Source organism: Phascolarctos cinereus, unplaced genomic scaffold (genome assembly GCF_003287225.1).
Source record: "Phascolarctos cinereus isolate Bilbo 61053 unplaced genomic scaffold, phaCin_HiC Scaffold_3;HRSCAF=262, whole genome shotgun sequence".
Classification (NCBI taxonomy): domain Eukaryota; kingdom Metazoa; phylum Chordata; class Mammalia; order Diprotodontia; family Phascolarctidae; genus Phascolarctos; species Phascolarctos cinereus.
In genome coordinates, this window is record NW_027555736.1 from 160,982,704 (window position 1) to 161,047,667 (window position 64,964).

General features: G+C 39.7%; 1 protein-coding gene across 1 annotated transcript; it reads left to right on the forward strand.

Annotated features, from left to right (window-relative positions):
* The first annotated feature begins 6,185 nt into the window (after positions 1–6,185).
* Positions 6,186–59,818, forward strand: ONECUT1 (one cut homeobox 1). The gene is made up of 2 exons (XM_020981095.2): positions 6,186–8,065; positions 51,883–59,818. Exons 1-2 carry the CDS (start codon positions 6,976–6,978, stop codon positions 52,173–52,175), a joined length of 1,383 nt encoding a protein of 460 aa, XP_020836754.1. The 5' UTR covers positions 6,186–6,975; the 3' UTR covers positions 52,176–59,818.
* The last annotated feature ends 5,146 nt before the right edge of the window (positions 59,819–64,964 follow it).

The following is a 64,964-nucleotide window of genomic DNA, read 5'->3' on the forward strand; positions in this document are numbered from 1 at the left end:
AAGTGAGAAGAAGTAATTCTGAACTAGTTTTCAGGAATATTTTTACAGTAGCAAATCATCAGGATTTTTTTCTCTTCCCCTGTAAATTTCTTTATTCTCTTTCCAGTATATTAAAAAAAAATGTGAACATCTAAAGTAAACAGAAGAGCAAAAATTTCAGAGTAATTAGAAGAACTCTGAGTGAAAAAAGATCCAGAGGTGCTGGTATGAAGCTTTTAGGCCACCATAAATTATCATCATCACACACACACACACACACACACACACATACACACACATACACACACACACACACACACACACACACACACACACACACACACACACACACACACCCAAGTGTTACTGAAGTGCACTTGATTCCCAAGAACAGAGCATAGCGAGGTTGGAAAATTTGAATACTTTAACCTTTCTTCAACCCTTTTCTTTCCCCACTCACACACATATCCCCAACCCCTACCAAAGTGTGAAGGCAAATTTACCTATTAAAAGAATAGTTTATTTCTCTTTGGAGAAATAGCAACAGCATAATAAAATCTTAGTTCCCAATATACCAGCATGATTGCACATTTAATAGTGATTACAGTGTAACTTTTCTTGCCTTAATGACTGAAAAGTCATTGATTACTTCAAAAGTAATATTAAAAAGCATCAAAATTCCCATCCCTTGATAATCAATTCTTGTTGAATGAATGTTGTACCCTAGTCAGCTGTCTACTTTGCCCACCCTAAGTCCCTACACTGCCTACCAGGCATTTCAGAGAACACGGAACTGGGCTTCATCTTAAGGTTTTCATTCTCACACTCCATTCTGAATCCAAGAACCAATGTTCTATATGGTCTTTTCATTTATGATCCTCAGGACAAACTTATTTTCTGTTTCTCTAAGCCTGCCTCTCCCTTTGATGTCTCTATTTCTGTATGTGGCACCACCATTCATCCAGTCTTCAATGCTTAAAACTTTGATGTTATATTTTACTTTTTTCTTTCTGGCCTCACATTCAGTTAATCAAGCCCTATTAATCCCTCCTTCCCAAAGCCTCTTAGAACCTTTATTTCCATTCGCATTGCCACCACTTTATCATGAATCTTCAATATTGACTGGGCTGTAACAGCAACCTCATAATATGTCTCCCTACCTCCACTCTCTCCTACCTCCAATCCATCCTCCATACCTCTGCCAGACTAATCTCCTTTGTTACTGATGTGATCATATCATTCCTCTGCTCAAAAAGGTTTAGGGGGCTCCATGTTACCTACTGAGTAATAGTCATAAGCTTCTGCTTGAAATTCAAGTCCCTCCGCTATCTGACACCGCCCTACCTTTCCATTCTCATCTGTTATTACTCCCCTGCCCACACTCTGTGCTACAATAAAAATTGACTAGTTGCTCCCCAGAATTTCATTCTCCTGCTTCCATGCTGTTTCCTCTCCTGTCTTTGTTCAGGCTATTCCATATGATTTGAATTTCTTACTTTCTGCTGTTGAATTTCTTCCTATGCTTTAAAGCCTATCTCAAATGCTATCCCTTAATAAATCCTTTCCTGATCCTCACCTCCAATTAGGTTATGCTCTTCACTCTGAGACCTTATATAGGACTTTGTTGTACCTCTCCAATATACACACTACATAATGGTGTTAATGTACCATTTCTGTATTAGACTGTGAGCTCCATGAGGGCAGGAATCTATCTTATCTAAATTTGGTCTTTACCACAACCACCACCAAAGTCCCTAGCACAGGGCTCTGTTCTCTAGTGGGTTCTTAATAATACATATTTTTCTCTCTGTTTACTTACTTGTTTGAATGAATGAATAAATCAAGGAATGAATGAATGCTTTTAAAGTCTGCCTAGCTTGTCTTTAAGCCCTAGAGGTTTCTTTCTTAACAATTATGCTTTTCATACATTTATATGAATATTAAAGAAACATGCATTGGGAGTAGGTGACTCAATACTTCTTCTGAAATGTTCTGAAATTTGGAATTCAAAAATTTGTTGAATATCTCTTACTTATAAAGAGAACTAACACTAATTTTGGTCTTTCCTTTGGTGGAAAAAAAATTAGTAATTTTCAGAGGGAGGCATTGGGTGTCTATTATTTGGTGAAATGTCACCCCCTTCACCAACTATTAACTCCTTCATATTTTTCTCTTTTCTATCCAGGTTTCAGGAACATTGAGTTCACAATCAATTTTCATCACTTCTGTGACCTGGTATGAACAGTGTGGCTTGCATACATTCCCCAGGAAAATTATCTTCTAACATTTGCTAAATATAAATACATAACTTGTTCTTATTGGTTCAAAACATAAAATGTTGCTAGTATCAAGATCTCAGTCACCAGAATTCCTTTTTCTTTTCATTTTGTGAGCATGTTTTTTTTTAATGTGGAAATAAGGGGGAAGACATTATTATGAAAATTTGTTTCCTTTAATCTGTTTTGGTTATGAAAATGAGCTTTCTTCTTAATAATACCTTATATTTGCATAGAACTCTGTCTCATACACATTTGATCCTTAAAAACAACCTTTTGATGTGGATTTATTATCTTCATTTTATTGACAGAGACCCAGAAGCCAAGTGACTTGCTCCAGGCCACATAACTAATTAGAAACCAAGCTGGAACTAGGACCCAGATCAACAGAATCTTCCTTTTGAATTTGCTGCCTTTTCCTGAACATTGTGTTAACAATAAATTCAGAGCCCTGGAAGTCTTACCCAACTTCAAGATAGTCAACAATAATATACCTTAGTCACACAAATTCACAAAATTGGTTTTCATTACAGAAATTTTGCATCAAAAGAATTTGAAACTTAGAGAAACTGGTGATGGGAAAGAGTAGTAGTTTCTAGAATGATAAATACTTCTGAGACCCTTCTCCTCTTCCCCAGGATTCCAAAAACTATAAGGAGTAGGTAATTTTAGGGGCCAAAGGGTGCTGAATTCTCAAAGAAGCACATTTAGAGCTATTAAGGAGCTTAGAAGTTATAAAGTCCAACATCCTCCACTTAGAAATGAGGAAAATGAAGTTCAGAAAGATTAATTGATTTGCCCAAGGTCACACAGGTAAAAAGTAGTAATGTCAGAATTTGCACCCGGGACTATTGAATGCCAATCCAGCACCCTATAACACAATGTGCTGCCACCTGATACACCAACAAGCAGCGTTCATTAGGCAAATAAAGTTAAGCACATAGTGCTTCGCTATGACAATATGTCAATTATTTTCCTGTCCTAGTATTTCTTTCCTGATCATTTTAAGGAAGAATGGGAGGCCCTCCTCCTTTCCCAGCAGAAATATTTGTGATGGCTTTTCTTCAAAATTCAGAGCAGGTGGTATTTTTTAAGAGCTGAATGGAAAGTCTCTCATTTGCCTCTAATTATGTTATGTCAGTAAGTAAAGGAAATATTTGAATAAAATATGACCAACAAGACTTCAAAAATGAAACTAGTCTTAAGCTTACAATGCACCCCTTCAAAAATGTAGCATGGTGTAGAGGAACCAAATTGAGTTAAGTCAAACATAGGACATGTCCAATAGTTCTATTTGGACAATGCTCTTATAAATATACACTTAGCCAAAGTCCCATATATAAAACCATTGGGATTGGGTTTCAGTCACAATCTTTCAGACCTTTCCAGGTAGCTTTGACTGAACCTTGTTGGGGGCCTTGCATGAGTGTTTCAGGATAAAATCTTACTTAACTACACATAAAGAAAACTATGAACAATTTATTCACTTAATAGTATTTGCCTTTTTCTTTTTTTTTTCTTGGTACCTCTTGGGAAATGTTATCATGAGGGCAAATCAATCTTTTGGAGGGATGGTGGAAAAGGAGTAAGACTGTTTCCAAGACATATGACTGCAGCATTAGCCTTTAGAAATCCCTATTCTCATGATGAGACAAGGAAAACACATATGAGGAACCTAGTAATTTTCAGAATGCAATATTCCACAAATATTTTTTGAGCTACAATCCAGTTTGTGTGCAGCATAGTGGTTCCTGCAATGATTTCATGGTAGCAATTCTAGGAACCTATATTCATGCCTTGTCATTTTCTTTCAACAATAACCATGATTTTTTTTTTTGTGAGGGGAAGTGCTTTGCAACTGTTAAGTGTTGAATGTGTCAGTACTTATTTTTTCCAGTAATATAGCAGGATCATTTTATTGTCATTTTATTACTTGTATTTTGAATTATCATTTGTCATTATACTTCTATTTCAAGAAGGGCCTGGATAACATGATGTCGACAAGATTGGGTACCCTCTGAGATTCTAGCTCAGAAATCCTAACAAGTCTTTGATTCTATTAAATCAACTAGAATGGGGAAGCCCAGTCAGTTCTAGCGGTGAAAGATTGATTGGTTCCTAACGGAACAACATCACAAACTTTTCTACTTGGGCTCAGAACAAAGAGAGGCCCACTATCTGGATCATAGGCTGCCTTCTGTTTTCATTCAAGTTTACCCAATCCTGGTGGTGGTCCCTAAGGGGGGAAAGATCCTATCTATGCAACCAAAACCGTCTACTGCTATCAGGCTGCCCCCTTCCTACATCCCATCTCCCACATCGCTTCCCAGAACCCTTCTCCTCCCACGTGTAGGAAACATCTACAACGCATGGGGGGTGGGGGGCGGGGTTGATCTTTGGTGGGCTCTAGTCTCCATGTATTCTGGTCTGCATCTAGTGCTTTTTCTGACACCGATTTCAGATGGACCCTCCATTTCAAATCTAAGGTATCATCTGTCCTAGGCCAATATAAACAGTCCAGAAAGGAGTACGAAATACACTAAAGGAGACGAGGATTTACCTCGCACTCACGTGTTATCAGACTTGGAATATAGGTATTATGAATCTGAGCGCCATTTAATTTCCACCCAGCCCCCCACACACACACTAGTGGAGGGTGCCTTGGCAAGGCCTTCATTGTTCACAGGCAGACAATGAGCACATCTGTCCATTCTCCAAGGAATAAAAGCACCTAAGCGGACACAGCTCTGCCTTTTGTTTCGTGACCCTCTCCCTTTTGTAAACGAAAGAAAACCTCGGCATGTGGTGGACTGGCGTACTCCCGGCACCGGGGCCAGTTCTTCGCTTTACTGCTTCCCCCTTATAGAGCCTCCCCACTCCCCCACTCCAACTAAAGCCTAGATCTATCCTCTCTGTGGGGTTGGCCTGGAGGAAGGGAGCAAAGGCGAGTCTGAGATGTCCTATTCCCACTAGGATCTAGTTCCTTAAAAGATCTGGGTTTATGGGGAAAGAGTGTAGGGGAAGAGCTGGAATCTGTTTTAAATCTTCACTCTCTGAAGCTCCTTTCAGTAAAGCGAAGCAGGACTTTTCCCGTTGGGGAAGGGCGAGGTCTGGGCTGGAGCCGGGACCGGGTCAGGCAATAGTAGCTGCTTAAAAGTGAAGACTGGCTGGCACCCGGTACGATGTCCCCCACTGCCCCCCTTCCTCTTCTGTCCTTGAGCTCTGAGCAGTCTCTCCTTTGTGAGGACGTAGGCTACCCCAGCGGGCAGGGGGAACTGGACAACCGCCAAGGGGACTAAGTGGGCCCTCCGCCCGGGTAGCTGACGGCTCGGTTGCCCCGCCAGAACCCGGAAGTTAAAATGAAAATTTGCCGGCGGTGGGAAACCAACACCCTCTTTACCCCACCCACCCCCCGAAAATGCCAAGTCATTGGAAAGGAAGGAGACACCCGGCTGGCTGCAATGTTGATTACTGAGAAAGGTTGGAAGAAACAAGACAGTTAGGAAGAACTAGGTGCGTAAAGACGCCCCCTCCCCCGACCCCAGGCACCTGAGCCCCGCCCCCAGGGCCCGGCCCTGAGGGTAATAGAGCCAGCCCTCAAGCCAGTCCTGGCACTGTCCTATCAAGGCCAGGAAAACTTTGTCCCACTTCCCTTACACCCTTCCCTCTTAGGGCTGAGATGGGGGTGGGGTGGGGGAGAAAAAGAGAGTTGCCAGAAGTCCTTGATAGAGGTAAGAGGAAGCTGAAACCACCCGCTACCCTTCCTCCCTTCCTCCCTTCCTTCCACACAGCACCCCACTCCAACCCAGGGTCAAGAAAAAAAATCTGGAAGATTTTAGGATCAGCTCTCCTATCTACCCTCTCCACACAGCTCCACTCCACCACCACCACCACCACCACCACCACCACCACCACCCCCTAGTTCTTTGACAGCCCCGCCCCCTCCTCCCTTACAGCCTAAGGCCCCGAGGCTCCTGTTGGTAAGTGGGGGGGCGGGGATGACACGGCCCCACGGCCCCAACAGTGGAGCAGAAAGGTTGGCGGCCTGTTCCGGCCTCCCCTTCCAGGAGCTGGGAGGAGAAATCCTTTAAAGCCAGACTGCGGGCCTGAGCCCATCCAACAAAATAGAGCAGGACGCGCATCTCCAGCTGCAGCTGCAGCTCCAGGCTTCTCTCGCGCTTTCCCTCCTCGCTTTTTTGCATGTGCTCGCGACTCCCCAGCCGGACTCCGATAGGAAGGCGCCTGGCCCCTTCCTTAATATGTATGGGGACGTCACTGGCCGGGCCCGGAATGGGGGTGGGGGTGGGGGCCGTGCCAGTGCGCATGCGAGCTCTCCTCCGATAGCAGCAGCGGAGCGGCGGCCAGAGACTCTGAAACAGTAAAAGAGACATGGCTAGAGATGGCGAGGGACGCAGCCAGACACCAACCACGGCTGCTGCGGGGGCAATTTTAAAGGAACCGGGGGTCTTATAATTATAAAGAGGAAAGGGAAGAGAGAAGGAAACAGTGGGTGGAGGGACAGTGTTTCCAAAGCAGCTCAAACATTTTTAAATTAATTTTTAAGAAAGCAAAGAACGAGAAAGGGAGGTGGGGGCGAGAGAGAAGGAGGGAGAGACAAACACAACGAAACAACCCGCATCCACCAGATGTGAAGACTTCCTACACCGTTCTCATTGCCCGGCCAGATAGATGTTTTGTCCGCCGGGTCGCACGAATCACAATGAACGCACAGCTGACGATGGAGGCGATTGGCGATCTTCACGGGGTGAGCCATGAGCCGGTGCCCGCCACAGCCGACCTGATGAGCAGCAGCCCCCACCACCGCAGCACTGTAGCCCATCGCAGCAGCCACTTGCCCGCTCACCCCCGCTCCATGGGCATGGCGTCCATCCTGGACAGCGGCGGGGACTACCACCACCACCACCGACCCCCCGAACACGCCCTGGCGGGGCCCCTGCACCCTACCATGACCATGGCGTGCGAGACCCCTCCAGGTATGAGCATGACCAGCACTTATACCACGTTAACCCCTTTGCAGCCTCTACCTCCCATCTCGACCGTCTCGGACAAGTTCCCACACCACCATCACCACCACCACCACCACCACCACCCTCATCACCACCAGCGGATCGCCGGCAATGTGAGCGGTAGCTTCACTCTCATGCGGGACGAGCGGGGACTAGCATCCATGAATAACCTCTACACCCCCTACCACAAGGACGTACCCGGCATGGGCCAGAGCCTTTCGCCCCTCTCCGGTTCTGGTTTGGGGGGCATCCACAACTCCCAGCAAGGACTGCCCCATTATGCCCACCCAAGCGCCACCATGCCCGCTGAAAAGATGCTCACCCCCAACGGCTTCGAAGCCCACCACCCCGCCATGCTAGCCCGGCACGGGGAACAGCATCTCACCCCCACCTCCGCAGGCATGGTACCCATCAACGGCCTCCCGCACCACCCCCATGCCCACTTAAATGCCCAGGGTCACGGGCAAATCCTGGGCACCGCCCGGGAACCAAACCCCTCGGTGACCGGCTCCCAGGTCAGTAATGGAAGTAATTCAGGGCAAATGGAAGAAATCAATACCAAAGAAGTGGCGCAGCGGATCACCACCGAGCTCAAGCGGTACAGCATCCCTCAGGCCATCTTCGCTCAAAGGGTGCTGTGCCGCTCGCAAGGGACCCTCTCAGACCTGCTGCGCAACCCTAAACCCTGGAGCAAACTGAAATCCGGCCGAGAGACCTTCCGGAGAATGTGGAAGTGGTTACAGGAGCCGGAATTCCAGCGAATGTCAGCGCTCCGGTTAGCAGGTGAGCCAGCAGGGCAGAGGAGCTAGTTAGGATGCTGGGGGGATCAGGATAGAGGATACCAAATTTGACCTGGTAGAGTTAGTTGCGCCTCCACCTAGACAAGTCAATTCAGGCATGAAAATACGCTCGGTACACTGTCTCTCAGGTCGAGCTGCTTTCCTTCCCTTTCTCTGTGCCCCTTTCTGTCTTTCCGCGGGAGCCAAACCAGGCAGTCCCAAGCACAGGTGCCAGTGGGGTTCCGGCTTCTGGGGATTGCGTAGGGAAACAGGGCTGAAAGCGGCTCTGGCAGCGGCTCGAGAAAACCTGCGATACCTGCCAGAATCTTTAGCTGCCCGGTCTACCCACAGCTTAGTCTCGTGTTGTGTGCACGCGCGTACACGGGTGAGTATTATTGTAAATGTGTATTCGTATTGTTCACACGGGACTCACAATCCAATGCTCTGGGCTCCAGTCCAGTACAAGAAGCTAGGGTTCTGGGAATGGAACAGAACATACCAGGTGCTCTGGGTGAGATGCGCAAAGACTTCAAGTCTTTACTGTCTCGAACTTACACTCATTTACGTAGGGGAATCGGGTCCTGCTTGGGATTCTACTTCATCAGACTAAAGTGTTTCATAATTTACAACCGCCGATGTCCTATCCTATGTAAGTAGCTATGCTAGGTGGCAACGTGTCTGTGTCAAGTGAGTGTTCGTGTATGTTTCATCTTTCTCTTTCTATCTTCCTTGGTTCTAAACTAACCCAGTTATTGAGGAGTTGAATGTTTTCGTAGAATAAGGAGTTTGGGGAGGGGAAAGAGAGAAGGAAAAGAAGAGGGAGGGGAAACAAGCTTGTGCCCAGCTAAGCTGAGTTTCCTTAGGTGCCTGCATGCTAAGGACTTTTCATTTCATTTTATTCTGCTGCGTCTTTGAAAAACTAACCCCAAAGTCTGGGGGAGGGTCTGAGAATCCCAAGTGTGGTAGGAAGGAAGCCCCTCCATTAGCTTTCAGCTCCGAGCTGAAGTAAAAAAGAAGCAGAAGAGTGATGGATCCGCACTGGTTACCAGCTTCTGTGTCCTGGCAGTTTCAGTCTGTGGCCGGCTGGTATTGTTATTTCCGCAGTGGTGGAATTAGGGAAAGAGCGTTATCTGTCTGGCTATTCTTACGATTTTATGGTACAGTTAAGGCTAGAATCTAGTTGTCACAGGATGGGAGGAATTTGTGACATTTACCAAAAAAAAAAAAACCTAAGGAGATGCGAGGCAGAGAAGTGAGGAAAATAGGGGGTCCAGGTGCTGGCTGTAGCCAAGGGAAGAAATGGAACTGATTGGTTTTTTTTTTTCAGGGATCAGAGGCCGAACTGTGACTGCAGTTAGGTTAATTTAATCCTCCCGCCCCCTTCGGCCTCCACACCTCAGACCCTGCTCCCAGGCTGAGTGAGTGGCTTGAATAGAATGGTAAAGGCCTGAATGAGGGTTTGTTAATTAACTGATCGTTCTCCATTAATTCGTCCCAGGAGAACGAGAGACAGTCAATCCGAGCCAGAGCCGGGGGCACTGAGCCGTTTCACAGGCTAAAATCAAAGAGGAGAAGGCCAGAGCTCCCCTAACTCCCTCCCTCCCATCCTGTGGGGTCGTCCCCCTAACTCCATCCCCTTCCAATGAGAAGAGAGAGACAGGCCAGGTGCAGGCAAGGCTGAAACCCAACTGCGACATCTATTTGCTTTTAATTTTCCTTCTCTTGAATCTTCCTCTGGCTTGACCACACTGTTCTAATCCTACTAACCCCGGAACCCCATCCCTGGTCTCCTATATTCCATTGACTGTACTCACTGGCCCCTCTATTTCTATCTGCTTCATTTTCTTTTCAGCACCACTTAAATGACACCTTCCTCACATTCACTACTCAAACTTCCCCTCTGGCTCATTCTGGAAATAGGAAGAGGTTGAGGGAAGAGACCACTCAACCATAGACTGTTATCTGTCCCCATGTCCCCTATAGGGAAGACAATGTTTTCCTCGAGGGAGGTATGTTTGTCTTACTCCTCTCTTACCCTAATGGGGAGGGGGGGAAGAACAGGACTTTTGATCACCAAGAAGCCTGTTCCACAGACACACACACCCACTGCCTTGAGGCTGTTGAGTTAGACCCAGGTTCTAGCATGAGAGACTTAGAAGGGGCATGCAGCCTCCTACTCCTTCCTAACTCTGGAAACTAATTCCTCTTTTCCTTAGGAAAGAAGTGTCCTCTTGCTAGTTCTGGACTCCATCAGGTACCTGGGTCTATTCCCCAATCTCATAATTTTGGGCTTCCTGTTAATTTGGGAGGAGATAATGACATTGACTGTCTTCAGCTCTTGTCATAAGAGATGAAGGGAAGTCTGGGAGGCCTGACAAGCCCAGACATTAGAGGAGTGAGGGTGGGCAATTGGATGTACACTGGGAAGGAGTTGAGGTGGTGAGGAATGGTTGGATCATTAACCTCGAGGGTGGGAGCCCTTTCACTACACTCAGATGCAAGCACAGTGGGGGCCCTGAACTAACAATGGAAACAAGGTTTTGTCTTTCTGAAGAGCACACCATAGCAGCTCCAGTTTTATCCTAAGCATTTGTGAAAGGCCAGGTTGACAGGAATCAATGAGATCTCCTCTCCCTCTCTTCGCTCCTAAGGCCTAGGAGATCACCAGAGATTGAACCCTAAGTATAACCTTTCCAATTTATACTCTCCCATCAGTTGACCAAATGACCTATATAGTAGCCTGGTACTGAAACGAGAACCAATGTATGTGACTGTGATGGCTTGCCCTAAAGGGAAAGAATGAGTTGATCTCCCTTGGCCTCTAATTCAAGGCAGGAATTGAAGTAGGACTAAAAGGGCCTTCCAGAGGGAATGGGTTTCTAGAGATTTTTTGAAGTCTTCTCCCTAATCCAATATCTAGCTAGAAATCTGGCAGAAAGGGGGAGCATTAGTTGGTTACATAGATAGTATATCAAGGTACTGACCTGTCACATTTTCTCAGAATGAAAATGGTTACAGAACTCTTCTCTCCCATGTCCAGTCTTACTTCACAGTTTAATCAGCAGTTGCCCCCTCTTTCTCCAATTTCTCTCTTTAATTCTCTTCTTCCTCCTCTCTCTCCTACTCTCTCCTACTCACTCTCTCTACAGTCTGATTTTTCCTACTCTTCCATTAAAAACTTAATAGATTGTTCCCCTCCCCCCCCAGAAGCAGAACTACTGAGGCAATAGAAATGGAGGCAACCTGCTGCCCCTAAAATAAATACATTTGTATTTATTTAAAACAAGTAAAAATAGACTGGAAGGGAGTTTTCTCTTATCCCCTCCCCTCCCTTTTATATGACCAAAAAAAAAATCCTAGAGGGAAAAGGCTATAAGATAACTGTGGGAACCTGGAGACTGGGATAGGATGGGTTGGCCACAAAACAATTTTAGTAGTGATGTAGTGATGGCTAGTGAGTAAATGAATAGGAACAGAGGACAACCAAGATCATGACCTGGATGGAATTAAAGTGTAAACCTTAGCATGAGGTGTGCAATCTTTCAATAGCCTTAGGGCTACTCTGTAAAGGGTTGTGAAATACAGCAATATTTTGAAACTATGATTGAACTTCTATTTTAAAAGAACTTTTGTAGGGATGGTAGAGAAGTAGTTGGGGGTGACTTTTCTCCATGACTTCAGAAGTCTTAAAAAATTATTGAATCGGATGACTAGAATGAGTCTTTAATTGGACTGCTAGCATTTTTCTTCATTTTACTCCCCCCAATCGTGTTTCTTTAAGGCAAAAAGGAGACACCTCCAGCAGATTTATATTTTCAAGCAAGGAAAATGTTACAATGAATGTGGTTTTTAGTATGTGTGCGGCTTAAGGGAGCACACTACCAATGTAAAGACCAAAAAGCACCCCATTTGAGTTCCTGGCTGGAGTAAGAGATGGGGCTGGGATCCAATATGGACCTGAAAGAGGTCTCGGTTTGATTAGCAACTGGGGGAGAAAGGCCACTGGGCCCCTAGGGCAACTGGAAGATTTGCCCCAAATGTTTACCTCTCCTTCTCCCCATATATATCCAACTCCCTCTTTTCAGCTTTGCTGTAATATGCTATGCGTTTCCTAACAAAATTAGCTACAGTGGGCTACTATGAGAAGGGCAACGGAGGGAAGTCTCACGGAATTAGATGCAAGAAAAAAATCAATATTTTTTCCTCAATGTAATAATCGCTTCTTCCCCATTAGAGATGCAGCCCAGCAACTCTCGCGCCGCTAGAGTGTTGTGTCCCGGGTGGGGTGGGGTGACATGCCTCTGACGTGGACGCCTATCAAACGGAGGAGGAGATTAGTTTCCAATTAGAGATCCCATAAATGTGCTTGGCCGAGCTGCTGAACCCGCCTGGGAGGGAAATGGAACTCTTATGTGGAGGAAGCTTTTGCCTCCATTCACCCTTCTGTACTTAAATCTGTTAACCTGAATATTCCTAGAAAAGCGTGGCTCCATATCTGCTTGGATTCAAACACTCTCCGTATATACAACTGAGGTTTCGGAAATGCATTACGCTGGTATCCAGAGGGAACCAATAAAAATGAAAAGAATTCATCCTAAGTTAACTCTAAGGGAGAAGGGGAATGGATTCCTAAAGTCACCAGGGCCGGCTCAGATTCATTCCAATCATGAGCATCGGGTGTTTCCCCAGTCCTTCCCCTTCCAGATCCTGCATTTTGTTCTGCTTTGGGAAATTCCAAGGAGACTGGGGGAGTTTGGACAGAGAAAGTGACCTCGCCCTGGAGCTACAGAGATTGCCTTGTCTTCATCCAGAGGTCCAGAGCCCCACGCCTGGTCACCCGGAATCTGAGAAAGTGTCGGCGGGGCCAACTTGGGGCTTGTTTGCTGTAAGTGGCCTTGTGGCCTGGTTGATTTATAACTGAAACCTGCATAACTTCATTTGCTTTTTGTTAATGTTTCTCCAAGTTGGGGGAAGGAGGGCAGAGAGAAGCTAAGGAGCTAAGCACAGGTCCCTTCGTTTCTTCTGTGCCCGGAAGGTAAAGCTGGCCGGGAACCCGGGTCCAGGGCAAGAGGAGAGAGGAAGCTAGTTAACTGCACTAGTCGGGCTGTTTGGAACACTCGGAGTGGGCTAAGATTAATCCTTTAAAAAGGTTAAGGAGGGAAGTTTCCCGCAGCTCTGAGACGAAAGCGGTTTCTCACCCTACAAGTGGCCCACTCAGGAAACGCCGGATATGATAGGAAAGAGAGAGCCTTGGGATCTCCTCCAACATAGACACAGACACAGATACACACACGCACACGAGCGCGCGCGCACACACACACACACACACACACACACACACACACACGCACGCACACCTTTGGCCCAGACTTAGCCAGTTGCAGCTGCTCGTTGAGTAGGGCAGAGGCAGTGAACAAAGGGACCGTGGGGGAGGAGCAGAAATGGTCCAGCTGGGAACCTCCTGGGGATTTATTTCTCTTCTCACCCCAAGCAAGATCCTCAACACAAACGTACATTCACAGAGCTCAAGCACACTAACACCCAGTTTCAGCTTTGGGGGCTCAACGTGAGTTACGGAGCTTCTATCCCCACTCCGCCCCTCACCTTCCCGCGGCTACCAAGGTTAGTGGTCGCTTCTGTCTGTGTCCTTATCATTGTCTCTCTGACAGTCACCTACAGTGACCGAGGCTGGCAGTAACAAAACCTATTCTGCCATACGTAGAGTCTTCGTGTCAGTGTCTGCAGATGCTCTCTACGGAGTTGTGTTGTAAGGCCGAAATTACCCTAAGTGACAGCTGCATGAGACTGCACGCACTCCAATTTCCCTTTCCCATTCTGTTCTTTCCTCATTCCCTCCACTGCGGGAAGTGGAGGAATAGTTTGTTATTGAATTTTTTTTCTCATTTGTGGTATCATTGTCTGTAAAGGTTACACACCCAGGAAGGAGAAAGATTGGGAAGGAGCTCCCTGCCTGGTTGGTAGACAGAAGAGCTTTCCCTGGCCTTCTGGGTGCTACCATTTTGTAGAAATGGCCAAGTTTCCAACACAGAGAAAATCTTGTTTAGGCCATTACCCTCAGGGGCTTTTCCCTCTCAGAGAAAAGAAAAATCTCTTTGAATGGAAGTAGCAAACATTGCTCAGCCAATAGGCCTCATTCAGGTGTACATGGAGTCCTCAGCAGAATGATCTGCTACTCTGTCCTAGTGGGTTTCTAGGCATTAGAAGTGTTATCAACATTCTGCTTTGCCATCTCCACCACCACACAAACACACTTCCGCTCCCCCACTAATCACTTCTTGACATCATATTTTCAGGGTGATTTTGCAGCAGCAGGTACAAACCCTGGAATAGTCTTTGTCTTCTGGTCTGCCACTTACAAAAAAATCCAGGGGAGCAGGACTTCTCTATGAGATTACTGGAAGGTATCTACACTAGAGCTCTGGATGCACAATATTGACATGCTACCCTACATTTCTGCCGACCTTCAGTTGCCCAACTGCTACAGCTTGCTTTTCTAGAAGCTGGGCTTGCCCCCTACTGGCCAATATAAGGCAGATTGGTAGCTGGGGAAATCTTTCATTCAGCAGGCAGTTCAGAGGAAAGGGATCTTATTGCTATGGTTATTAAAAATGTCTAGTTGTTATGATAATTAATATTAATAACAACACTATTAGGAAAAAGATAGATCAGAAGAGGAGGGTGATGAGCCGTAGAAGCATAGTATTTCAGAGTTGGATGTTACCTCGAAGGTCATTAAGTCCTGATGATATCTCAATAGGAACCCTCTCCATAGCATTCCAGACAAGAGCCATCCAATTTGTGCTTGAGGACATTTGGTTTTGGAAAATCTACTTCCTGAGGCAGTCAATTCTATTTTGGGCAACTGTAATTGTTAGGAGGGAGACTGAATCACATATAAAAACTTAAAAGTCTCAGACTTGGTATTGCAGTATAAATAAGGGTTATACTGAGGCCCTCCAAACCTATGGCTGAAAAATTCCCCAGTAGGGAGACAGCTTTAACCATAAATTTCTTCGAGCATTTCCTCCTCCCAAAGGTAGATTTAATCAGCATTTAAATTAAGCATTTTCTTTTGTTGTAATACCTATTTGACCATATCAAGGTTGGAGTCATACGACTAGAAAGTGTGGTTTTCACTTGACCCTAGGCTTGGGCACCCTAAAGGAAACCAGTATGGACAGCATTTCCTTCAAGGAAATGTTAGCACTGTGTTTGCTTTGTTTTAATTTCCTTCTTAGAATACAAAATCCTCCTAAGACAGAGCCAGGGAAATTGGGTTCTTTGTTTAAACCACATTGTGTCTAGAATCATCTCTAGGAAAGACGGGGGCCACTAAATCAAAAATAACTACTTGTCTTAGAACAAGACTAGACTGCCTCTTTTCCCTAGGTTTGCTTAGGCTGGGTTGTCCCTTCAGTACCCTGGACAGGGCTTCTGCGGGCCTCCTGTGCTAGAGTGCATCTCTCCCGCAGGGCCTTATTTTGCAATTACAAAGGAGCTAAGACTGTTTTGAGAAAGTTGCCGTAGTAAAAGGAAAAATATGTGGTAATTGAGGTGAGCTAAGTTATAGAGGAGTCTCGAATTCCCAACTGGGAATGTTTGCACCCACTGCAAAGTGAATGGAAGTGTCAAATTCAAAGGACTGATTTCCGGGCCCCACCCCTACCCGGGCCCGCCCACCCTACACAGCCACTTTCTGCATGTGTCTGAGTGTGCTTACACACCTGCTTTGTAGAATCTAAATGTACGTCCCTGTGGGTGTGACATGGGTTGGATCATTAAACTAAAACGTTCAATTCAGTCCCTTTGATCCGTGCTGAGAAAAATCTATAGTGATCTCTAATCTAACTGGTCTTTAAGGAGATTGTTACGATAGTAACAAGGATAGGTTTTGATGTCATCATTTCTACATTCATGGCGATGCAGCTAATGAAAGGAACACTACTACACACAGTTGTTGTTGTTGTTGTTGTTTTTAATAGGAAATAATTCCAGCTCACAGACTGGTAAAGTAGGATACTCTTCGATTAATGAAGTCAGTAACTAATAAGGAGTGTCACTGATACAGCACTATTCAGCCTTGATAGAAAATGACTTTGTCCTTGAAAAAGCAATTCTCCCTATTCTTTGCCTATAAGCATTGAATATTTGAATATATTATATTACATATTAAATATATACATTCATTTTATATCTAAAATCAACCTCAGAGTCTTTTGTGGGTAAGAGGAAGAAATTATCAGTTTTATATGAGCACTAACAATGTTTGTTCCCTCAACTAATGGGGAGATAGTAGGGAACTCCAAATCAGGGTAGTGGCAAAGTTCTACGGTGTGACTGAGATTGAAGATGTTAAGTTGTGGACTTCTCACAAAACTATATAAATTAATGTGGCATTTGCATAAAAAATTTACTCCATTTCCCCAAATAATAGAAATATATTATAAGATGTTATATGCTATTAATAATATTAAGAAGCATACCTACTTGATCATTTAATTTTTTTAATTATTCTCTCAAAAATCCAAGTAAAAGAACTCAACTTCACCATAAAATGCATTCTATATATATTACTGGGTTTATATCTTTGAATATACAGTTAACAACCACAGATGTACATTTTAATGCTTCCCTAAAAACCCAAACTTTAATACCATCCCCCTTTCCATATTATGGCAAGGCATTCTTTAATGAGGATACTGAGATTAGACAGGAAGTTATAATTTGAACTTGCAAGCCAGAAAATAGCGTAATAACAGACTATTGAATTTGGAGTCAGAAAATGGGTTGAAATCCTGACTCTGTCAACCATATGACCTTGGGTAAATCACTTAACCTCATCTGTAAAATTAGTCAGTTGGATTAGATTATTGGTAAAGTTTCTTCCAGCTCTAAATCTATGGTGTTAAAGAAAAAACTTATATTATATTATATCATATCATATCATATCATACTATACTATACTATACTATACTATACTATACTATACTATACTATACTATACTATACTATACATTACTGACTAGGATGGGTCTTTAAATTCCCCACTGAAGTTTAATGAGCCTTTTTTTCTGAGTTTATTAAATAACCTTAGTGCATGTCAATTAACAATGAAAATGAACACAGACTCACAGCACCAGGATAAAAAAAAAAACAGGTTGCAGCCAAATAAGAATTCTAATTAAAATGAAAATGATTAGACATGCCATTGTTACCCTCTCTTTTCTGACTATTGATATTCAGTGATGTTGGACATCATCATTGTACTGGCAGTTGTGGAAAGGTGTGGTAACTGGATGTGAAGCAACTGACCAGAGCAACCACAGAAGCAATCTTGTATTATATGGTTCAAATTAATTGGACTTCATAAACAAGCATTTATTATGTTCCTAGAATGTTCTAGGCACTTGGCTAGCCTTATGTTTACACAGTATTATATTAAAGCATTTAAGTCCTTTCACATATGCTATCTCATACATATCTTACAATTGCATGAGGTAAGTGAAGGAAGCATTATTATCCACATTTAAAGTAAAGGAAATAGATACCCAAAATGTCTTGTCATTGTTCTTTTACCAGAGGATCACAGATTTAGAGCTAGAAGGGATCCTCTTATTTTACAGATGAGGAAATGGAGGCCCAAAGAGTCTGTGACTTGCCCAAGCTTACAAGAGTAGTTAAGTATTATTAACTAAAACCCACATCCTTCAACTTCAAATCCAGCAATCTTTCCACTTCACCACACCTGTTTGGTGATTATCCAGCCTCAAAGAAAAATAACACTTCTAATCATTTCCATGACATTCATATCCAATCATTTAAAATTTTTTCTTTTTAGGAAATGCATTGATCCTTTAAGGAAGTCACACTGATAAAAAAAAAAAACATCTCTTTAAGACAATGCTTTAATCATATAACTAGACCCTAACATTTAATTTATCAAATCTACTATGATTGGTCTGTATATACAAACTAGATGGTAAACAACCAGAAAGATAGATTTTGCCACTTGTACAGGTGAACCAAATAGATTGAATGTTTTTGCCCTATGTCTATTCCAGCTTCATATAGACCCAACTTGAAATGTCTATGAAAAATAACAACATTGCCTTAAGCGTATAACACAAATGCCTTTTCTCTAGGGATCTCAAAAAACTTCACATCTCTCAACCTCATTTCTCTTCACAACATGCCTGTTAGAGTTATGTATTATTGCTTCCATTTGTTGAAACTGGAGAAAGAAAGCAAAAGATACATAGTAAGGCAGTAAAGGAACCAATTTGCCAGGTCATTGTTCATTCTACTACATGCCCTATGTTTGTCCTATAAGTAGTTCTATTCCACCTGGAATCATTGACTGCTGGGACCAAGCTGGGGGGTTTCTCTGTAATTCTAGGGATCAGTAGGGTATATTAGGTCACAATTCTATTTCTTGCCTTTAAGCTAATGCTTGACACATATAATGTCTGTATTTTGCCTATTTTTAAGGATCATGCATGTTTTAGATAATACATTAACACAGACTGTATCTATGAAATGTCAAATGATCTAGGTGGATAGCAACTATACCCATGACTTCATCGATGTAAGAAACTCTACAACCTACAATATTAGAGTCACTTAGAATACACAGAGGCTAAATAATTTGGCCAGGGTTATATAAGCAATATGTGTCGGAGGTAGAAACTGAACCAAAATGTTTCTGCCTTGGAGTCTTGCTCTCTATCCAATAGGCCAAGCAGTCTTTCATGTGATGTTGAAAACCTAAAAAATTCAATTATTCCTTGTATGTCTCCAAACATTATGTAGCCGAAATTTTAGTTTGAATATTATCCTAGGAATTGTGATTTCTGGAACTATTGCATTTCTTTTTCGTATCATGAGAATGCCATAGCTCCCAAAGGAAGTTAGCCAAAGAACAGTGACTGTGTGCCACTTTTCTTTGGCCTTTCTAACAATTTTTAAAAAAAAATGATGAAATTGTGCCACCTAGTGGTCTCAACTCTTACTACTATTTCTGCTGACGAGAGCTTATGATAGGAGTGGCTAACCCGATTAAAGTATTGATGTAGTCACAAAAATCGTTCATTAAGGCAATTTAATCTTTGCTATTAAATGTCCTTTCAATTCATTTGGGGTAATTAAGATGCAGTTAAAGTGATTAAATTCTAATTACTTATGCTAGACAAAGACATATTTGTCACACTAATGTGGTTAACTAAGGACTCAGCTGAAATAAAGTTAACATTTACTTCAGATGATGCAATTGGAGAAATCAGTTCCTCTTTTCATCATTAATCCAGTGAACTGGGTGATTATGTTATGATACTACAAGTTCATTAAACAGAATAAGCGATCATCAAAATGGTTTGGGAAAAAAGAGTGGCTAAAAACACCTTGGTACTTTCGCAGTTAAGTCAACATCACTGCAAAAAACTGCCTTCTTTTTTCCCCATATGTTCCAAAAATGTTGAGAAACTTTTGCAAAATAAGGACTATATGTAAAGACCGCGTGTCTGTCATCTGAAGACTAACCTTGCTAAGTTTAGAAAAACTCATTGCTAGAATGTTGGCCACCAGGTGTTGAATTCTTTTGACCACAGTAACTCATTAATCCAATCCACTCCAATAAACATTTATGAAGTGCTTACTATGTGTCAGGCACTCTGCTAAGTGCTGAGGATATAATTAATTAAAAGAAAGACAGTCCCTGTCCTCAAGGAGCTTACAATTTAATCTACAACACACACAAAAAAGACAGGAAAGCAGGGGAGTGCTCAGGTTGGGGGAAGACCAGGCAGGGGCATTTTGTTCCATGGAGTTGAAACCAAGCAGAGCAGCAGATGCAGAGTAGAGTGAGCCAAAAAGTCCAATTTCTGCCCTCTCTAAAGGAAGGCAATGGGAGGAGTTTGGTACTCCACCCTCCAGTCCTCCAATAAGAAGGGAGAGGAAGTTGAGAGGGCAGTATCAGTCAAGGCTTGAGTTAGTAGTATGGTGATGAGATTAGGGGTTATGAGTTTGACCCGGCAGGGGCATATTATTCCATGGATTTGATACAGGCAGAGCAGCAGATGCATAGTAAAATGAGCAAATTATCATTAAAATAATCTACACTGGCATATAGGGTGGACATAGATGAAATCACAGGTGTTTGAAGTATCCAAGTAGGCACAAAAATGCCCCTGGCAGCTAAGTGATTAGAAGATTAGACCTGGAATAAAGAAGACCCAAATTCAGATCTCCTCCTGAGATATCTATTAGCTATGTATCCTTGGGCAAATCACTAACTTCTCTCAGCTTGTTTCTCTATCTCTAAGATACTTACCCCTCATGATTGCTGTTGGGATCTAATAAGGAAAATATGTAAAGTGATTTCATAGAAGTTGAAACACTATTTAAATATTAGCTCTAATTATTTTAATCTCCATATTTAAAGGAAAATCCTTAAAAGGAAGATTTTTGCTACTAATCTGCAGACTTGACAAACTGAGACAATTTTAAAAGAATAAAAAGTAGCTATTGAAAAGGAAGAAAAACTAACAGGTCTTGGTTAAAAGGATGCAATCACATCTTCAGATGCTTTAGATAGATTAAATACATATATTAATCAATTCATTTTTTAACCCCACCCTCTCCTCTACTGGGACACCACATACTTTTGTTGCCTTTGATTTTGATGGTGAAATATTCCTTTGTTTCACATTTTGTAATATTTTATTACACTAAGAACTAACATTTACATAAAATTATAAAGTTTGCAAGGTATGTTATACAAAATCATTTCATTCAAGCCTCACAAACGTCCCACCTCCATGAGGTGAGACATCATTATTTTCATCTTATTTATGGGGAAACTGAGGCTCACAGACATGTTTAGGGTAATACAGTTAATAAAATTCAGAGGTAAGATTTGAACCCAGGTGTCTTCTGACTCCAGATCTGACACTCTTTCTACATATCACACTGCTTCCTAGATATTCCATGTAACTGCCTAGAGAAATAAGATCCTCAGTTGCTAATTGGAATCTTTTTATGTTTAACCAGTATTCAAATGTTGGAAAATCTCCTTAGAAGTAAAATTGTTAGAAAGCAAGAACTAAGTCTAGTCTGCATAGGTGTACATATAACATTATACCTCAACAAACTGTAAATCATGATTGAATTTATAACCTAGTATTATTTTTGGGAGGTAACTTTTCCTGAAGAGGTCAAATGAAGACTTTATGTGTAAGGATTGCCCATTTGGGAAGATGAATAATGGATAAGGGTAGTAAGTGTTATGAATAAGTATTTTTACCGGGGTTCCAGATTAACATAATTTTGTCTTTTGTTAAATGGTTTGTGTTCAGATATTTATGCTCAGTGCTCTGTATTTCTTCCCAATTCACACCATTGAGAATTGATTTTTTTTCCCCACAGAAGTGTCTCACTATTTGACTGAATTGATCAGAAACCACATTATATCATGGGGGGAAATGCTACACTTAGCATCATGATATCTATGTTTTAGTTCCTGCTCCAACATTTACTAACTATGTGATCCAAAGACAAGTCATTTAATACAGCAAATCAATCAACTCAACAAGTATCTTTTAAGCACCAGCTATATGCTAGGCACTGTGCTAAGCTCTGGGGATGCAAAGAAAGGGAGGGAGGAGCCCTTGCTCTCAAAGAGCTCATAATCTGGTGGAGAAAACAACTACAAGTAATACACAAAATAGGTACACAGAATAAACTGGAGATACTCTCAGAAGACTTCAGCCTTAAGAGGGGTTAGTAAAGGCTTCATGCAGAAGAGGAGATTTCAATTGAGACTTGAAGGAAATCAGGATTTATTTACTCCTCTATAGCGATACTAATATTTGCACTACCAACCTTGCAAGGTTGTTGTGAGAAAAGCACTTTGAAAATATCGAATTGCTACATAAATATGTTACTCTAATTATAATTTTGTTTGTGTACACATATTACTATTCTCTGGGTCATACCTTGCCATCCAAAAGCCAGAGATAAGTTGGTTTACCTTATTGTTACTCAAGTCTGTTGGATCCAAGTTTAGTTCTCTTTCCTCTGGATCAAGCTTTTTAAAGGTTTAAAGCCTATAAGATCAGCATACTCTATGGCTCTTCAGGTCTAGCCATGATGCCTAATATTGGGGCTTATCAAAGGTTCAACCAGCCATGAAAGGTATACAGAGTTACAGAATCCCAGAATTTCAGAGTTGGATGTAACCTCAGTGACCACCTAGTCCAAACCATACCTGAAGAATTCCCTCTACAATTTACCTGGCAAGAGGTCATCTAGCCTTTCTTTAATACCTCCACTGACAGGTAACTCACTACACTGATGGCAGAATTCCACATGTGAATCTTTAATTGTCAGGAAGTTTTCCCCTATAAAAGCCTAGATTTGCCTCTTTTGAACTTCCACCGATTGCTCCTGGTTCTGTCCCTTGAAGTCAAACAAAATAACCCTAACTGGTGTTCCATATAGTTCCCCTTCCATTCTTGCCAACAATCATATCCCATCTGAGTCTTCTCTTCTGTGGGCTAAACGACTACAGTTCCTTCAACTGATTCTCACATAGCGTAAACTCCAGGCCTTTCACCAACCTGGTTGCCCTCATCTGAATGATCTCCAGTTTATTAATATCCTCCCTAAAATGTGGTGCCCAGAACTGAACACAGTATTCTAGATATTGTCTCTATAGTAGGACTATACTGTTCTTATGCATAGAAGCTATATGTCTCTTAATGCAGCTCAATATTTCATTAGCTTTTTTGACTGCCATAATACATTGTCACATTGACTTTGAAGGCTACTAACCCATGCACCCCCAAATCTTTTTCAGATGAATTGGCATAAGGATGTGCTGTTCTGGAGTTAGATTTTGTATCCATGGCACCACTTTACACACACACACACATTACCCTCTATTAACCTGTGAACCAGATGTTTGAGCACAATATGAAGAAACTGACCAAACCCCAAGACAGAGATGGGAATTGGCTGTGGATGATAACTCATGACCTGAATCTGATTGTGTGCCTTTTGACTGGCTATTAGGAAGTGTGAACAACTTATGCTATGTCTGCTTTCTGGGCAACATTTGCCCAAAACCTGAACTAAAATGGCCAAAAAGGCACTAGGAGAAAAATGAAAAAGATAATTTCATTAAGTAATGATAGAAGGATTTGCTCATCAATCAGCCTGTTCAAAGGTGAGAGGAACATAGGAAGCCATTTTTGTCTTCATTAAATTACTGTGATAACCCGTTTCAACTATCTTTCTATCGAAGTAATTTGGTTTGTTTTTACGACACATGCATCTTAATCATATAAATAGATGTCTTGACTCATGGTCTTTGGGGAACTCAATTTCATTTCAAAATACAATATACCCTGCCTGAATAGGAATACAATAAATTCAATGACTGGACAAGCATTTATCAAGCACCTTCTGTATATGTTCACCACAACAGGTCCTGGGAATACAAAAATAAAATTAGACAGATCCTTCTCTCTAGTGAGAGGAAAATACAAATGCACAAACTGTTATGAAGAATAACATATTTAGTGCAAAGGAAAGTTCCAAATAAGATTGCTGAGGAATTTGAGGGGGGAGAATTCACTTTGAGCTGGATAATCTAAGAAGGCTTCATGGAAGAGGTGGCACTCAAGTTGGCCTTTAAAGTAAGGGAGGGATTTCATTAGGCAGAGGTAACGGGACACAGGAGGTGAAGGGGAACCCATTCTGGGCATGGGAAGCAGCATGAACAATGGTGTTAGGGAGGTAGCATGATGTAGCACAGAGTATTGGACTTGGAGTCAGAAGGACTTGGGCTTGAATCCTGCCTTGATATTGCTTTTAAAAAATGTCCTACCCTTAAAGATTTTTAAAAGGAAAAAAGATCATCATAACTGAATATATTGGCCATTCTGATAATGCACAATATTGTATACTCAGACTCGCCCACCTCTTAGTGAAGGGGAAAAGGTGCATTTTCTCAACTCTTTTCTGGAGTCAAACTGGGTTATTATAATTACAAAGCATTTTCATTTTGGTATTCTCTCCATTTACACTGCTGTGCTGCTTGTGTATGTTGTTTTTCTAATTCTGCTTATTTCACTCTACTCAGTTCCTATACATTTTCTTATGCCTCTCTGAGTTCTTCGTATTCTTCATTTCATACAGTATAATAATGTTATGTTACATTCATGTGCCATAATTTGTGTAGTTACTCCAAAACTAATGAGTATCTATTTTATCTCTAGTTCTTTGCTACTACAAATAACGTAACTTTAAATATTTTGGTGTACGTGGTATATATGTGTATTCTTTCTTTCTCTATCTTCCTTGTGGCATATGCCTAACAGTGAGACCTCTGGGTCAAAATTTATAGACAAGTTAGTCATTTTTAGCATAATTTGAAGTTAGTCAACTAACATCATCATACTCCTGCTATGTACCAGACACAGTGCTAAGTATCGAGAATACAAGGAAAGTACAAAAAAAAAAAACCTCAGTCCCTGTTCTCCTCTCAAGAAGATCGTAGTCAAATAAGAGAGACAACATGCAGACAACTGATACAGGATAAATTGGAGGTAATCCACAGAGGGGAGAAAGTAGAGTCAAGAAAGATAAGAAAAGATTTCTCATTGATGATGGGATTTTACCTGGGACTTAAAGGAACCCATGGCTAGACTGAGTCACAGTTGCATCAAGAATGTATCTGGACTCTGAAATCATGGTAATGCACACTTCTGAAAGACAAAGGGCTGTTGTGTTTTTTTCTTTTCTCCCCTAGTACCTAGGATGGTACCATGCAAAGTAAGTGCGAATAAATGCAGTAAATGATCAGATGATGAAGGAATGGGAATGCTCAAACATGAATCTGATTTTGAGCCTGGGTGACTGGCAATGAAAATAGAGATGTTGGGGGTAAAGAACAGGTTTTAGAGTGCAAATGATGGCCTCAATATCAAATATGTTGAGTTTGAGCTGGGAGTGAAATATCCCAGAGGACAATATTTAGCAGGCAGTTAGGTTTAGCATTTTGTGAAGAGGTCAAGAATGAAAATATGGACTTGGAAGATATCTGAATAAAATAAAATTGAACCATGGATGCTGATGACATTATTAAGAAAGAAGGTATGGGGGGGGGAGAAGAGAGCAGGAACAGAATCTTATTGATCTTTCATGTTTATTGATAGGAAGAGGATAAGGAGTCAATGCAGAAGAATGAGTAGGTGTGATCCTAGGGTTGTGGGAAGAATCATAAGAATATAATGTCACAGAAGCCAAGGGAATAGAGGATAGCAAGAGGGAAGAAGTGGTCATTAGTGTCAAAAGGTGCAAAAAGTGTGAAGGAGTATGAGAACCAAACAAAGCCAGTGGATTTGGAGATAGGGTCATTATGCACCTCAAATAAAGAAATTTCAGTGGTCTCTAGATATTTAGGGGATGGCAATTTCAAATGCATAAGCACCTATTTCTACGACTGCCGTGTCAGTTATTATATGGATCACGTCATGTCATCCCATGTCACTTGAAAGGTGATTTTTCCAAATACCATAGGGAAATGTATAAATGTGTGGGTGCACACATTCATATGCATATACATATATACATATATTATTTATAACAATATTGTAATTCTTAAGCTAATCCTGGTGCTTCTCTTTCAGTCAACAACTATAGTTGTGCAGTAGTCATTGAATGCTTCCTTATATTCTGTGAAGATTGGAAATCAAATAGAAAATAGTCTTCTGTCCAAAAGAGTATTTAAATGGGGGAAAAGACTGAGACAAATGGTCATGGAGTCCAGAGGAAAGCACATTAGCCCTAGAGCCAGAGAACCAGACCACTAACTATATGACCTTGGGCAAATCACTTAGCCTCAGTAGGCCTCAGTTTCTTCATCTGTAAAATGAAAGGTTGAACTAGATGGCTCCTAGAATCCCTTCCAACTTGAGAACTATGATTCTATAAACATAATTGAGAGGCATGGTGTCTGGGACTGGAGAAAATTATAGTTTTATTGTTACTTGACCTCATTAAACCAACTCTGGAGTACTGTGTTCAGTTCTGGGTACTACATTTTAAGAAAGACAATGATAAGTTAGAGTATATCCAAAGCAGAAGGACCTTGAGATAAAGTCATATGAGGAACCTGAGGCATTTAAGCCATAAGAATAACTTTAAAATTCCAAAGCACTTTACACATGTAGCTCATTTGATTCTCAGAACAACCTTTGGAGCTAGATGGTATTATTATCCTCATGTTACAGTTGAGGAAATTGAGGCACACAGAGGTTAAATGATTTTCCCAGGATCACACAGCTAGTAAGTATCTGAGACAGTATTTGAACCCAAGTCTTCCTGATGACAAATCTTGCATCATACCCACTGTGCTATCTGACTGCCCTAGAAAGCAAAGGTTGGGTTAGAGGATGTGATAGTAGAATTCACTTATTGGAAGGGTGGTCATGTAGAAAAGGGATTTCACTGTTTCACTTGACCCCTGAGGACAGAACTAGGAGGTATCTGGAAGTTCAAAGAACCACTTTGGTAGTAATGGGTTCTCCTTCTCTAGAGGTCTTCAGGCAAAGACTGGATGACCACTTATAAGGTATATTGTAAAGTCAATTCTTAGTTGGGTATGGAATGGACTAGATGGTACTGAGGTCCCTTCCAACTTAGAGAGTCTCTGGCTCTTTGACTGAAAGATGACAAATCTATATGTGTAAATTCTAGTAACACCAACAGAGGCTCACATACTCAATAAAAATACTATAGAAAACACACCTGTAGTGCTAATTACTCAAGGAAATGGGGAGGATGCAAAATGAAAATGTCATATCTTGACTATTCCCTGCTAGACAACCCTCTCTTGGGACTATAAGTTAATATATCCAGTACAATTCAGATAGTAAGTTGGAAGCTGGATCTGGACTTCAGTTTCATCATAACTCTGCCCTCCAATTTTGATGCATATTGGCTTAGGAGCTTTAGAACAGAATGAACTAGCCCTGCAAACACAAAACACACAACAATGAAAAACACAAAAGGAAGAAATACTGAGGCTCCAACACTGAGTATCAAAGCTGCACTGCTCCCTTCAGTGTCAACTGGTCCTTCTGCCTAGAGTAATGGCCTCAAAAACTTACTAGCTATGTGACCCTGGGCAAGTCATTTAACTTCTGTTTGCCTCAGTTTCCTCAACTGTAAAGTGGGGATAATAATAGCACCTATCTTGCAGGATTGTTTTGAGGATCAAATGAAATAATATTTGTAAAGTGTTTAGCATAGGAGCTGGCACAGAGTAGGCACTATAAATACTTATTCCTTTCTCTTCTGTGCTGATGACATTCACTATTATCCCATGTTCTACCCACTGACATAGAGGTCAATTAAGTCAGTCTGAACAGAGATACACCAGTTCTAGTCCTGAATATCTGGCTCCCAGAATGCTATGATGTAACACAGTCCATCTGCCTATTTCCAAAGCCCTTGCAAAGTGCCAAGTACCATCCATATCCTCATCTACTCTTAGTCCTATACTGCCTCATTATCTTTATTTAACTAATTTTTAACTTAAATCTTATCTCTAGCAGTGACTTAGAAGGTTTCTGGGAAGGCTTTATGGAGATTAGTCTTGAAAAACTTTGGAGGATGGAGAGAACATAGCTTCTCAGGGAGGAGTTGGGAACACCTTAGAAGACTGCATAATGGGCAGCTAGGTGGCGCAGTGGATAGAGCACTGGCCCTGGATTCAGGAGGACCTGAATTCAAATCCAGCCTCAGAGATATAACACTAGCTGTGTGATCCTGGGTAAGTCACTTAACCCCATTGCCTAACCCCCCCCCAAAAAAAAGAAAACTGAATAATGACATAATGAATAAAAGATAGGACAAACGAGAAAATATTACATTATACATTATCATTACATAGCTCAGTTTAACAGGTAGGATGACATAGTATAGCATAGCATAGAATAAAAAGAGCTGGCCTCTGAGCCAGGAAAACCTAGTTCAAGTCTGAATCAGTTCATACTGATTATATGACCCTGGCCAAGTCATTTAACTTCTTAAGGTATAGGCAGCTCTCTAAGATTACAAGTGTCAGAGAAGCTACCAATCTGCATCGATAGACGAGATTCCTCATCTGATAGTTTTTTATACCAATGAAATCATAGGTTCAATCCCTGTCCCTAGTTCTACTTAGTAGAGAAAAGTGTTAATAAGATCAAAATTTGGGGTCTAAGCCTGTAGTTAATATTTGCATAGCACTTTTTATTTATAAAATCTCCTTTGACTCATGAAGTAGATAGTGTAAATATTTATTTACACTAATTTTATAGGTGAAGAAATGAGAAGTTAAATAACTTAGCCCAAGTCACATAGTAGAAGAGACTCAACTCAAACCCAGATTTTTTTTTCTCCAAGTCTAGGCCCGTTTGCAATACATGAAACTAGTTCTTAGCTTTGTTTCAATACACATTAGCATTACCATTGCTTATTCCAGTCAATGATCTTGCAAATACATTCCATTGGTCATGAAGGGTCTAGGATGAAAGAGTGTTGAAGGATTAGCACAAATCCATCTTCACTGATGCATAAACAGAATGAATGACCCAATGAGTAGCCTCATTTCCATTTACAAAGAATGCTATATGATAAGACAATATACTAGTTGACAGATATATTCAATGCATTCTTCATTAGAAAATCATATAGCTCTTTGTCAAAATCTTGGTTTCAGTCTCCCCTCAGCAGCCACTCTAATAAAGGTTATATCTTCTGAGGCACAGAATTTCACAGGGAAAAGAGTTTTGCTTCGGCTTTCTTCTAGAGTTGTTTTTACTGGGCTAATGGGTCACGTAAAAAATGAGTGGCTTTTTAAAGGAAATAGTGAGTCGGCTTGCTTCCTTGAAATCTGCTCATCAAATAGGGAGAAGGCTATGTCCCCAGTGTAGACATGCCAATCTACTTCATCCCCAGGGATGAGGAAGAGGAAGGAAGAAGGGAAGATAAAGCTCTTCTCACAAAAGAACTTCCAGCATCCCTGCTTAATGCTCTAGAGATATGTTTCTCATTCAGGGTGCAAGTGGCCCTGGATTCAAATTCTAAGCAATCTCATTTTGGTAAATGTCTTGGCTTTGTTATTACAAACATTTTAAATAATATCCTGGATGAAGATATAGATGGCAGACTCATCATATTTTCCAATAACATGAAGCTGAGAGAGCTAGCCAATACATAGGATGACAGCCAAGATCCCCAAAAGACATCATCAAGCTAGAATGATGGGCCACCTCTAGTAAGATGAAATTGCTTAATTGTACATTTGAGTCCAAAAATCAGTTTCAGAAGTGTAGGATAGGGGAGCCTGTCTGCTATGTTAAAAAGTTGTCCAACTATAGTTGCCTATAGCTAGACCACTATATGAAAAACATTGTATAGCTACAATTGTATATAGCTAGACAACTGTGTAAAAAAAAATCAAAGATATTGAGGTTTTAGTAAACTAAAAGTTCAGAATGAATGAGCATTTTGTGGAATGGAAGCCAAGAAAGCAAATACGATCCTAGACCTCGCTGAAAGGGCTAATGCCCAGAATGAGAAATGTCATAACCCTTCTGTACTCTTGCCCTAGTCAGACGACATTTAGGGTGTTGTTTTCGGTTCTGAGCTATGGAGGTGCATAAAGTAGAATGAACACAATGATGAAGGGACTGGAGACTGAGCCATATGAGAACTGGTTGAAGGACCTAGGGAAGTTTAAGCTTCTCAAAAGGAAGGAAACAAGCATTTATTAAACACAATGTGCCAGGGGCTCTGCACTACAAAACAGAAGGCACAGGGAGAATATGATAGCTATCTTTAATCATTCGAATGACTATCCATCCAGTAGAACCAATCAGCTAATAAGCAAGCATTTATTAAGTACCTACTATGTGCTAGGCACGTGTTAAGTGCTGGCGATAAAAAGAAAAGCCAAAAAGTCCCTGCTTTCAAGGAGCTCACAATCTAACAAGGGAGAGCATGTGCTAACAATTCTATGCAAACCAGATATATACAGAATGAATTGGAGCTAATCTTAAAAGGAAGGCACTAAGGGGGAATCAAGAAAGGCTTCTTGCAGATGGTTGGATTGTATCTGAGACTGGAAGGAAGCCAGAGAAGTACAGAGATACAAAAACAAGAGGGAAAATGCCTCTGCCCTAAAGGAGTACTCTGTAGGAGAAGACAACACATACACGTGTAATTACATACACACCAAACAAGTAGGCAAAGTAAAGGGAGAAGGGATGGCACTGACACCTGGAAGGAATCGTGTGGGATGCAGTGTTTCATATTTTAGAGTATAATCTTGAGGACAAGGATTGTTTTCACTCTGCTTTTCTATCCCCAGTGCGTAGAGTAGAGCCTAGTAAGTGGGAAGGTAATGCTCTTTACTTTAGCTGAGGAGAGATTAAATTTATTCTTCTTGGCCCCGGGGGGTAGAAAAAAGAACAAATAAGAGAGATAGCCTTGGAATGATTACAAGGACAGACTTCTTAACAATTGGAGCTATGCGGATATGGGTTGGAGGTTATGCGTTTCCCCATAGTATAAGTTTTAAGGTGGAGACATGATGGCCACTTGTTGATGTTACAGAAGAGATTATTGAAAAAGGCCAGGTTGGATGAGACATCATGTAGTTACTTCTAGCTCTGTAATGCTGTGATTTTGTGGTTGAGGCAGGAAATGATGCTCCAGGATAGATCATCAAAAGGTAGGGTACCCCCTTGTGGTTCCTGAAAATCAAATGTTCAATTTTCAGTTTGAGCATTTACACCTCAGAAATCATGGCACATGCTGCGACTCAGTATTTGATTAATCATTTTGGTGATGATCTAGACTTAAGAAGGTGAGGTAGAAAATGTTAATAATTCAGATTAAACTTAAAAGTGTGTGCCGTGTACATTCTTTTATTCAGAGAGCCAGTTATTAAATGTTTACCAGTGTACTACTGAGTGACCTGCTCCTTGGGTGTAATGAAAAGTGGTCCTGATCACTTAAAATTCTATTTACTATATTCTAATCCCTTTATAAACAGCTATTAATTAGAGTATTATTCAAAGTGTAACAATGCTTAACAATGCTTTTTAGGAAATTGACCTTATGATTATGACCATATTTAAACGACAATTTCTTGCTAGTTTTTTTTAATACTTCTTTGATGCCCTTATTGTTTTTCCCTCTGTTACAAATATATATATATAAAACCAAAAAACAAATTTCCATGTTGGCCACACCCAAAAAATGATGTCTCATTCTGGACTCTGAGTCCCTCACCTCTCTCTTAGGAAGTGGGTAGCATTTTTCATCTTGAGCTTCTGGAGTTGTGATTGGTCATTAACACTATTCAAAGTTCCTGTGTCTTTCAAAGATGTTCGTCTTGACAATCAATATATATATTGTGCTGGTTCTGCTCACTTCACTCTGTATTCAGTCATCTAGGTCTTTCCAGGTTTTTCTGAAACCATCCCCTTCATAATTTCTTGTATCACAATAGTATTTGATTGCATTTATATACCATAATTTGTTCAACAATTCTATAATTGATAGACACCCTCTTAGTTTCCAATTCTTTGTCACCACAAAAAGTGGCTATAAATATTTTTATACATTCTTAGTTAGAGCTTGTTTTGCTTAGGACTAATTCCTCTCTTAACCTACCCTCCTTATTTCTTTCTCTTTTTCTCCCTTTTCCCTCCTATTTCCATTAAATTTATTTCTATAGCCAACTGCGTGTTCTCCTCTCCTTTGACCAGTTCAAATGAGAGTGAGATTTAAGCAACACCCAATTCCCAACCCCCTCTTCTTTGTTTGTAGACTTCTACTTACATATTCTGATTATGTGAGATAATTTTTCCCATCCTACCTTCCCCCCCCAGTGTAATCCTATTCCTTTCCCTTTCTATTCTTTTTTTAAAGATCATCAAGATATTACAGAACCACTCCTAGACCCTCCATTTATATTTGTTTTATTTCTTATGATTATTTGTGTTTACCTTTTTTACTTCTCTTGACTCCTGTTCATATTCAAAGTTTCTATGTAGCTCTAGTCTTTTCATCAGGAATGCTTAGAAGTCCTGTATTTCAGTAAGGGTCCATTTTTCTCCCCTATAGGACTATATTAAGTTTTACTGGATAAGTTACTCTTGGTTGTAAGCCTATATCCTTTGCTTTCTGTCCCTTTATAATGGGTGCTGCTAAATTCTGACCATGGTGCCTGAGTACTTAAATTCTTTCTTTCTGTTTGTGGTATTTTTTCTTTGACCTGGAAACTGAATTTTGGCTATATAGTTGTTTTTAATTTTATTTCTGTAAAGGGGTGAGTAGTGGATTCTTTCTATTTCTACTTTCCCCTCTTGTTCTAAGAGAGTTAAACAGGTTTCTTTTATGATTTCTTGAAAGATGGTATGTAGGTCCTTTTTAGGTTACGGCTTTTAGGTAACCCAATGATTCTTAAATTATCTCTCATTGATTTTTTTTCCTAGATAGGTTGTTTTTGCCATAAAATATCTTACATTTTCTTCCATTTTCAGTCTTTTGACTTTGTTTTAATATTTCTTGTGGTATCATAATTAGCTTCTATTTGGTCCATTCTAATTTTCAGAGTTTGTTACTTGGACAAAACTTTGTCTCTCTTGTGCCAAACTGTCGATTCCCTTACCATTCCTTTCTATCATGGCCCTCATTCTCTTTTTTAAAAAGATATTTTTTAGGCAATTGGGGTTAAGTGACTTACCCAGGGTCACATAGCTAGTAAGTGTCAAGTGTTTGGTGTGAGGCCAGATTTGAACTCAGGTCCTCCGGACTTTGGGGCGGGTGCTCTATCCACTGCGCTGTCTTGCTGCTCTCTCATTCCCCTTTTTCTCCAACTCTCTCATTTCATTTATAAAAACCATTTAAATTTTTTCTTTTTTAATTTTTTTTGTCATCTCTTCTAGGAATTCTGGTTGAACTTGTGCCCAAACTGTGTTTTTCTCTGAGATTTTGCTTATAGATATTTGGAATCATTATCTTCTTCTACGTGTGTGTCTTGAGCATCCTTGTGACCATACTAGTTTTTTTTATGTTGAGATTCTTTTGTTCGCTTCTTCCAGTCTACTTCCTGACTTTGGACTTGATATTAGGGCCAGATTGCATACTTCTAGAGGGAATATCCATATTGAATGTTGTGTTATTCCAGGATCTCAGGAACAGCTCAGCCTGGGGACTGTAATCTTTCAATGCTCCCAGAATGGTCTGATCCATGGCAAAGTCTAGTTACTGCCTTCCTGGTCTGAGTTCTACACATTCCTGACCTAGGTTTGGGTCTGAATCATATACCTGTGGGTTCATCCCATTTGGAACATTAATGGTTTGTTGCTGAACTCAGCCACTATCAGCTAGCGGGAAAGCTTTGGTGATTCAAAGTGATAAGACTGCAGATTGCCCTCTTGTTTGGGATTCCTACCCTGGTTGTTCCACTGCAAACTTCAAACCTGCCTGGAAGTTGGAACTGAGCCCCCATTCCACTTCCAGAGTCCAAGCCACACAGCTGCTCCTTGCTTCTGAAATCGCTTTTTGACCAATACATATTCCAGGACCTGGGACCACTCCTCACCCTAGAAAGCTGCCAACAATAACAACAACAACAATAACAACAGCTAGCATTTATATAGTATCTACTATGTGCTAGGCACTGTGCTAAGTGCATCACAGATTATCTCACTGGGTCCTCACAACAACCCTAGGAGGTAGGTACTATTATTATTCCCATTTTACAGTTGAGGGAAGTGATTGAAATAGAAGTTAATTGACTTGACCAAGGTCACACAACTAGCAAGTGTCTGAGATGGGATTTGAACTCAGGTCTTCCTAACTCCAGGCCCAGTGCTCTAGCTACTGAGACACTGTGCATAGGCACACCCTCCATTCATCACTGGATCTATAATCCAGAACTGGATAGTGAGCAACAGAACTACCACTTTGTACTTATTCCTGCACCCTGCACAATGCTGGATCTGGAGCCTTGCCTTAGTATCCAGTGTCTCTTTGCCTTGGAATATTCTGTGAAGCAGCTCCATGACACAACCTATCTCCGGTGTCCACAAACCTCTTTGTCTACCTCCCTGTGCTAATCTACGCTGGGAAAATGACTCATCTGATTTTTTTTTCTTGGGCTTTCCAACTAGTATTCAATCTGGTGCATTTTCTAGATCTATTTGTAGGAGTTGGGGGAGGGGGGAGAGTAGAGAGAATTTATTCTACTTCTTCCTGCCACTGTGACAACTTGCTTGCACCCTTGATATTCTTCAACAAAGCAAACATTTATTAAAGCTAGAGCAAACCTTTCAATGGCTGTTGAGCAAAATATAGGGCTTTTAATCTATATTTGCTGGTCTTCTCAGGGTAACAAAGGAGTAGAGAGAGTTGTTATCTGCATCCTTAATCTTCACGTAAACAGATTTTGTTTTTCATCACCTCTATTTCTGAATGTATCTTTCCATGTCTCCTACCCATGGAACCGTTTCTTGTAACAAAGGAAAAAGAAATCTAGTTCAATAAAACCAACCTACACATAAATCATGTCTCACAGTATACCAAACCTATCGTCCTCCACCTCTACAAAGGAGGGAAGGAGATGCATTTGCTCAACTCTTCTGCAGAGCCAAGTTTCTTGATCAGTATAATTACATTTATCCAATTATCTGGCTGTTCTTTACACTTACACCATTATAGTCATTTTATGTATTGTTTTTCTGTGAACCACTTTCTTGACTGAAAATGCTCGCTTCATAAACTTCAACCAATTGATAATGAATTTGCTTTTGAAATAGTTTTCACACCACCAACTCCATCTGGGAACTACCAAAATTGCAGTTCATTTTTCTCTCAAAGGTGAACAGAGAAGTTCTTTAATTTAGGATTTTTCCCTCTACTATCAAGTGTGTGTCCCAAGGGACCAGGGTTTTATGGTTCCAGCTTAGTTTAAATTCTCTTTTAAATTCTTAAAATCCTAAACGTCTAGATTATTGGAACACAAAGACAAGGATCTTCTAGGATCTCGAAGGCCTGTTGCCAGATCTAAGGTCCTTCAGGTATATGGCCAACATTTGTATTTAAACAAAACAAAAACACCAAACAAAGGCAATGAATTCTCTGACACTCAGCCTACTCATTCACCAGTCAGGCAGATAACAAGAACCTGGATGGGAAAAAAATATTTTGGCCCAATTAAATTGGTGTCTTGAGCCAGAAATGAACCAACATCGGTGAAAAAAATTCATTTTGTGCAGTCCAAAAGCACTGATTGGATGGGAAGAGGGACAGGGAAGCTGAAATAAAAAGACTGATTCATTAAAACACCCCACACTCATCTGAACTTACAATTAGTTAGTTACCATCTTAATGTTTTGCCATAATGTACAAGCTACTATCAATATGCAGAGAGACCCATGCTTTTAGGTGGTCACTCAATGAATCTTTGAAGTGACTACTTTGCACATAATTAATTAAGATTAACTTTTTTTGTTTTGCTGGGTTTGGGCCAGACATGTGATTTCAGTGGGACAGGTAGCTTCCAGTAAGGGGAGTCCTGCTACCAATGACCATTACCACCTGTTCTACAACTGATTATCTTAGAGATTTGCCCAGGATCATGTGGTCAGTGTGTGTTGGAGGGAGAATTTGAACACAAGTCTTCCTGATTCCAAAGGCATATGGTCAGTACTCAGCTCTTTACCAACTATGTCGTGCTGCCATCCAATTAATCTGGTATGGTCTTTAAGATGATTTTTAAGGGGCAGCTAGGTGGTACAGTGGGATACAGCAGTGGCCCTGAAGTCAGGAGAACCTGAGTTCAAATCTGGCCTCAGAACTTGACACTAGCTGAATGACCCTAGGCAAGTCACTTAACCCTGATTGCCTTGCAATAAAATAAAATGGGTTGGTTTTTTTTAAATCCACTATTTTTCTGGTAGCTTTGCTCCTTAGATAACTTTGTTGAATGAAAACAAAAGACTTACGGTTTGAAGAAGAACGAAGTATAACAGAAAAGTCTTCATGTTAAGTGGATTTTAAAAAGAAAATTCTAATTTCATTCTATTTAAGGTGAATAAGATTTTTCTTGCTTTCTACACATCATTTTCTCTTTTTTCCCTCTCTGCTTCTCCAATTTGTGAATGATGGTGTTTGGAGGAAGAGAGGGAGGAAAAGGAGTATTGGAAGAAAATAATCTTTCAGTTCCAGTTTTCCCATACCTCAACCCTAGCTTAAGATGTACAGCAACAGAGACAGACCCAACACACAGAGCACAATGCACATACATGTATAGAATACACACACACACACACACACACACACACATACATATATATATATATAATCACCTAATCATCACTATCTTAACTCTGCATAGATCTTAACTAGTTTCTGGCTCAGTCCTCTGATCTAGCAAGGGGATCCAGTAAGAGGTGAGATTCTGAAAAAGGTTTCCAAGCCATTGCAATGGACACAAATGTTTCTAGGATGGTTGTGCCCTCCATGACCCTTTATACACAGAGTTGTTTAAGACAAAGGGGTCACAAAATAGCTCCAGCCCAGGCCTGGAAGAAATGGAGACCACAGGCTTCTGACTGTAGCAAGCAGCCCTCACTTCTTAAAGATAAGAGGGAGCTAGGTTGGGAGTGGGTAGGGAGGCCTGTTTTTTGTAGGGCACTTTGTTAGGCACCTTGCTTTGGTGCTTAGGAGCAAGGATAATTGTCAAAGGAGTCTTATCCATCTTTATGAAGAAAGCTTATGCTTTCTTCAGGTGAGTAGTATCTGACTCCAGAATAATAATAGAGCTTCAGGGCTGAGCTTTCCTTCAGGCATCTCCAGAGCTGTAATTAGGGCTAAACAATCTGGCCTTTCCCCCCCAACTCTTCTAAACAAGTGGCAATTGTAGAGAATGACAAATTTAGAGTACTTAGAGTCCTTCAGAAGCATAGAGATAACAAAATAGCACCTATTTGGCAAGAATAACAATTTTTAAAAGGAAAATAATAGATGGGGTGAGCTCCTCCTCTGCTCCTGCCCTCCTCTTCATCATCAACTTTCTCAAAGTGGCCTCATGCCAACACCAATGCCACCATGCAACAAGGAAGTGTCTCAGCCCCACTTCATACCCTTTTCACTGAGGACACTTTTAGTACACCTTTCCTAAGGCTGGGTTTATAGTACTTGTCCCCAGTGCAAAAATTCCTAGTTCTAGCTCTGAGCCTCAGTCTAGGCACTGGTGTTTTGTAGATCTTCAGTGTCAGGCAATGACATGGGAAGATATTAAAATTGAAAGAGAAGGAACTAATGTTAAAAATACATTAAGTCTCTGAGATTATAACTATAAACAGACATTAGAGATTGTCATCTAGTCCACTCTCATTTTATAAATGAGGAAACTGAATCACAGAGGGATGAGTTGACTTGCTCAAGGACACAGAGTATTAAGCTATAGAGCCAGGATTCAAAGTCAGGTCCTCTGACTCCAAACCCAGCACCCTTTCCATTGTACCACACTGTGTGAATTGAGTATCATAAAACCAGCTATAATTTCTCCTATCCTTCTTCCCACCCAGCACCCCGAATGGCTATATTGCTCTCTTTTGTGGTTTTTTTTATCCTTCTCATATATTCCTCATCTTTTTTGTGAACTCACTGTCCTCTGTATAAAATGCTGGAGAGGAAGGGGAATGAGGAAGGAGAGGACTCCAGTATGATTTGTCTCAAGGCTTTCCCCCCACCACAGTGGTCTGCCCTGTCTGGTTCAGAGAGCAAAAGAGGGTATTTCTGGACACACCGCTGAAGTCATTGTACAATTTCCTAAACAAAAGCGAATCTTTCCTTCAGGCAAAGGATTCCAAATACAAAGTTCTTCCAACAACTTTGTCTTCTTTCGTCTAGCAGCAATTAAACTATATCACATTGTGCTCTCTTATTTCTGAGCCCTTCGTCCCTTGAATTTTAATTACTTTAAGTATGTCCTATAGTGTCATTCTTAACTAATTTATTATCACAGTTCCTGCTGTATTCTGTATGTGAGTGTTTGTTGAAATTGGCCATAAATCTGACTCATTTCCACAATACACTTAACAAATAGGCTCATGGGCATGAGCTAATCACCCTTTACTATTTGCAAAGGTAGACACAGATATCAGTCATACCTCTTCCTCCTAATTTCCATCCTATACATTGCTGATATGTGTATGTGTATACATATATATATATATATATGTATATATATATGTATATATATATATATATACATATATATATATATATCACACACATATATATCATATATTACCTATATGCAGCTGTGTATTCCAGGAAAAAAATATGTACAACACACTTTTAAGTTTAATTTGCATTATTAACATTTTCCTCATCACGTTCTTAAATCTAGACAATCAACAAAACAATACATTAATCCCTGATGTGTAGCCTTTGCCAATTTCTGAGGTATAAATGCTCACAATGAAAATTTAACAACCACCTCTTATAAGCTGATTCGAACTAGTTCCAGCAAACTCCTGCCTGTTACATACTAATGCATCATAAATATAACATTCATAAGGTATGTCATTTGTTTTGGACATTTTACTCAGTAGTTAGTTTTACTAACCTGTCTGAATTATCACAAATTCCAAACAAGTAACAGAACAAATTAATGTACTTTATAAATCAAAGGATGCCCACATCAGAACTGAAGCCAGTCAACCTCTTGCATAATTTTAAAAACAGTATTATTGAGCAAAAATCTAAAAATGGTCCCTTCAGCTTTTGGTGGATGAATATCATGTTTTAAGTGTCAATATGAGTACTCAACTTTTTCAGTGCCCTAGGATTTAATTCATTTGGGTCAGGTATGAGTACTAAACTGTATGAGTACTAAAGAGTGTTCATACTCAAGGGTAAGTATGACCAGGGTATGGGAGCATTCATGAATGCAGGTAAGAAAGAGGCTTTTGTATCTTGGAGAAAGAGAAAAGATAGAGTTACATTTATTATTATTGTAAGGCAGTTAAGTGATGAGGTGAATAGAACTTTGGGTCTGGAGTTGGATCCAAATTCAAATCCAGCTTCAAACACTTCATATGTGACCCTGTGAGGTTAAGTAACTTATGTCTTCCTCAGTTTCCTCATCTGCAAAATGGGGATAATAATGACACCTACCTCCTAGGATTGTAATGAGAATAAAATGAGACAATATTTGTAAAGCGCTTTGCAAACCTTCAGGTGCTATATATTTGCTGGATGTTATTTATTCGATATGTTTACAAAGTATTTTATGTACCCTACATATATGAGAAGAGTTGGTGCCAGCACACGTACAGCAAAGAGGAAAGTAAGAAAGGGATAGAAGTATAATTTACACCACAGTAACAAAAAAGCTACTTTTGAGACTACAAGAAACTAACTATAATAAGATTCTCCTTTTTTTCTATGATAAGGTCTATTTCAGCTCTCTAGCTATGGCCCTGTGATACTTTCTGAGCATCTTTCTTCTAGTACCATCATTGCTGTTCCAATTAGTGAGTGTTTGGGGTTGGAGAGGAGAGAGAAGGGAGAAGAGGAATTTAGAAAAAATAATAATTTTTTTAGTTCCTGTTTGCCCATACTTTAACCCCAACTGGCCTCTCTCTTTCTATCTCTAGGTCTCAGGGTATCACCTTTCCTCCTCATTTTTTAACAAAAAGTCTCTTTAGGACTACCCAGTCCAGGGCTGACAGCTGCAGAGCTTTTGTCTTGGAATCCAAGCTAAATCTCAATCTTCTTTTGACTATCACCTTTCCATTTCGAGGACATTCAGAGGACCCCCCAAACAGGCATCCAGACAAATACTGCATGGACTCAGTCTCAAATGGGGGTCCCATTACTTGACCACCCTCTAAGGAAGCACAAGAGAGGCAGACTAAGAAAAATAAAAGGATTTTTAAAGCCGTATTGGGAAAAAGAAAAGAATCAAAGAAAGTAGGAGACAATATGATGATATCTAACGATGGAGAGAAGACAGAGAGAGCCAACACTTATTTGACTTTTTTTTATGTGTCCAGAAAAGTTTCCTTGTACTAAAAAAGACAGAACAAAATGGTTAACAGGGAATTGGTACTCCAGGTACATAAGGATTTCAATTTAAGCGCTTTACTGTCTTCCTGAGTTCAAATCACCCTACCCAGATGAAATAAATCCTGAAAAAGTTGATGGCTATGCTACTGTCAACAACTAAACCACTGTCAGTGATCTTTGAAAAATTGTGAAGATTAGTAAAGATACCACAAGATTGGAGAAGGGCAGATGTTATAATTTTTTTAAAAGGGAGGAGTCTGAAAACAATAGACCAGTGAACAATAGACCATAATTCTGCTTCCTGGCAAAAATGTTCAAACTAGCTATTAAAGGGATGCTAAGTAAACATCTAGAAAGGAAGCAATGATTATAGAATCAATATAACTTCATCAAAAATAGATCATGCCAGGCTAATCTTATTTACCTTTTTTGATAGTGTCACCAAATTAGGGAACTAGACAGATACTATAGATGTAGTTTACCTAGGTTCAACAAAACATTTGAGAAATGCTCTCTTGCTCTCTGTGAAGAAAGTGTGGAGAGATCTGGACTAAATGTTAGTACAATCAAGAAGATTCCTGAATGGCCAACTAGACCCAAATAGTAGAGTTATAGGTTTATAGATCTATAACTGGAAGAGATTTCAGAGGCTATCTCCTCCAATCCATTCATTTTATGGCTAAGAAAATTCACACCCAAAGAAGCTAAGCAGTCATTTCTATGTTATTTAAGAAGGAAGTCCAGTGGATTTCCACAAGAGTTCTGTGCTTGGCCCTGTGCTATTTAACATTTTCATGAACAACTTGGATAAATGCATAGAAGGCATGTTTATCAGATTTGCAGAGGACACAAAGCTGGGAGCTAACATGCTGGAAGAGAGCCAGGATTCAAAATGGTCTTAACATTCTAGAACAATTGGTGCAACCAAACAAGACGAAATTCAGTATATATAAATGTAATGTCTGACACTTGGGTTCAAAAAATCACCTTCACAACTGCAAGAAAAGATGGGTGAGGCTGAACAGCAATTCATCTGGAAAATAAGAACTTTATGTGACCTATGGCAAGGCAGCCAAGACAGTTAATGCCATCCGAGGCTATGATAAGACAGGTATGCCATCCAGCAATACGGAGGTGAGAGTTTTGCCCTTGCTCTGCCCTCATCCGACCACATTTGGAGTATTGCGTTCCATTCCAAGCATCATATTTCAGGAAGGACATCGATAAGTTACCGAGTGTCCAAAGGAAAGTGATCGGGAAGGTAAAGGGCCTTGAGGTGATGCTATACTAAGGCTCAGGCAACATTTAGCACCTGAAGGAGAGGCTTAAGGGGAACCTTACACTTGTCTTCAAGTATTTAAATAGGGATTAGTCTTGTTCTTGCCCAAAGAAGTCAAAACTAGGAACAATGGAAAAGTTTCAGTCAGATTTAAGCCTTCTTTAAGGATTTCCAACAAGTAGAACCATTCAAAACTAGGGCGAACTCATTTGAAAGGTAGTGGCTCACCTTTCATTGAGGTCTTAAAGCAAAGGCTGGATAACCATTGACCTGTAAGGAACAGAGAGAATTTTCCCCTAAGTATGAGTTGAAGGAGATGGCCCTTACAATCCTATCCAACTCTGAAATTTTATGATTCTCTAAAGAATTTGGTGGCTTAATCTTCGACCTTCAACTACTCATTTACCAAATAGGGCTAATAACAGATCATATATATATGTGTGTGTGTGTGTGTGTGTGTGTATTTTATATAAATGTGTGTATATATATATATATATATATATATATATATATATATATATATATTGGCTAAGCAATGGGGTTAAGTGACTTGCCCAAGGTCACACAGCTAGTAACTGTCAAGTGTCTGAGGCCAGATTTGAACTCAGGTCCTCCTGACTCCAGGGCCAGTGCTCTATCCACTGCGCCACCTAACTGCCCTATTTATTTTAACCCTTAATTATTTCCCACTCCCTTCTCCATTTTGGGAAGAAAGTGTTTTCTTTGTCTAACTAAAATACAGTGTAGAGATAGTCACAACTGCCTGGTTCATTACTCTTGGATCTCCTACTGTGTCCCATGGGGACCTCAATAAATGCTTTGTCTCCTTATGATACTGCTTAGTCGGCAATCCCCACCCCCCACACACACACCTCTACAACACATGGTTATTTCCTACTTTGAAACAGAAATCACAGCTGCCAGAAGAGGCTCATCAGGGGTCTTATAAACATAAACCAACACAGCTTACTTTGTCCTTGCCAAGGTTACCTTATAAAACTGTCACTACCTAGGTTTTGGGGAAGAAAAAAACAAATCAGAGAACCTTCAATCCTACCAGCTTTTCCTTTGCTCCCTTGGTCCTTATCTCTATCTTCCATCCACATTTGAGATGGAGGTTCAACACCGTCATTGCCAAGTCTCCTTGGCACTGAACTGTGCTAACTGCCACTGAGCAAGAGCATTTGGTGAAGTTCCGATTTCTATTACTACTGAAGCGGTGAGCTAGGGCTTGCTGGGGCCTGTTAAAGTTTCCTTCCTCTGGACCAAGGCCAGTCCTATGTGTTGGTAGAATGTGTAACAACCCAGATGGTAAGATTTAAGACAAAAAAAAACCCTTCCACCATAACATAGCATTTAAAATACCCAGCATTAGACAATTTTAGGTTAAAGTACCAGTACTCCAGAAGCCGTTGTTAGCATGAAAAAGTAGTAACCTAGCAGGTGATCAGCCATTAATATCTTAACATAATGTAGTTAATTAGATTTTTAGCAGTAAGATAATAATAGATTTTGTGATAATAAATACTTATGATAATAATAGATTTTGAAGTTTGCAAACTTTTTTGCATATATTATCTTCTTTGAGGCTTGCTGTTACCCAGATTTTGTTGTTTAGTTGTTTTCAGTTGTGTCCGACTCTTCATGACTTCATTTGGGGTTTTTTTCTTGGTAGAGACACTGGAGTGGTTTGCCATTTCCTTCTCCAGTGCATTTTATGGATGAGGAACCCGAGGCAAACAGGATTAAGTGATCTGCCCAGGATCACACAGCTAATAAGTGTGTGAGGGCAAATTTGAACTCAGGACTTCCTGACTCCAGGCCTGGCACTTTATACATTGCACCGCCTAGCTGCCCTACCTAGATTAGCTATCTATTACCTATAAAGTCCCTGAAAAAGGGGAGGGACAGGAGGAGGAACAAGTCACCAGCAAATTTTGATAGAGAGAAAGAGTTAAGGAGAGACCCAGAATATTGAGAATTTCTTGAGGAGAGCAAGCCCAAGTCAGGTACTAAAAGGGGATGAGGAGGTATAGAGAGAGATGGCCAACAGATGCTTGGGCACTTAAAGGCAAGAGTTAAAATTAGATTTGGGATCAGAGACTCGAGATCAATGATTTTTAAGCCAATAAACCTGAAATTTAAACACCACTTTTCAATAGCTTTGCAGATTTTGTCCCTCTCCCTTCTTATTTCCTCTACTTACCTTCTTCTCACTCTCATATGCTGGCATACTATCATGAAACAGACCCAAGGAAACCTTCAAACAGAAGTTTTCTGGTGCTGGTAAACTTTTAGTCCCACAAAAGGGCTCTGGGATTTGTCTGCTTTCATGTCCTATGAACACAGTCTTTCCCCTTTGTTTCGCTCCACTAATGTTCCTCCCTAATAGCTTTAACACAAAATAAGCAAAAATCATATCATAGATCTAGAATTGGAAGAGACCTCAGTGATTATCTGGTCCAATTCCCCCATTTTACAGATGAAGAAACTAAGGGCCTCACAGAAATGACTTGGTCAAGGTCATATAGGCAGTAAGCATTAGGGGTCCTATTTGAACCCAAATCCTCTAATACCAGAGGCAATGAATGGTTGTTTGTTTGTTTTTTCCCATTGTGCCAAAGCTAACTTGCTATGTAATGAGATGAAATTTTAGGAGTACAAACTGTCTACAATTAAATAAAGTATGGGTATTTAGTCTCATTATTCAGTTCAAATTTATTTGGAGTAATATATGTCTGGGTTTGGGGCAGCTAGGTGGTACACCAGGTCTGGAGTCAGGAGGACCTGAGTTCAACTCTGACTTCAGACACTTACTAGCTGTGTGACCCTGGGCAAGTCACATAACCCTGTTTGCCTCAGTTTCCTCGTCTATAAAATGAGCTAGAGAAGGAAATGGCAAACTACTCCAATATTTTTGCCAAGAAAACCCCGGATAGGTCATGAAGAATTGGACAGCAACTGAAATGAATGAACAGCAATGACAACAACAGTGTCTCAGTTTTAGTAACATCAACTGGAGTCTCTCTTGGGTCAGCTGACTCACTCCTATGCCACCTGGTGGGTACTGGCCTCCAGGTGCACCCCTTAGTTCAAGGCTTTAATTAACCTCTCCACGGCCACCTAAAACCTACCTAGGTTTTGTCCTCTCTAGCACCCATTTATCAAATCTAGTGGAAAGATAACTAGGGATAGAATCTAAAGAGTTTAAGTTTCAGCTCCAATATCTGACTAGCTGTGTGACTGGGCAGGTCACTTACTTATCTGAAAAATGGGGTTAAGAATACTGGCACTTAGCCTCTGTGATTCCATGAAGAGTATTGGTATTGTGGAAGATTAACTAGGAGTCTGACACTTATTAGCTATGCAACCATGGGAGGATCAATCCATGTCTCTGCCCCTCAATTTCAGCATCTGTGAAGTGGAGATAATAATACCTACACTTCTTGACTCCCTGGGTTGTTGTGAAAGAAATTCATTGTAAACTCAAGTATTTTCCTCATTTGCTCCTCACACTGCAAACAACCTCATGCTGTTTCCCCTTCTTGCTCCAAAATGTATATATATACATAAATAAATCCTTGAGTGTTACTTTAAAAAAAATACTAGTATTACCTACCTCATAGGTAAGGTAACTTTATGAGGAAAGTGCTTTGTAAACTTTAAATTGCTAAATCAATATCAGAATTTCTTCTTAAATTCTCTGCTTCCCATTCTCAGCTCTACCATTGTTTCTACTTTTATCTGTGAAATAAAGGGATTGGGCTAGATGGCTTCTGAGGCCCCTTCCAGCTCTAAAGCTGTGATCCTAAGACCATATGGCCCTAAGATCTAGTCCAGTCCATTTGAGTTCCTGGTCCTGCTGGATTTCACCCAATCATCACAGAGTAGGTAAGCAGTTTCTTAAATAAATCAATCAGTCAGGTCTTCTTTAGTATCCCAGGGAGGCCATCATTCCCAAGGGTCAACTACTCCAATTGCTTCAGTCCCTCTTCTAACACCACTGCCCCAACACACACACACACACACACACACACACACACACACACGCACACACACACAGAGCTTTATCTCTCCCTCAAGCTTACTTTTGGCTGCTGTCAGAAGCCTTTCAGATTCAATTAATTCATGCTGTGTTTCAGCCCTTTCAACATCTCTCTCTCTCTCTTTCTGATATTTTCCTTCCTCTTCTCTTTTCACCTTTGTCTCAACCAATTCATACATAAAATAACAGATCAATAATCCATCCTTACTTAATACAAATGATAACATATCTAAAACATGTACATTTTATAACTATGACCAAAGAAAAAGATCATAGACTTTAGAGGTGTTACAAAATAATTCACAATATAAATTTGACAATGTTTTTTGCCATACATGCTAACAAGTTCATGAATAATATCTAGCTAAGCTTGCTAAGCTAGCTTTCTCTCACTGAAATACTTTTTTTCTTACTCAGTTTTCTTTTTTTAATTGTGAATTTAACAAATATGAATGTGCCACTTCCTATGGCCTGCTTCCCCAACTTGCCCTCAAACTCTAAGATTAGGTCTATAGAGAGGGCATGCTATCTAAGATTATAAAGGTAACACTCTCTGTCTACACTCCCAACACTGTAACTCATGGGTCCCCACTGCTGTGCTTCCTATTAACAAGCCAACAGAATCAATAGATAAAAGCTTGGTAGCACAGGGGATAGATTGTTGGCCATTGAGTTACAGGGACTTGAGTTCAAATCCAGCCTCAGAATCTTAATAGCTATGTGGCCCTGGGCAAGTCACTTAACCCTGTTTGCTTCCATTTCCTTCTCTGTAAAATGAGCTGGAGAAGGAAATAGCTAAACTACTCCAGTACCTTTGCCAAGAAAGCCCCAAATGGGGTCACAAAGAGTTGGACTTAACTGAAACAACAGAACATCTAAGGAAAGCACAACCAATATAAATCATTGATTCAAGTATTGTTGGGCAGCTATATGGTGCAGTGTATAGAGTGCTCTGCCTGAAATCAGAAAGACTCCTTTTTTTAGTTCAAATCCAGCCTCAGACACTTACTAATTATGGAACCCTGGGTAAGTCACTTAACCCTGTTTGCATCACTTTCCTCAAATGAGCTGGAGAAGGAAATGGCAAACGCTCCAATATCTTTGCCAAGAACACCCCAAACGGAGTCACAGGAGTTGGACGCAACTAAAAAATGACTAAACAACAACTAAAGATTCAATTAGCTCTTAGCAAAGGCATTTATGTTTATGGTATAGCAAGAACAGTAGTTATAAAACCTTCCTCCTATATACCTGGAGCGCACTCTCCCACAAATATACACAGAATACTAAAGGAAAGTAGGCTCAAACATACAGTAAAATTGTCATAAGGCATGAAAATAGGATGTGGCAAAGCAATTTATAGCTCCTGGGACTTCAGAGCTTGGAAGCCTTTTCTGTCTTCATAGAGCACTCACAAAGCTACCTTTGTGATTAGCATTTCTGTTGGGCAGGTTTTTAGGACTTGCTCCTCTCTATAATCTGACTTTCTTCGCTACTCTTTGAAGCTACTTCCTTCCTCTCTGTATGTGACTGACTATTTGTAACTGCGTCTGTCTGGAGTATTTTTCTTTATTCTCTGATGTATGTAATGACTCCTACTGTTGCAAAAGCTCCTTTTCAAAGTGACGTGTCATATGGAGGAAGGAGACAGAAATTCAATCCTTAACCCCACCGCCACCCCCAACAAGGGTGTCTCCTCCACAGGCAGTTACTGGCTTGCAATCTTCCCTACTGCTGAAATTTGTCCAGGGCTTAAAGTCTCCAGGGGCATGGCTAATTTGTGTGCTCAGCCCATTTCATTCTCTTTTTGACTCAATCAGGAAGGTATTATTTGAACATCATAAAGGGATCACCATATAATATACTTTTTATCACATTAAAATCTCATCGTGTGTTTTAACATTCTGTAACTACATCGTCTGAGCAGTGGTGGGGAGGAGGTGCCTAGTAATCCCACTCCCTTACACAGACATTTCCATATACAAGGAATAAAGGGGAAAAGATTGTATATGAATCCATGAATATTCACTACATACAGCTTATTTTCTTTGAGTACATATTAAATTTAATATGAAAGTACCAATACTTGTCTGTCCCCTTCTGAACTTTCTTCTGATCTTTTCTGTGCATTTTTTTGTTTCATTTACACCATAGCAACACTATTTAAAGGAAATAGGGAGCTTTAAAATATCTAAATCCCAATAAATTTTTACTATTTGCTGTGCCCCCTTGGAATGTATCATTATTCTTAGGAAAAGGAGATGAGAATCTAAAAGATTAATGAAGATGAATGAGGATGGATGACTGCAGATACTGCAGGAGTACCCACAAACTTGATATTCTATAATACTCATGACCCCACTCCTGCCTCATGTATACATTTGGGAATAAGAATATGGGTGGAGAGGAAAATGCAAGTAGACAAGATATATTATGTCTGTATCATTCCATTTTTCTTTTGATTTTCTTATCCTCACAAGTGCCCCAAGATAAAAATTGAGGTGAGTTGTGTCTCTGTTTGTAAAACTAAAGAAAAGTTATCAAATAGCCTACCCACTAGCACAGAAGTTAGTGACTAAACCAAGATTAGAATTCAAGAGATCCCAAGTGCAAAATCTGCTATCTCACAGTATCTTTATGTTCTGTCCCTGACTTTACAAAATGCTCAATAAAATAAAGAGCATTAAAGTAAAATTTTAGCCCCAAAGATTCTGAAGTTGATCTAATAGCTTGTTTCAACATAGAATAAGCCCAAGAGGAAGACTATGGTAACATCCATACTAACAAATAAATCTATTAATGTAAATATGCCCCTAATGGGAGAAGGAGCACTTGAAACATACTATCCTGTGGCTTTAGTAGAAAAATTAGTCTCAGTAAATATATTAAGTCCCTGAGAGTAAGTGGTCCAAAGTCTTGAAGTATGGCATTGTCCATGGCCAGGTACTCTCACAAGCTTTTTTCATAACCCTTTAAACTTGACAGGGTTATCAGAACAGTAGAGAACGACACTGTGCCATTTTAGCACACGTATTTAGAGCTGAAAAAAACTCTATGCTGTTGAGTTGGAATTAACTGAGGTGGAATTTGACAGTCTCAGTACTGTAACCTGGGAAGCTGTCACAACCAGCCAGATTTGCCATAGATTTCAATCAGGAAAAGCCTTTTAAAAGGGTGGACAGGGAAGAAAACAAACAGAAGAATGAAAAGGTATCAGACTCTCAACCACAAAATTACCCCAAACTGAAAGACACATAGTCCCAGCTTGCAGCCTTTTTCTTTAATCATCCTTCAAATGAAAGCTAATCTGGGGCAATGAGAGGAGGCTACAAGAAATAAAAGCTCAAGGGATTATGAAATATATTGAAAGAGATTCCTTAAAAATCTTGGTAAATTTCATTTGGCCTTAAAAGAAAAGATGGTTCTCTGATGCTAATGATCACATCAGATTTACCTTTCTAAGAGCTAAATTGGATTGTTCCAAACCATACCACTTGGCATATTGTGCCTTACAATAAGTTCAGGAAAAAAGGAAGGAAGGGAAGGAAGGAGGAAGGAAGAGAGAGAAAGAAGAAAAGAAGGAGAGAAGGGGAAGGCGAGGAGAGTGGAAGAGTGGGAGGCAGAGAGGGAGGGAGAGAGGGAAGGAAGAAAAGGAGATATGGGGAACTAGAGAAAGAGAGAAGAAGGTAGGCAGGGAGAAAAGTGAGGAGAGAGAGGGAGGCAAAGAGGAAGGAAAGGAGGAAGGAAGGAAGGAGGGAGAAAGATAGAAGAAGAAGAAAAGACATATAAAAAGTGCTAACCTGGTAAATTATAAAGAGAATTATAGAATATTAGTCCTAGGAGAGACCTTAGAGAATATTTAGTTCAATAATCTCATTTCACAAATGTATAAATGGAGGCCCAGTGAGGTAAAGTTATTTGCCCAAGGACATAATAGCTATTTCATGTCAGAGCCAGTTTTAGAACTAAGGTGTCCAGACTTACAAGCTGGGTTTTTATATTTAGAAAACAAATGAGAGAGAAAGAGAGCCTAGAACTGTACTATCTTTGATATAGGAAATTCCTGGTAAGAAAACTCCCTCTAAGAAAGCAGAAAGGCAACTGTTCTGCAATTGATAGTCTTAAAGTAAGATAGGCTTAGAGCCTGAGTCACTAAGAAACCAGCTGCCTTGCCCAGGTCATATGCACAGTATGTGTCAGCCGCTGGCTAGAGGAAGGAAAACAGCATTGCTCATGGCCTTTAAAAAGTGAGCTTGAGACCAACTCCAAGCCAAGTTGTGTCAGTGCAGAGGGAGTCATCCCTGGCATTTGAGGGCCAGCCACAGAAGAAGCCTTTTCCCATGTGCCCCTTTCAGAGTTCAGGGGAATGAGAGGGAGAGGGGATTCCACCCCTCTCCCCATCAGCAATAGTGTTTTGCAGAATAGCAACTTGTTCATTAAGATACCCTGTGCTAGGGGGAGGTAACAGAGAAAATACGGAGAGCAATTCCCTTTGAATAAATGAATTGCTGGGGGCAGCTAGGTGGTGCAGTGGATAGAGCACCGGCCCTGAAGTCAGGAGGACCTGAGTTCAAATCTGGCCTCAGACACTTGACACTTACTAGCTGTGTGACCCAAGGCAAGTCACTTAACCCCATTGCCTAGGCAAAAAAAAAAATAATAATAACAATTACTTGGCAGTGGTAGAAAGACAAACATGGAACACTCTATGTTAGATCACAGCAAACCTTGCTCTGTGACCTTGTGATCTGGGTCAGAGGTCTCCTTGATTTTTATGATTGCTAAATTCTCTGTCCTTTGTTCCTCTTACTAGTTCCTCATGTTCTCAGCTGCCTTGAACCACTCACCTCATCTGCTCTGTATCTTCTCACCTTGTTGGCACCTTCTCATCAGTTTGGCACCTTGGCAGCCATGCTGATCTTTTTTTTTTTCTTGTCTTACTAATTTCCTTCTTCAGCTGAAGTCCTTCTCTTTCTCCTTCCCCTTGTCATTTTTCTTCTACTGCTCCTAGGTTCCTTTTGCTCAACTTCTTCCACCACCCCTTGCAAAGTACATCACCCAGAAATAGCAAGATTGTGACTGAGAATACACATCACTTTGTGCTGTTGTAATTTACTGATTGCTAATAAAAAGGAAAGGTGAATGCTTTTAATTTTGATAATGTGGTACCAACATTGTTGGTTGTAGTGGGGTTGTATTTGATTGCCTTGTCTTTATTGTTTGGGGGGGTTTTGGGGGGGGGGTTTTAGGCAATTGGGGTTAAGTGACTTGCCCAGGGTTACGCAGCTAGAAAGTGGCAAGTGTTTGGTCTGAGGTCGGATTTGAACTTGGGTCCTCCTGACTTCAGGGCCAGTACTCTATCCACTGCACCACCTAGCTGCCCCATGTCTTTATTAACATTGTCATAGATTATATATGTTGTTCTCTGTTGATTCTGCTTTCTTCACTCTACATAACTTTATTAAAGCTTTTCGATGTTTTAGGTGTTATGTTTCAATGAGTTCTTCGGATCTATCATTTTTTATGGTGCAGTCATATTTATTCCATTACTTTAATAGTCTATGGTTTGTTCAGTCATTCCCCCAACCATTGGATATCTGTTTGGGTTCTAGGATTTTCCTATTACAAATAGTGCTGCTATGAATATTTTTATGCTTTATCTTCTTTTCTTGCTGTCATTAATCACCTTGGGGTATAAACCTAGTAGTGCAAACCTTGACACACTGATAAGCCCTAGACAGCTTGGGGACAGTGAAAGAAAAGGGAGGGACTGATGACTTTGAGGAACTGTGTTCCTGGTCCTATGTAGCAGTTAATTCCATTGTTTGATTCATACAATGGAAGTCCAATACAATATTTTCTTACTGTGAAATAACAGAAACAGAAAATAAATTGAGGTGGAGAGGCCAGCTTTTTAAATTTTTATTCTTAACTCAAACACCCAATTTCTGTTTATCTAACCCAATTATACTATAAACTTTTTGAGGGCCTAAAGCTAAGCTATTTTTTCTCAGTCTTCTTCTTCCTTCCCCCCTCCCCCAATTGCTCTTATGTAAAATCTCTACATCAGTAAGTAATAAATAATAAACACTAAAAGGACTACAATTTAAGAAAACCAAGAGGAACCAAACTGAATCATTTGACGTACTATATTTTTTTTATCCATAAGGCAAAGAAAATAGAGATAAGAAAAAAATTTATTTCAAACCAAAATTATGATAAAATTGTTGCATTAATTGATGCATGCAGTTAGACAATTTAATTAGCCCCTCCTTAGGGCCTCCATATTTTTCTAGGCAACATTCTAACATAACTATGTGTTTTATTGCAGCATGCAAAAGGAAAGAGCAAGAACATGGGAAGGATAGAGGGAACACACCCAAAAAGCCTAGGTTGGTCTTCACAGATGTCCAGCGTCGAACTCTACATGCAATATTCAAAGAAAATAAGCGTCCATCCAAAGAATTGCAAATCACCATTTCCCAGCAGCTCGGGTTGGAGCTGAGCACCGTCAGCAACTTTTTCATGAATGCAAGGAGGAGAAGTCTGGATAAGTGGCAAGACGAGGGCAGCACCAATTCAAGCAATTCCTCTTCTTCATCAAGCACTTGTACCAAAGCATGAGGAAATAACCACAAACTAAAACCTCGGTGGAAAAGCTTTAAATAAAAATCTAAGAAAAAAAAAAAGACCAGGACTTCAAGATAGCAGGTTTATACTTAGAATTATTTGAAAAAAAAAAGTTATTTATAGTCCAAAGAAACCAAAGACTGAACTCACCTGCATCCTGACTTTGTTCTGAGACACACACTTCAGCAGGGTGATGACTTGACAAAGGAAGTTATGAGCAAGAGAACTGCTGGGTCTTACACCGTCCATCCATGATCATTCTCGCTGTGCTTGGCCGTTGAGTGGTTTGAAGCATAGTGATTTTTAGCCATTGAATGGACATCTTTTCAGATCTGACTCCTTCATCTCTTCTACCACACCACGAAGGTGTATGGTGTCTCAGTACTGTGTGCGCACACACCCACCCACACATACCCACCACTAATGGTTAGTGACTTAGGCAGGTCTGGTCTTCAGGAAGGGATGTGCCGTGGAGTACAGCCAGCATGGTGTGGAGTTGTCTGAGTTCATTTGAACAGAAGTGGGATTTCGCTCTTCTACTGTTTGAACCTGCCAGGCCTATAACCTAAATGCAGATTCAAACCCAGCAAAGAAAATTTGAATGACTCCTAAACCAGTGCATTCTCTTTGTTTGTTAAGGAATGTTCAGATATTTTTTAAAAAATGAAACAAGATTCCATCCATTTAAAAAAATCACCTAGGTACCAAAGAACACATTTAATATTATAGTGCAGGTATTTTATTGCAATGATTTTAATATTCCAAAGCTATTTTTACACAAAATACTATGTAAAGTTATACGTATGAACTGACCTAAACTGTATAATACAGTACACATATAATCATGATTGTTATTTAGGATTCTTGAAGCATTTGAAACATTAGTTTTCTGAACTGGCAAGAAAGAATGTAGCTTCAGGGAAGCAACTAATATCCCATCACAAAGGTTGATGCCATGAGTGTGTCCTTCCATTCAGTTGACACAAGCCCATTCAAGTTCCATAACCATCACTTGACTGGAACCCCAGACAGAGCCCAACAATCCACTGATAGATAAAAAAAAAAAAGAATCTAATTTTATTCCTTCCAAATTATTTCCCTACTGGTCATTCTGAACCTACTCTTAACACCATGAAATTGTCGAAGCAGCATCAGTAAAATCCTTTTTTTTTTTTTGGTAGATGCCCACATCATCAAATTAGGAAATTTGACCTATTATTTTGAATCATTAGATGCCAAAATGCTTTTAAAAACAAACAACCAAAAAAGACTAAAGAGAAAAAATGGAGGCACTTAAGAAAGCTATACAATGGAAAACATTTGCTAAAAATAACCTATCCAGTATTTCTAACCACCTAAACAAGTGAATCAAAATGATTGCACAGCCAGATTTGGGTGTCAAGAGACAATGGATGATTCAACCTTGAATTGGGAGGATTGTTGATAGTGCATAGAAAAAGGTCCAAAAGAAGAGTAGACTTTCCACTCTGTAGTTCTTATAGTCTTTGCATCACTAAGCACAACCTCCATGGTGTACTACGTTCTTTCTTGCTACTACATCAAGCTGGATATTGCATGCATAGATTCCACTTCATTTTAAAGGGGGCAGATAAAAAAGAGCACTCAATGTGACCTTCTAAACACAAGACAAAATTTTTTCCATTTTGCTCAACTCACAGAGCTGGGGCAATATACAACCATGAGATTTTTTTAGATCACTAAGTAATAAAAGAGACAACAAAATCAGATAATGATGATGCACTGGTGGGATACCAGTGAATCATTTCCTCTCCTTTAAAGAACTATGGAGATTCAGGTAAAAAATTCCTTCAATTCAAACCACAACTGCAGGTTTACCATTTTCATCATTAGGCTAAAAACCGGCTCTCCCTAATTACCTTCTGTGCTTGAAAATATGAAGCTAAGCATTGTCCCAATGACAAGTACCGCATTCAAATCTCATAAAAAATGCTAAAGATAAGGAAATTAAATAGTTACAACGTACTACCTAGCTCCTTAGGACCAAATTTGAGCAACTTCTTTAATTATCTGACAGAAACCTAGAAAAGGTGAAACTCAGCCACAACACATTAATTCCATCCCTCCTCCTGAGATCAATGTTGAATGTGAAAAAGAAACTAACACTCTTTTATGAAATCTCCAGTGCTGTTGCCTCAAGGTATTTTTATTTTAGGATTTTCCACTTTATCCCGAATTACAGCTTTCTTAAAAAAAAAAAAAGGCACAACTACAGTCCAGTCATTTAAACAAACTTTTAAAATTATATACCTTCAAGTTTCCTAGAAATTCAGTATTGTCAATTCAGCATGAATCAAAGGAAATAAACCTGTTGATGTTTGCTCTCTCCAGAAGGAAAACCTGCAATATAACTTATTTATCATGTTGGGAGGGGGAAGCCTTATTCATTCCAAACATGAGAATATAAAATTCAGGGAACTTCGAGCTATGTCTGCACACACATAGATGATTTTACTTAATTCCAGTAATTTTTTTTAAGCCCACCAAAAAAACTGGTTGAATTCAAGCGACCAGGTTTTATTTTTGTTGATGTTGTTATTGCGTGATTCCCAAATGACCACTCTGAATACGGTTTTTTTCAAACTTTTCAACCAGTTGTTTTAGATGTAGACACAGCCCCCAGTTATGTCACCATTTTATTTTAAGTACTTCCCATCATAATGTCTTTTGAAAAATAATCAATTAACCTATTTGCTGAAACCAAAGAGAATTTTCATACCAGCATTGAATTTGCACCCAATATGCAATTTCAGGACCTAGAGATATATTTTCACATAAACAGATGCACAAACTACAACCTGAAAAATAATTTTTTACTTACCTGTTATGCATATTTAAGACCTTTAATTTTTAGAAGCCCCACCTCTTCACAAGCAATATGCTAATCACCTCATAGTCACAGGCTTCATCTTCCTTACCGCCTAAATGTCACATGATGACAAAAGGAATGTCACCATTTCTGCTTAGTGTAGCATTATTTTATGTCTCAGGATTTCAACCTAATACATTGATCAAAGCAAGCAACATGACGTTAGTTCACTCAAGTTCTGATCATTTCTTACCCTAAGTAAAATTCAACTAAAAAACAAATCTTCATATTTTGTTGGTTTCCACACTGTACTCCAAATAATCTTTAACTTTTTTTTTTGGTGAAACTGAAGTTAGTCTGATTTCATCCATCAATCATCCAGGTCCTATCACCACAGGAAATATTTCCTGAAAGGAGCTAAGCAGGAGGGTGGGAGTAATGATGGTATGGGGAAGGAAGCAGGTACCAAAGAATAGGAGGCAAAGCTTTAATCAGAGTTCAGGTAAAATAATTCTGGATGTCAGGGATTCAATCTCAGAATGCAGCTGGAATAGACCCTAAAGACCAAAGAAAGGGTGTGGTGGAATCCAGAAATTCTAACTGACCCATGTCATTCACTGCACCCAACCAAGAGCACTGTGATTCCTTTGCCAGAAAAAAAAGAAAAAAACTGTGTTACTTTGGGACTCTTCCCACTCCCAACGCTATCCCAGGTGTCTTCACAGATTAAATGCAAACCGTACTATACCAAAGAGTTCTAGGACACTTCTCACGTGAATTGTAAAGGCATTTTTCCCTGGAAAGGTCCTCCCTTTGTACATAAAGGATGAAAACTATGCATTTAGCAAACAAAGAGAAAGCACTTCTCCCTTTTCTATCAAGCCAAGTTTAGGGTGCATTCAAAGGCCAGAGGCTATTTTGAGACTTGTTGGGCCTTCTGGGTTATTATTGTGGTGTGGTTAGCTTTATAATACATCTGGTAACTATTTCCTAAATATGAAGGACAAAGAAGCAAAAGGTAAGAAATAGCTACTTCCACAAATGTAAAAAATAAATGTGTAAAAATCTACTATTTATAGTGTGAACCAAAGACGCTACCTCACTCGATTTCCACTGGTGATTTTAATCACATTGATGATACCAAAGAATACCAAAGATTTTTTCATGCACGGCCTTGGTCTGCAAAGGGGACTCAGCCCCTTTCCCTTCCCCCACCTCTTTTCCCCTTTCTCAATCTTCACTCAGTGTATAAACTTGTCTTCATTATTGATAATAATAATGGTAATAATAATAATAATAATAAATAATGACATTAGGAAATACTACTCTTACTACTGCTAATACTACTTAATAAATCTTTAGGCAAACACGTTGCAAACTTTGTAAACTCATAGGACGAGTGCCTTGCTTGAACCAAAGTGTTAAACCGCTGTTGACCTCTCTCACCTTATACTCTTTGAATACCTCAGCCTCTTAGAAAGGCCACTAATGGAAAAAAAAAAAAAGGAATAATTATTCACCGTGGTGCTTTTTCCGTGCAACCATGCAATGAAACTTTCTTTGATACCAAAGGAAAACTTTTTTTTTCCACTTTCTTGCTGATGAACCAAAGCTCCTTCTCCTCTCTCCCCTCCCACCACAGTTTGAGTCCCTCCACCAGGCAGGCCGTGCATCACTTTTACCAATTTCTTCCAAATACCTCATAGTAATGAAGCTTTAGGGTCATGTTGTATAGAGAGTCTATGTGATAAGGCAAAACTTACTAGTTTGATAATTGTTAAGATTACTTAAAAATCTTTATAATTCTTATTTATTTTGTAGTATGTATCACTGAAGATTTGTTCCCTTCAGTTTGGGGTTGGTTGGGTTTTGTTTTGTTTTGCTTTTTGGTTGGCAGAACTGCCCTAGGATGCTCAAGGAAGACTTTTAATTTCTGGAAATGTTCCCCAGGTGGGTTAAAGATTGTGTAAAAATGCAAGAAAGAAACAAAAAAATGACTTTCATTTCAATAGTTACTTAAGAAATTTTGTGTTCAGTAGTTGATTTTTTCACAGGGTAAAAAAAAAATTATCTTTTTTGTGACACTGGGCTCTTCCTGTTTTTTCCTCTATAATGTGCTGTGATTTTTTAATTTAATTACATTTTGTATAAGCTTATTTAATCACTACTTTAATTTATGACTGTGTCGTTTTTTAAAAAAATGTATATAGTAGATTTGAAATGGCCAAAGCTTTATGTTACAATCTTTTTTGTTCTTTATGCTAAGATAAGCTGAAGGAGAGAGCTTCTCTTAACTGCAGGGTGTATCTTTAGCCTTGTCTTAGCGGGCACTTCAGTGTGTGTTGTAAACACTGCCAGGTTTCCCCCGTCCCCCCTTCAAAAAACTTGTACATGCCAAAATGAGTGTTTTCGAGATCGTCCTTTTTGTCACTTAGAAAGAAGAAAAGCATTATTCGTGTGTTTTTTCTTTATTTATTTGTCTTTTTAAAGAAAAGATTACTTTGCAGGTAAGACCTGCATTTCCAAAGAATTTAAAACTTGTTTGATGTTTAAAAGCACCGGCATTTGTGAGATACTTTGCTGACTTTTTAAAAAATTTACCATTCGCACGGGTATGGGAAAGGAAAGAGTTGTAAAAACTCTAGAAACAAGCTAACTTGAATTTGGAAATATCTCTGAGTTTTACCAAGCTTCGGAAGGGCTTCAAAGGCTGGAGGGAACATTTCCACTTCTATATGTATAATGTCATGGCTCAGGGCCTCCAAAGAGAAAGTCACTACTAATGACAGATGACTGAGCCAACGCTATTTCTGAGGCAACACTTATGAGAAAAAAGGAGACTCTCAGAACATGATTTCTCAGTCCCAGATGCAAATTTTATTTTTAAAAAAGGAAAAATTTTTTCCCATATCTGTTCCTATCTAGCCTGTTACCCTTAATCTTCCAAACATCCTCTTCCCCCCCAACCCCCCTCACCACCCCATCTCCCCAACTACCAAATTGGAATAGTTTCAGAGGCCCTGCATAGAAGGAATAATGACTTCCCCAAATTAAGTTTGTCCTTCCCCATACTTCGTCCTCCCACCATTTTCTTTTTCCAAACTAGAAGCAACAAACTGCAACCAGACCCCATTGATATTTATCAGATGCTTGCCACTGTTTTGGGCTACATCAGCCCAATAAATACAGATATACACACACACACACAGAGTATGTTCATACATGCACACAGTGTGGGTATATATATATATATATATATATATATACACACATATATATACACATACACACACATATACATAAAGAATTATACAAACCTGACAAGTGGCATTGTCAGGGGAGATGATGCCCGCTGTTTTGAGTGATAATTTCTGTTTGAAATGAATGTCATCAATCCACATGATTTATTACCAATGTAAATATTTTCTTTCCAGGCGCAATAGTTAAGTTCAAGGTGTACCTTATTTTCATTTTCAGGGACATAATATGGGGGGTTTAGGGTGGGAAAGGAAAGGGAGGGCTTAAACTTTGGGTCAAATGTTACATTTTCTTAGGTATATTTTATACTTGTCAAGTATTTAAATAGGGCAATAAAGCTGCTCTGAAATGCAGGATCATTCAATGGTCTGTCATTGGTAGGCATTGACTAATTATCTGCTTTTAAATACAAACTGTAATGTTGTGCAGTGACTTATGTATGACAGAAAGAAAATCCAGGAAAAAAGAAAAGCGGTAGTTATTAACTAGTCTTACCATCAGCAATGAAACACTGAACAGAACTGTATCCCTTAAGAGTTATGTTTTCTGTTTCTCCTTTAGCCTTTTGAATCTTGTGGTATGTTCTGCATTTATTGCATCATCATTGTGGGATCATTTTAGTTTTGCATTTGAAACAAAACAACAGTATTAAAAAAAATAAACTTTCAAAAATTGTCTTTTACTTGCTTCTATAGTTGTGTTCCTATATCTAATGGCGTCCAATCTGAAACCAGTCCACTAGTCTGTGTTCCTTGGGAATTTCTCCCTTTCCCTTTCTTGAACTTTTCCATTCTCAACACACCTTTGACCTTAGCTATTGTTTGATATTGTGTCTTGGTTTCCATGTTCAAGTTAGCTTGATGGTTTAATTATTAAGGAGGGTGCCTAAGACAATCATCAGGTAAAAAAAATTTACAAAAAAAAAGATCCGTAGAGGTAGAAAATCTTCCAAGAGCAAGAGGGAGTTCTTCCTTAGCAATGAAAAAAAATAAAATAAAAATAAAAACCATGAGGGGCTTAGAAGATTTTTTGATAAAAGACAAATGTTGCTGTCTTTTTTTGTTTGTCTATTAGAAAGCAGTAGTAGTTTATATGTTGCATCTGCATTTCAGACTAAGTGATTATTGTACCCAATTACAGTTGATTGCTAATATTTTGTCAATCTCTTCTCTCTCTCTCTCTCTCTCTCTCTCTCTCTCTCTCTCTCTCTCTCTCTCTCTGTCCAATGCTTCTTCTGTATTTTTGTGTGTAGAAAAAAAAGTATAATGCATTAGGCATTATTCTGGTTTGTTTATGGGTATCTCCTGTACTGCATTAAGGTTTCTTTCCTTTTTTTAAGCTTCGCTACTGTTCTCACTTTATGCCGTGCAATATCATCTGCTGTGTTTGCTAAGCAAAAAAGAAAAAAAAAAGAAAAAAGAAAAAAAAGCAAGTGATGATGCCATCATGCTTTTCAGTGTTAAAATGTTTCAGCGTTTATGTAGTCACCAAAATGTAGTCAATAAAATGTTGGATTTTCCAGCACTTTAAATTTAGACCTTTCTTGCCTCCTTTTGTTTTCCCATCCACACAATCACAACAGATTAGACCTGAGCTTTGTTTTGGAGGGTGAATGGCGAGGGGAGGGTGGTAAAGAAGCAGAGATTGACTCAATTGATGCTGATATTCACACGGAAGTCAATGAAGAAGGCAACCCTGTCCCCCAAAGTTTTTCTGGATAAAACAAGAAGATACTTTTAAAATGGAAGGGCAGCATTGTATTTGTAGAGGCTAACAACTTCCACTAATCTAATTGGCTATATGAAAATAATGGTTTATGTTATTTATTATTGATTATTTTTATTTTTATTGAGAGGATGGGCCTAAGGTGATTGAGACAGAAGTGTGGTAGAGAGGGGTTTGTGAGGCAGATGATAAGAATTATCTTTTGTCTTTGGCAAATATTTCCAATGATAAGTTTTAAGTGAATATAAAAGATTTCACTTTTGATTTAAGTTTCCCTCATTTTTCAAAATATAAGAGGTTCTACCTTCCACTTCAGAATAAGAAATCATCGTGAGAGGAGAGTCAATGGTCTGACTCATATTCATGTAACCCTTGGTTACATGGAAAGGCCTTTTATGGGACCTCTTTGAATGTTATCTATGGTGGATTCATATCAGAACCGTATTTTGGGAAGGTAGAATAATCTTATCTCCATTGCATCAAGCAAAAAACTCCATGTTCTTACAGTTTCCAAGGATAGCTTGCAACTAATCTTATTACCAAGTCTAGGGCAAAATAAATAAATAAATAGATAGATAGATAGATAGATAGATAGATAGATAGATAGATAGATAGATAGATAGATAGATAAATGAATGAATAAATAAATAAGTGCATGAATGAATAAATAAATAGGCAGGTAGATAGATAAATAAATGAATGAATGAATGAATAGATAGATAGACAAATAAATGAATGAATGAATAGATAGACAAATGAATGAATGAATGAATGAATAAGTAAATGAATGAATGAATGAATGAATGAATGAATGAATGAATGAATGAGTAAGGCGAGTTAGGTCTACAGGCAGGGAAACCACAAGGAAAAATAGGTGACTCAGTAAGCAGTCTGGACAGCACTTAATGGATGCTGAGAAGTGTTACATTTTCTTATTGAAGTCAATATGTTACTAAGTTTTCATTTATTACTCTTCAGTTACTCCAAGATAACTAATAAAAAGTGCCAGGATACTGAGCTTGTTTTAAGCAAAGAAAATAATTTATCCATATCATTAGCAAAACAGAAATCACACTAAGTATACACAGGAAGATATATGCCAGACAATTCAAGGTGAAGAAGCTCTCCCAATGGGAGTGAGATAATAGTTCAATCGAGAAAGAGTCCAAGATTTCACCCAAGGAGAAATTCCCCCAAGTCTCTAGTGTAACAAGCTGGAGATAGGGACAAAATGGACACTACTAGCTCCTCTTATGTTAATTTCTTCCCTGAGTCTTATTCTCCCTTCAGCAACTTGAAGTGAGAGGTTGGCATCATGCAACTTCTCTCTCCAAGTTGAAAGTCAGAAGTAGCCCAAGAGACTATTAAGTTCAAACTGAAGAGAGCTAAAGAAACTGAACAGACTAAACTTGCCAACTTTGCCCTGCCCCTCATGTAGGTGCAAAGAATTGACCTCCACCAGTGAGAAGAGCATCACATATCAATATGCTTTGGAATTCAAATAACATTCTTCCCCTAGGCCAAAACTCTTTGCAGTCTCTTGCAAAGGTCAGCTGGAGCAAGTCCAATGATTGTAAACATACAGTATAGACACAAGCTTTAAAACCACAAGGATGATTTTCCCATCATTCTGGGTAACCAACCTTTATCACTTGAAATTAAAATAAGCAAATGTACATTAACACTCCAATCTATGCAGTAGAAATGGCACCATACAAAGCATCACTTGGGAGTATACTGCAGTGACAATCTGATTAACTATATACAAGACATAATACATGTACATTTCCAAAGTACATGCATATCCCAAGTTTTAAATGCACACTTTCCCCTTATATTAGCAGGACTCAGAGCTTCTAACAGCTGGGATTACACTCACTGATGACATCAAAAATTGGGCAGACAAGTATGGAAGTGGTAATGGAGGGAAAATGTGGGCTTTTCTTTTTGTTTTTTGAAATGTTTGCATATCTGAGTCTCCTGTGTTTTATTTTGACTAACAGCCTCTACCAGCAAAACTGTTAGAAAAAGCTATCTATACCTGTTACCTTCATTTCCTCTCCACTCATTCTCTTTTCAACCCTTTGCAATATGGTTTAAGACTTCAGCACTCAACTGAAACTGCTGTCTCCAGAGTTATCAGTGAGATCTTAATGGACAGATCTGACAGACTTTTTTTCAATCTTCATTCTCCTTGATTTCTTTGCAGCGTATGATTCTGCTGACCACCCTTTCCTCACTGGATTCTCATTCCCCTCTGGGTTTTTGTGACGCTGGTCTCTCTTGATTCTCCTCCTATTTGTCTGAACATTTCTTCTCAGTTTCCTTTGCTGGCTCATCATCCATATCAGGTCCCATAGATGTGGATGTACCCCAAGGCTCTCTCCTTGGTTCTCTTCAGATGATTCCCAGATCCATATATCCAGCCCAGTCTCTCAGCTGAACACCAGTTGCACATTTCCAACTGCCTATTGGACATTCAAACCAGGTGTTCTGTAATAATCTCAAACTGTGCAAAATTCTACTCATTGATCTTTTCCCAAAAAAACCCAACACCTTTCTTCCAAACCCATCACAATTTCTATTGAGGGCACAACCATTCTTCTTGTTTAGTTTCATAACCCTGGCATGATCCTTGACTCATCTAGACTATTCCTCACTCCACATGTCCAAGTCAGTGACCAAATCCTGTCTTTTTAACCTCCACAACATCTTTTGCATGCATCACTTTCTCTTCTCTCTATTCAGCCACCACCCTAGTTCATCCCCTATCACAATAACCCCCTACTTGGTTTCTCTATCTCAAATCTCACTTCACTCCAATCTATTCTCCAAACAGCTGCCAAAGTCATTTTTCCTAAAGCACTGATCTAACCAAGCTAGCACCCTCCTCAACAAATTCCAGTGGCTATATATTGCTTTTAGGATGAAATGTAAACTCCTTTGTTTGGCTTTTAAAGCCTTTTGTAATTGGACCCAAACTACTTTTCCAGGCTATGAATTACTCCTGACATTCTGTGGTGCATTACAATGCACTGTGTATGTATTGTGCATTTTGGCCACTGGGTGGCGCAGCGGATAAAGTCCTGGGCCTGGAGTCACGAAGACTCCTCACCCTGAGTTAAATAAAGCCTGACATCATACCCTTACTAGCTGTGTGACCCTGGGCTGTCTCCCTGCTTTTGCAATGGCTCTCCCCTATGCCTGGAACACGTTTACTCTTCATCTCCACCTCTTGAAACCCCTCATTTCCTTTAAATGGTAGCACAGTGAACAGAGTACCAGGTCTGGAGTTAGGAAGACCTGAGTTCAAATGTAGCCTCAGACACTTACTAGATGTATGACCCTGAGCAAATCACCTAACCTCTGTTTACCTCAGTTTCCTCATCTGTAAAATGAGGATAGCAACCTAGCTCCCTGGGTTGTTGTGAGGATCAAATGGGATCATATTTGTAAAGTGCTTAGCACAGTGTCTGACACATAGTAAGTACTATACAAATATCATTATTATCATCATCATTAAAATTGAGTTTAAATGCTGCCATCTACATGAAATGTGTCCAGATTCCTCCAGCTGCTACTGCTCTTGAAATTACCTTGCGCTTACTCCATATATGCTTATACTTGTATACTTTTCCTCCTCAGATAGGATAGAAACCTCTTGGAGGCGGAGATTGTTTCATTTTTATTTTTGCATACCCAGTACTTTACACAATAGCTGGCACCTAGTAGTTACTTAATAAATGCTTGTTGATTGATTATTGATATAATAATGCCACCTTAAGTTCCAAATTTCTCCTCTGGTTTTATTTCATTCACCAGGTCTAACTCATAGCCATTGGGACTTGAAGGGTGTTTAGACTGTCACTGGAATTTTTGTTGTCTTGAGATACCTCTCCCTGTACAACAAAAACTTCAGTAGGAGTGTGTAGCATCTTATCTTAAGCAGCAGTCTAAGATAACAGCGTGACCTAATAGGAGTAAGATGGCAGAAAATAGGACTATTGATTATCATCAAGCCAACTTTATCTTGATTTTTCTATCAGCAAATCTAGTGATCCTTTCTTTCCCTGTCGCTTGGCCTCTGCTCTGTTGTTTTCTACAATAGTGATGGTTCTCATGTTTGTGTGGACAAAGCTTGGAGAGTGGGAGAAAACTCAGACACTCCTATGTTAAATTACGTCCCCTCTGGGTTTTATAGATAAATGGCAAAAATCTTGTCTTTTTAAGGAAGCAATGGAGACAAAGATCACTAACTGAGCCGTGGATCAACCAAGCAAAGCCCTTTTATTTACTTGTTTGTTGGTTTTTTATTTATTTTTGCCATTGTCACGATCCCTGTCAATCACCATAGTCAATCACATACAAGTTTGGATCCTTTGCTGAATTATCAAAGCCAGTGGAATGTCTGTAAGCTCTGAATACCAGACTGACAATTCCCCACATCCTGAATGGCTGCCCGCCACAACTGTATCAGAATTCAAAATCAAAAAGCCCCGTACTGGTTGTGCAAATGAATAACCTGCATGTTGATTTTTGTCAGAGGTGAACTTTTTTTCCCTTCCCAGGAACTAATTAATAGTTATTTATAGAAATACAGAAATCTAATTTCAACAAACTTTTCATCTCTTTCAGCCTTTCCTCTTGCTTTGTCTTCAGGTTTATCATTTGATATGAATAGTCCTGAAGACAATAAAGTTAAAATGCCTGAAAACCAAGACCAGAGACTCTATCTATAATGAGCCAATAGCTCACCATATTATAGCTCTGACAATACAGAAAATCTGCCTGCTAGAAAACTGTCACTGTGGTCTTATCATTGGAAGAAATCTTAGAAGTCATCTAGTCCAACCCCTCAATTTACAGATGAGGAACTAAGGCTCAAAGAAATTAATTGACTTGCTTAAGGTCACGTAGGTACCATCTAGCTAAGACAGAATTTGAACCCAGTT

Coding starts and splice junctions, on each gene's coding strand:
- ONECUT1 (XM_020981095.2), top strand. CDS start 6,976: ATGAACGCACAGCTGACGATGGAGGCGATTGGCGATCTTCACGGGGTG. Junction 8,066..51,882: donor GTCAGCGCTCCGGTTAGCAG/GTGAGCCAGCAG, acceptor GTTTTATTGCAG/CATGCAAAAGGAAAGAGCAA.